Source organism: Indicator indicator, chromosome 4 (assembly GCF_027791375.1).
Source record: "Indicator indicator isolate 239-I01 chromosome 4, UM_Iind_1.1, whole genome shotgun sequence".
In the NCBI taxonomy this organism is placed as follows: domain Eukaryota; kingdom Metazoa; phylum Chordata; class Aves; order Piciformes; family Indicatoridae; genus Indicator; species Indicator indicator.
In genome coordinates this window covers 7,581,805-7,645,449 of record NC_072013.1, presented here as the reverse complement: position 1 = coordinate 7,645,449, position 63,645 = coordinate 7,581,805, and the positions used below count along the sequence as shown (strand labels likewise).

At 42.4% G+C, this 63,645-nt stretch overlaps 2 protein-coding genes across 3 annotated transcripts; one reads left to right on the top strand and one right to left on the bottom strand.

Moving 5' to 3' along the window:
• Positions 1-4,441: 4,441 nt before the first annotated feature.
• On the top strand, positions 4,442-30,634 carry ZFYVE1 (zinc finger FYVE-type containing 1). 2 transcript variants are annotated; one of them, XM_054400134.1, is made up of 11 exons: positions 4,442-5,652; positions 17,700-18,204; positions 21,128-21,342; positions 23,373-23,479; positions 24,443-24,551; positions 25,097-25,194; positions 25,342-25,417; positions 25,796-25,966; positions 26,727-26,907; positions 27,344-27,457; positions 28,517-30,634. In XM_054400134.1, the coding sequence occupies exons 1-11, from the start codon at positions 5,155-5,157 to the stop codon at positions 28,747-28,749; spliced, it is 2,307 nt and encodes a 768-aa protein (XP_054256109.1). In that variant the 5' UTR covers positions 4,442-5,154; the 3' UTR covers positions 28,750-30,634. The 2 variants fall into 2 exon arrangements, with proteins under 2 accessions (XP_054256109.1, XP_054256108.1); XM_054400133.1 differs by having other exon boundaries at positions 25,300-25,417.
• Positions 30,635-36,879: 6,245 nt separating this feature from the next.
• DCAF4 (DDB1 and CUL4 associated factor 4) lies at positions 36,880-52,350 on the bottom strand. Its single transcript, XM_054380687.1, has 14 exons — positions 52,315-52,350; positions 51,482-51,597; positions 49,806-49,903; positions 47,985-48,142; positions 46,453-46,535; positions 45,693-45,795; positions 44,559-44,702; positions 43,347-43,396; positions 42,031-42,110; positions 39,616-39,711; positions 39,414-39,511; positions 38,564-38,740; positions 38,234-38,348; positions 36,880-37,249 (listed from the first exon to the last, which is right to left on the bottom strand). The coding sequence occupies exons 2-14, from the start codon at positions 51,589-51,591 to the stop codon at positions 37,056-37,058; spliced, it is 1,506 nt and encodes a 501-aa protein (XP_054236662.1). The 5' UTR covers positions 51,592-51,597; positions 52,315-52,350; the 3' UTR covers positions 36,880-37,055.
• Positions 52,351-63,645: the final 11,295 nt, after the last annotated feature.

Genomic DNA, 63,645 nt, shown 5'->3' with positions numbered 1-63,645 from the left:
GGCTTCCTCTGTATCTGCTCCAACAAGTCTATCTCTTTCCTCTGCTGAGGATTCCAGAGCCCAGGTGGGGTCTCACTAGAGCAGACTTGCTGGCTGTGCAGCACAGGACCTGGGTGGCATTCATGGAAGGCTGTGTCTTTGCTGAAAATACAAGGATTTACAGGGCAAAAAGAGCAAACACCGATACCTTAGATAGCCATATGCTCAGCAAAAAGCTATAGTTATATAGCAACTGATAAAAAGCAGTTGAGCCTAGCAGACACTGTTAATTTCTTCAGTACAAAGCAGATTAATCTGACTGATGTCATACATGTGGCTGAACAGTGAAAACTGAGTGGGAACTAAGGTCCTGTTCCATCACCTTATTTTACAAGATGATGTGCACAGATAAATCACAGAATTGCCCAGATTGTAAAAGACCTTTAAAATCATCAATTCCAAGCATTAGCCTAACATTGGCAAATCCTTGATTTAACCATATCTCTAAACACTACATCTACCAGACTCTTAAGTACCTCCAGGGATGGAGGTAATACTCAACCTCAGTTTGCCTTGAGGCCATTTCCTCTTGTTCTATCACTTATTAATTGGTTGAACAGACTGACCCCCAGCTCTCTGCACCGTCCTTTCAGGTAGTTGTAGAGAGCAATAAGGTTTCTGAGATGCCTTTTCTCTGTATCAGCAGGAGCAGATTTAGGAGATACTCAAAGATTAAATGAAATCCCTTCTTCCATCAGAAAGAGCATTTCTACTTTCTATTAATTACAACTCATTTCATGCAGCCTGCCTATCTCCCTTCAACTAAAACAAATTTAGTTACTGCAATACTGACTTCTGTCAATATTTCAAATAGTTTCTAAGCATACCTAGTCAGATAAAAATATTACTCATTTTGCAGCTTGCCCAACAATGAAGAGAAAGAGAAAGGGCTTAAGAATCATCTGTGTTTCCTGTTTCTTTGCTGTTGTCTCAGATTGAGGCTGTTACCTGCTTGAAAAAGAAATGTGAAATACAAACTCACTTGTACTCCTGTAATAAACCTTTATTTACAGGAAATGTTACAAAGTCTGGCCTAATTCAGATGTTCATCTGTTTTGTTTAGCTAGAGGAACAGACCATTTTGTAATTACTCTCTTTGTACAAGTAATGAATTTTAGCTTCCAGTATAGGGCCTAATCAAGGATGAATAGCAGCAGGAGCATCCAGTGAAAATAGCTGCTTTCACCTCACTGCTTTTTCTGCCATTGCATTTTAGTATTACTTACCTCTAAACTTACCCATGTCACCATTTTACCCCTCAGCTCTGACACTGAGACCCAGATTTCCAGATAGAACTCACTTAATTCAGTTCCTCACTGCAGACTCCAGAGTTTCACTGTCAAGCCAATCAAGAAGAGCGCAAGAGGTGGCTTTTAATATTAAGGACAAAATTAAAAGAGGTGCTTTTAATGGCTGCAGATTGTTTTGCATTTCAGTATATCACTCTAAACCTGCTAGGCAACATCTCAGGATACAGGGGGCAGATTGTTTGTAGACTTTGCAACATTTAAAATGTTGTATGCATGGGACAGAGTTCTAGACCACAGCTTCAGAATCACTGGGAAAAAGGACCTACTGTATGTGTGAAGTTGTACAACCTTTATAAAAACTGTGACTAGCCACTGGGATCCTGGATCTTTACTTCCTACTTCACTCTGTCCAGTGCAGATTTCTTCTCTTTTCAGTATATGCTATGTTACTCCCATGGAAATTGGTAAAATTTATTTTCAAGGGGCAGCTGGAATTGATTATTGACATAAAACAAGATCAAATTTATGGTTATGAGAACATTTAAAAGAGAAGTCTATAGTCCCTTTTTCAAGAGGAGCAGTGCTGCACTTTTTCTAAGAGAAGTAAGAAACTGAGGTGAAAGTTTGGGCTTTGTACAGAAAGTAGCAACTAGTAGAACTTTATACATTTTGTAGTATTTTAAATAAAAGTAGCCTTCAAGGGTATTTTTTTGACATCACAAAATGAATAATTAAATTTTGCCTTCTCATCCTCATACCCTTTAATCACTCCTTTTATCACATTACCGTTCAAAATAGCACTGTCAGATTTCTGCCTTGTATGTATTAAGTAAATACACTAACCTTTTTTTTTTTTTTTTTTTTTTTTTTACTCAAGCCATTTGATTCATCAGGAGTTTGTTTGTATGGATGTTGGTCTATTTAGTTAAACTTTTTGATTAATCCTTGCTGCAAAATACTGAGTGAAAATGTATTATTCTGATGGTATGAAAGAGAAACAGGGAAGGCAGTTACTGTGCCAATCTTCAGTCATTCATTACTGTATTGCATAGAAGAGAAACTGATAAACCATGTATATGCCTAGTTACACAAATACATATAGTAGAATACAGTAGAACAAATGTGTATAGAGTTGGGAACTTCACTGGTGCCTCATGTCAGTAGTTTGACCTGCTGACTAGTTTTTGTGAAATTATGAGACAATCACCTTACAAAAGGTAAAGTCATTGCTGTCTACATGGATATCCAGTTATATAATTTGGCTTTCTCTTGAAATTATTTGTATATGCCCAAACCAGGGAACCAAATAACAGGGCACTTTATAGCTACCCGTCCATGGTTATAAACATGCAAAGTCCACTGAAGTGAAGCATCACTTCTTCCTCTACTGAGGTAACCATTAGCATCCAGCCAAAAACTCTTGGTTACTTGAGGAAATTATGTGGTGGCAATGCAAAGTGCTTTGCATAGTATCTAAATCACATACTTCTGCATACATGTGCAGCCAATGTAAAATAAGGTGTACTGTTTCTGTAGCACCCTGTCCTTTCCAGCCAGCATCATGAGCCACAGCTCACTGCAGCCATTGCTGTCTGAGCTTGCTTCCTCATTGTGGGGCTTCTTTGACCATCTCTGCCTGCATCCACCACCCATGCCAGCAGCTCCAATTTCTGACCATGAATCTGACAGTTTTTCAGCAAGCACGTGCCTCTATTTCGGATCTGTAGTCTACATAAATGGCAGCAGTTCACCTACTGACGGTAGCTATTGTCAGGAAGAAGAAAGGTGAGAATTACGGTGACTGCTGGCACTCCTTGTTGAGACTTTATGTTTAATAGCACCCATGGCACAAGTGAGCTGGGCAGATGCCATGACCCACTTACTTGACAGGCCTAGCAGCCTGGGAGTGGCTGCTTGGTAGCTCTCCAGGCGGTGGAAGGATGTGCATTTCACCCCTCAGGCACCTGCTATTTACACAGCTCCGGGGCTATGTGGCCGCAGCTCCGCCCATTCTCAGGGGGCCCGTCCGCGGCACTGCGAACCGGTCAGCCGCGGGGCGGGGGACAAACATAGAAGCGAAAACTTCAGCGACCAGCACTACAGAGCCTCCCTACGGCCGCGCTCGTAACGCACCTCCGCCGTCAACCTCAGTCACCTCTGCCCTGCTAACTTTCGTCCTCAGATCCGGGAACTGCATGCCGGGCCTTACTACCCCTTCCAGCACGAGAACTACACCTACCAGCAAGGCCCGCGGCACTGACGACTCCCAGGGGGACGGCCGCGAGCCCTTGAACTACAGCTCCCGGCGTGCTGGCGTCGCCCCGCCTCCCGCTCGCCGCCTTCCTGTCTCTGCGGTGAGAAAATAACCCCGAAGTTCCCCACGATCAGCTGATCCTAGCTAACAACGAGAGGAGAGGGCGGAGGGGGCGCGGGTCTTGCCCTGCCCAGCCCTCCCGGGCTCCTCGCCTGCATGGTCGGGTCGCTGCCCCGGCCCCTGTGGGAGGAGAAGCGGGACACCCTCCTCCCCGGGCGCGGAGCGGGCCGGGGGGAGGAGGAGGAAGCGGCGGCCGGCACCCGACTCCTTAGTCACTGGGTACCGGCGGGAGGAAAGGGAAGAAAGGTGGCTGCCGGCTTGTAAACAATAGCCCGTCTGGTTGCGCCCTGTGCCGCGTTGCCTTTGTTCCCCGCCTCGCCGCAGCTCTCCGCCCGCTGTCGTCGCTCGGCAGGAGGAAGCTGGAGGGATCCCCGTTCCTCCCCGACCACTCTTCAGAGCCAGACGGCGCCGCGCTGGACGCAGCCCCCAGGTAAGGTGCGGGCTGCGGGAGCGAGGCGGCGGCTGGCATCGGCGTTACGTAATGAAGGCCGGCCTGCGGGGGGCCGCCCGCCGCCCCCGCCCAGCGCAGCGGCGGTCGAGCTACAAGTGCCGGCAGCCGTGAGGCAGAGGTCCTGCCCTGCGTTTGCTGCTTCCTCTCCTCTCTCATCGTCAGGTCTGCGAAAGCAGCCGCAGAATGCGGGGCGCCGAGGGTCAGTCCGAAGCCAAGAACGGCTCTGTGCGGGCCGGAAGGCGGCCGAGGGCTGGGGGGGGGGGCTGGGCCGGAGCCCCGCGCAGCCGGGAGGCAGCAGCAGGTCGAGACAAAGGCGGCTCGGTGTGTAGCCTGCCCTTAGCGGGCGCTGGCAGCGGGGGCCTGCTCTGGCAACTTGGGTCGGAGAGGCAGAAAACCCGTCGTCTGTCAGCCTGGTCGCGGCGTTACTGGAAGGAGCTCACAAAGAGCGGATTTTTGTTTATCTGGCGAAGCACATCAGGAAATTCCCAGCAAATAAATACTGTGAACTTTGAAGGAGGAGCTTAGCCGGGGAGCGAAAGCAGAGAATTTTCTAGTATTGACAGAGTCCTCTGTGTGTGTGTGTGTGTGTACATATGTATGCACTTGTGCATGTCTAATGCCTTTTTTTTTTGGTCTCTGTGCCACTAGCTACCTCCCTCCGATCCCAGCTTCAGGGAAAGACTTGCCCGGTGTGCTGAAATACACTAAACTGGAGGTTTTCTCACCACTGGAAACACATTACACAGTTAAGCAGAGGCAGAATGCATACCAGCATTTCGGTATAACCTTACATGAAACCAGACACATTGCTTAAGTTTATTTTGGGGAAAGAAAACTTTACTTGCACTTAACAAGTCTTTTCCTGGGGGGGAGGTCAGTGTATGAATCTTGCAGAAATATTAATTTTTTTTTATAAGTGTAGCGAGCATTCCTGTTGTGTTTCTTTCCCCTGTGAAGATATTAAATTTGCAGCTGACTTTAACACATATTCTTCAAAATAGAAACAGGAGGGAAGACCATTGCTTTAAGAAAATCTGAAGATGAGTGCCCACACACAAACTGCAGAGAAAGGACAGAACACAACACTCCTGTGCCAGGAAAGCTATGTTTGCAGTGGGACAGATGAAGCAGTCTTTGAGTGCGATGAGTGCAGGAGCCTACAGTGCCAGCGTTGTGAAGAGGAGTTGCACCAGCCAGAAAGGTTACGGAACCACGAACGGACCCGTATACGACCCGGCCATGTCCCGTACTGTGACTCCTGCAAAGGTGCCAATGGGAACATAATGCATGCCAGCATGACGGGCTCCAGGCAAATAGCAGCAGTGAGGTGCCAGGTGTGCAAAATCAACCTCTGTGTGGAGTGTCAGAAGAGAACACACTCTGGGGGGAACAGAAGGAAGCACCCTGTCACCATGTACCATGCTGGCAAAGCCCAAGAGCAGGAAGAGGAGGAGGGGATGGATGAGGAGACCAGAAGGAGGAAAATGACAGAGAAAGTTGTGAGTTTCCTCTTAGTGGATGAAACTGAGGAGATTCAGGTAAGAACTGCTGTGATTTGTTTGAATGGATGAGATCTTTTAGTTTTTCTGTTTAACAGCCTGCTGTGATTTGTAGTTAGTACTTAAAAGTGTAATAGGCAGCAATGGTAACAAAATGTGAGGACAGCCAGTCAAGTGGCACTAAGTATCTTGGACCAAAAATGACATGGTGCCTTGGAGTGGCCTTGCTCAGGAGTTTCTTAAAAGGTCAAGTTCATTAAAATCTTGTGTGTGGCAAGAGCCTCATCTGAGAGGATTGGTGAGTGAAGCTGGTGAAATAACTGACTCTACTGAGACACATACAAGTAAGATAAGACCTCTCTGTGCAGGATGCTGATCATTCTGGAACAAAATTGAACAGAGACCGTTACAGTAGATACCTTGCAAATGGGAGTGCTGGCAACCAATGTCTTAGCATATGACTAGGAGTAGGCACTGTACCAAGCAGTGCTAATGCAATACTACAGCCCTCTGCAAGCCTCCTTTGGCATCAGTAAACTCATCTGATTTTTAGGAATAGGATAAAGTAGAAAAAAGGGGCCAAAGTCCTACAGTTGTCATGGTTAAGCTGTATCACTTGTCACAAATAGTGTTCCATGTCAGCCTTTTGCAGAAAGAGGGGAATCTGGCTGTCAGTTTGAGGTAGGCCTGCTAATAAGTAGGCCTGCTAATAATAATGATAAAAGTGCTAGCTGACTAGGAATAGCCTCTTCAGGAATTATTATTTTAGAAAGCCTAGCATTCAGTATAGGCAGTTAATGAACTCTTCTATTGACCCTTACATTTGGTGAGTGTTAGCATTTTAAAATGTAAAAATACTTTACAAATGTGGAACTGTGATGTATGGAAGTAACAGAATAGTTACAAAACTAAAAATTCAGCTTCATTTAATGGTTCCCAGTACCAGCAATAGCATGATGATATTCTGATTGTTGGTAGATTAGCTGTTTGTATCCATCATAGTAACAGTCAATGTGTCTGCTAGGCCCGGCAAAGAAATGGGGCTGAAGTATCTTCCATCTATTCTGTACCATAGAAAAGTTTATATATATATATATATATATATATATATATATATATATATGAAGTTTTTATATATATATATATTTTTTTTTATATATATATACATGCTAGTTACACTGTAGTATAGAATAGATGCCAGATATTTGGGTCACATAATGGTCATTTCAGGTGTACTGACTGACAAATTCTCATGGCTTTTGATGTGGAAAGGCAGGAAGGAAGACAAGTCCTTATGATACACCAGCACAGAAAACCCACTGTGTAAGACACTGGTGATGGAGTTTCAGGTGTAGTAGCAGTCCTTAGTTTGTATACTTTCCCTGAGCACATACATGTTTCCTTGTAATGCGTGGCAGATGCAGCTATTGCTTTAAGATGCAGACTTTTCAATTATCTTCATCTGGCAAACTCTGAAATGCCTTAGAAAAGGGCTGTCCTGGAAAGCTGCTCACAAGCTGAGACTTTATCGGTGTAAGTTATCTTCATACTTCTGAATCTGTAAGCGTTACTGAGGTAGACGTGGCTGCCTTTTGCAAGCAAGTACGATGCTATTTAAATGTCACAGGCAGTAAAGCCAAGTTCCTGATTGGGACAGCAATGGCCTTTTATCAGATCATTGCAATTTTGAGCAGAACAGGGTGGAAAAAGCTCTTAAAAATGATCTTGCTTCCCTATCAAGATGATGAATTAGAGCTCTTCCATCTGGAGTGATCTTCTGTTCCTCATAGCTGAACACTTAAGAGACATCTCCCAGCCAGTGTCAAAGCAGTTGGAGTTTTCATTTAAAATATTTGCTGGCAGCTGGCACATACAGTGCTGACTATTATAGAGATGTTTCTGTTAGTGAGCCTGAGGACCTTTATTTAGAGAGGGCCATCAGATGACTAGCTACCTCTGAAGACGTCTTCTGGAGTGTCTTTTGCTCTTGATAATACTAAACAGCCAATTTTGCTATAGGAGTGATCCCCTTTCTTTTATTTTGTGTTTGTTATTAGCAATATTACTGCTGATTATCTGGGAAGAGATCCTTAGAATATTCTTTATTTAAACCAACTTTTTGTCCATAAATGACAAAATTTTAACAACTTGAAATGTGGAGATTCAGGGTTTGAGGATGTGTGGCTGTTTAAGTATGAGCAGACAGGAGAAAGATTTATCAGAATGATGGAGTCGAGCTATCTTTGACTGTTTTCTGACCTTTGGAACTTGAAGATTGTTGCATTAGTCAGGAAATAAGAGAGAAAACTGCTGATTTGCTACCAGTGGTAGATTCTGCCGTAGCACCGTTAAATGCTAGTCCTATAGAACTGGGTAGAACTAGTTATGCTGCTGAGCAAACACGATGGAATGAGGTACTTGTTGATGTACATAAAGTTCCTCCTTGAAAGTGGTTCAGTGAGGTGGGAGCACAAGGCAGTGAGATAGCTTTTTTAGTTTCCTCTGGTACTTGGAGTTGTTAAGCTCAGCTGGTTATATTTCATGGTTCCTGTTGGCTTCTTGGAGGTAGCTCTGAAACTGAAGGACATTTTTAGTGTGTAAGCAATGACTGAACTAGATTGATATCCAGAAGCAATGTAGATTAATCTGTAAGATGCTGTACCTGAGAAAATCAGTTTAGCTGAGAGGTTTAGGCAGGAATGGTTCCATTTGAAACCACTGCTTGTGAAGCAGTCATTTGTAGTGAACTCATGGTAGCTCAAGTTCCTATCTGTGCAGGGTAAGCTTTTCCACGATGTTCAGTTTAACAGTGCTATATCTGAGCACCTTAAGAAGAGGTTGGTTCTCTCCTGTTATGAAAGTGCTGTTAAAGCTTAAATCCAAGTTTACACTGCAAGTCTGTGGAAGAACCAGAGAGAGGTTGTCCCTGGTGAAGTCCAACCCCAGCTGTCTCACACAGCAAATAGTGTGATGCTTTGTGACTCTTGTCAGTTAGTCCCCAGCCATCTTGACCTGCACCACAAATTTTCCTTTCCTTCTTGAAGGATCTATCAACCCTCATAAGGCCTTATTGACTGCTTCTTTCAGGAAACAAATCTTCTCCATGTTTCACAGATTGGCATCATCTGCAGTTTACATCCCATTCTGTGTCCTTTTTCTTAGGCTGTATTATGCAGATTCGCTTTACACAGTATTAAAATTTTGGCTGTATCTATTGTGTACCTAAAGCTGAGACTTCAATCAAGTTGTTCTGGGTAACTGCAGCATCTGTTTGTTATTTGGCACTGATGTAGTCTGTCTTCCTTGCTCATCTCTACTCTGATATTGTGGGGATTGCTTCCTCAATTGATTGCTTCACTCTTGTCAGTGCTCTTGTTACATCTTTCACATCTCTTTGCCATGTTAGTCAAACTGTGTGCTTGCTTTCTTTGTGTGTAAGTCCCCCAGCTGAATCCCCGATCTGCTCTGTCAAGATGTCAGCTTTCCTTTTTTATCTCTAACTTGCCGAGTTTTGAAGCAGGCATCATTGTGCTGTCACTAGTGCTGCCCTTTGCACACAAGAGGCGCTTCCCTTAAGAACTTACGGAATCAATTCACTGATCTTTTAAAATTCCCTTGTACTCGTGGATTAAGAAAAACAGCAAAATACAAGTTGTTTCAGGTTCTGATACTGTCATATTGTTCCTAACTTTTTCCACTCCTCTGTATGTCTTTGTCCCTTGTTTATGCAGTTTCTAGAACAATATCCATTTTTTTGCTTTGTCTTTGTACAGCACCTTTGCAGTAGAGCCCTCTAGCATAAAGCAGAGTTATGTCTCAGTTGTACAGGGAACTCTGTTTAGTACTGGCCCTGAGGTAAGGGGAAAGAAATGCTTAACAATGCATAACAACCATTTCCTAGTTTTATCTTGGGGAGCAGGCACTGGGAGTTCTCACCATAGGTACTTACCATAAGAACTTGGTTGTACTGCCACTATGGGCTTCTATAATAACACTTTGTCCAAAGCCGTAACTAAGGACTTGACACATGCACTTCATGGAAGTAGGGAAAAATCTTTCATTCACTCAGAAGATAGAGGACATGCTTGATTGTTAGTAGTCAGCCTTAGAGGTCACTGATCTTTGACCAGAAACTAGCTCTGTCACAACAAATTACCCAGTCTCCGGGTTGCACAGAGAAAAAAGGTGCCAACTTTGTAGCCTGTCTTACTGAGGAGACAGGAACTAGCTAGCTAGTCACAAAAATAATATTACTATCAGCATAATTTTATGTGGGAGAAAGGATCATATATTTATTACTGGGTTCCCCAGAAATGCCCACTGTGATTTCCCTTCCTTCAATTATTAGTCTATTAGTTTTGCCAATAGATACCACAATTTCTTAAATCCTTCCCCATTCCCTGAGTTCTTTTTATTCCTGCTAGAAGGGTTAGACACCTAAAGGATTAAGCTCTTATCATCAGCACATACTGAGCAGGATCTATATAATGCTTTGCAGTCAGTTTAGGTGAGGCACAGTGACTTGTGGCCCTTGTTTAAATGCAGACCACTTTACACAGTCATTAAGTAACCACCTCTAACAGCGTAACTGTCCGAGTGCCCTCCTTTGTTCTCTCCTGTTAAAAAGTTAGCCAGTGATAGCTCTTTAGGCATGCTAGCTCCTTTGCTTTTCTCACCCCCACTGTAAACCTGATGGAAGCAGTGTGATTTTTCCTTACTACCTACTGATTTGAGCCTGACTGAAGTCTAGGGATGAGGGAAGGGAGAGCCACTAGCAATGTTTTCCCTGATAAAGTGTTCTTGTTCTTTTGGTAACGTCTTCCCTTCTATGAGATCACAGTCTCTTTTAAGTCTTATTGTTTGCCTCTGTAGTAGAAAAGCATTTATCTAGCAAATAGTACTAGTTACTGTGACATTCGTGCTTGATTTGCTGTTGAGTGATTTTTTTTTTGTTGTTTGGTTTGGGTTTTTGTGGTTTTGGGTTTGTTTTGGTGTGTGGTGGTGTTTGTTTGTTTTTTTTTTTCTTATGCTGTGCTTAAGGGTAGCACAGTCAGATGTAAGTTTCTGGGAATTTAGTTCATATCCTGTAAGCTGAAGAGTCACAGCTCATATATTTGCTATGGATGTAAAGGAGGGAAAAGAAATGTAGAAGATCCAAATTTTTTAGGTCAGTGTGATCTGTTGGGTCAGGATATGTAATTTCTGTCCCTCATCACTGTTGCTGTATTGTTGATGTATTTTCCTCCTTGTGCTTCAGAGAAATTTGCTTGCCAGAGTATTTTGGGGAGTTTGCTGTCCTACAGTCTAGGATTTTATCTCTTTACTACTTTATTGTTTTTCAGTATTCCTCCCATCCTGGTCTTTTATGAGTTTTGCAGTTCCCTCTGCTACACTGAAGTGTACTGTTTTTCTGACTGGAACTGCTGGTTAGGAGTGCTCTTTCCTCCACTGGACATATATCAGTGTTTTGAAGAGTATTTTTAGAAGATGGGAGAGGTGCATCCAATAAGTACACAGCTCCTTTAACAGTCTCAGGCTGACTCCTAGCTAATTTGCACACAGCCACTTAAAAATACAGCTTTTCCCTGGAGCTGCTTTTGGACCTTCTTCATGATGCAGTTCTCTTGGGCCATAATTAAAGTCAAATCCCTTTCTTGCTTCCTGTCTTTCATGTCCATGTGCTGAAATGAGTGCAGGTGTGGAAGAAAAGGAGAACACCAGTGAGAGAAGCTGGTAGCAAGCCACTGTGGAATTCCCAAACGTTTCATTCAAGGAGTTCCTGAACTAAACAGGGTTGGTGGGGAAAAGGGGTGTTCTCATGTTTCCTCTGCTGTACCCCTCTTTGCACTTATCCAGGGAATCCCTTTCAGCTCCTGGGTGCTGTTTGCAGGAGCAGGATGTGAGCCCTTTGGGGCGCATTTGAGAAAGAAAAGGGGACTGGCAGCTTGTTGTCTTCTAGCCCTTCTGTTGTTTCCATCTCTTCCATTTTCTTACTTCTGCAGGAGTCACCAGGAGTTAGGTATTGCTGCCACGTAACCTTTTGGTTTTTAACTTGGATCAGCGTACAATTGCATAAAGGTAGAAGTTTCAGTCTTTTGGCCTGCTTATCTAAACACCCTGCAATTGGGGAAGTAACTAGGCCATTTTCTAGGAAGGGTGAAACTGTAACACAAGTTAGTAAATGCCAGTCTTAACAAGGGCAGTGGTAGAAAGTAGCATCCACACAGGTAATCTAGTTACCTGTGGTGTTGAGGAAGACTAACAGAACATGAACTCACTGACTGACTTGCTGTCTTCTGGGCAAATCTCTGCATCTGGATGTGGGTGTCTGCTGCTAGAGCTGTGACATTGGAGTGGTAATTGGTAGCTGTGTGGCCAAATTAACATCCGTGGGGAAGTTGAAAGGCACCTAGGATACAGAATAATAAATTCTGCTTCATTGTTTACTGTTCTCTTTTTAAGAGTTAGATGACATTCTTAAGTAAGTGTTATTTTTACAGCAGTTACATTCACCCTGGAGTCTGGATTTGAACATTTTCAGGTTCTTCAGATGATCACAAACCTGATCTTCACTCATAATGGGGCGTTCCTTCTTGCAGCTCCTGTCATTATCTTCCATTATTCTGGGAGTGCAGCTGGAGCCCTTGCCAGTTAAGACTGAGGTAAAGAAGTCATTGAGAACCACAGCCTTCTCCATGTCACTTGTCACCAGTTCACCTGTTTCCTTTCTGAGGGGGCCCACACCTTCCATAGTCTTCTTTTTACCAGTAATATACCTAAAGGAATTTTTACTGTTCCTCTTGAGCTCCCTGGCTAGATTTAATTCTAACTGAGCTTTAGCTTTTCTAACCAGATCTCTTGCTGCTCAGGCAGCTTCCTTATATGCCCCCCATTCTATCTGTCCTTTCTTCCACTTCTTGTAGAGTTTCTTTTTGTGTGACATCGTGTCCAGGAGCTCCTTGTTCATCCAGGCAGGTCTCCTAGCATTCTTTCTTGCCTTCCTCTTTGTCCATGCACTTTGCTCCTGGACACAGAGAAGGTGATCCCTGAGCAGTGACCAGCTGTCCTGGGCCTTTCTTCTCTTTTGGGCTTTGTCCCATGACACTTTGGCCAGCAGATCCCTGAAGCAATCACAGCCTGCAAGCCTGAAGTCCAGGGGTGTAAGCTTGGGATACATCCTCCTAGTTGCCCTGAGGCATAAATGACAAAAAGCTATAGCAGACAGACAAAGGTAAGGAACGAGAGCTGCTTGGGTTTAGAAATCGGCCTTTATTCTTCTTGAGCACCTGCTTATGATCAAAATCTTTTTTATTTAGAGGCCTCTAAAAGCTGGGAGGGACTAAGGATGTCCTGAGATCTCTTTCAGGCTGACTTAGTCTGTGATCTTAGTAGAAACAGGGTTTGAATTACGATAGTCTAGGGCCCCTCTCATGGCTCTACTTATGTCATGGGTTTCATAGCAAAGAGTTTCTCACAGGGAGCTACACAGTCTATTTTTTTTCACTTGTTAGCAAGGCATATTTGGGAATATCAATTAAAGTTTCTCTTTGAGCAAAAGCAGAAAATTTCCAGCTGCTTTTTAAACAGCCTTTTACACTTAAGTTGCTGGGGTAGGCCACCTGCAGTTCTTTGCATTCTTGCACCACCTTTCTGGGAGTGATTGTGAGGAACTCTGTGGAGATGTGAGTTTTGGGAGCAGCATGCAGGTCATTCCTCTCAGGCTTTTCTTGTAGGTTGTAGTTGAAGGAAGAAATTTGCTTTATGGGTTTCTGTTTTCAGGGTGCACTAAAATTCTGATGTAATGATGTCACAGTAGGACCTGGAACTTCAGGTAGGCACCCGTAAGACTTTTGTGCAGATCTACTTCTGGATAGGAGCTCAGGTTTTTAGAGTTCAAAAACAGCTGCCAGAATTGAGAAGTTGTGTTGTAAAGAACTGGTGTGTGATGAGCTGGGCAGATCTTACAGATCTGTTCTGTTTCCAGGTTTAATGACTGATATAATACTCTCTCCTTACAATCAGCTGCCAAGAATGGTCTCAGTTTTGTGGTGTAGATGTTCAGGGCTGCTTAAAAGGTTGCAAATCTTGTTTTACCTTGCTTTGCCATTTTTCCTTCTGATTTCAGGTGTTAGGTTGAATTCATGTAAGCAATACCTCTTTAAAATGTTTTCTGAACTGTCAACAGAATTGCTTCTATTGCCAGTATTAAGAAATGCTTTAAGGGGACTAAAATAATTTTTTTTTCCACTTGATTGTTTTGACCACTTGTGCTTGAAGACTAATTTGTTTCAGATGTTTGCAATCTTGTGCTGTTATATATTTGTACATGCTGTTACAAATCTTGTAGTTCATTTTTCCATTCACTGAAAAGTGTGTTAAATTTATATCCTGTTTATTGTTTTAGTGGCTGTGTATTAGAAGATATTGTTCTGCGTGGGTTATCAGACTAGTCTAAGGACTCAAATTTAATTACTTATATGATATCTTTCTTGATTGCAGAAAAGGTATTTTAGTTTTAAAAATAGTCTTAAAATCAAGTCAAGCTAAGAGTGAGATTTCAAAACTCAGCAAAAGTGCCAATGTGAGTTGAAATGACAGCATTAAGTCTGGCAAATGAAGGCACTTCTATAAATACAGTGCCAAGCACTCTTGTTTTTTGTTTTGGGCTGTTGTGGTGGTGTGGCACAGCTCTGGCTTTGTGAACCATTTCCATGAATATTAGCAAGGTTTAAAGGGTTCATAAAGAGTTTTAGGAGAAAACTGGCAAAAATGTCTAATTCTCTTACTCTTTGTTTTGCCTGGAGGCTGATTTAAAGCTGTCTGAGTACAAGTCATTGGAAACTCCCTTCTATTTTATGGATTTTGTTCCTAAGCTTTTAACATGTTGTTGTTTTAATAACATTGTTTCCAGGAAATTCATCGGCAGGAATGCCATTTTAGATTTTGTTTCTTGTCTCTTCCTAAACAGTTCTACTTCTGTTACGGGTTGGATCTAGGAAAGTTGTGTGGTGTAATATTTCCAAGTATGGATGACAAAGAGGCTTCAAATCTAAATATTCCATGCAACAGGGTATGCATTTTTTACTTCCTTGGAGAGGACATCAGCTGTAAATTTCTGCTTTTCCTGCTGGAGAGATTCACCTTCAGTTCAGCTTGGCTTGGGTGGAGTGACTACAAGGGAGGCTGGATGACAGTTGCTAACAGAAATGTAGTTAAAACTATGAAAGAAGGCTAACCAGGGTTCTAACCTATGGTGAAGTAAAAACTATTCTTTCTAGAAGAGAATATTCTAAGAGCCACAACAGAAGTGTAAATGAGCCACTGGTGCTAGAAATGGTATCGTTTTGCACTTGCAGTGGAAGGTGGTACGATGCAAATTTCTTGAAAGATGAGAAGCAAAATGGAGAAATGGGACTTGAGCTCCATAGGGATTTGACACTTAATATATGTACTCTGACTTGAAGGTGTTAAAGGAACTTGCTCAGGAGAAATAAATTTCATTACTGAACTGGGGATTGTTGTGGGTGGTTCTTTGAGAGTGTGCTCAGAGGTGATTGAAGAAGACAAGTGCACAAGAGCAAGGAACACCCTATGAAATGTAAGCACATTCAGCAAAAGGAAGGATTTTTGGAGTTGTATAGGTTTGTTTTTTGTGTTGTTTTATTTCCTCCCTTTCCCTGTATGGAATTTATTGTGACAGGATATGTTGCAGGATCTAGAACTATTACTGGGTTCACAAAGGGGTTGGACAAGCTCCTAGAAGATAAGTCTACTGGCTCTCTACCAAACATGAGTGTCCAGAGGCAGCCACTGCTCAGGAAGTATTTTGACACCTGACTACTGAAAGCTGCTAAAGCATGCTAGGAAACATGTACTCTTCATATCTAAGCTCTTTCACCTGGTACAGGTTCCTGCAAGACACTGTGTGGGACTAGCTGGACTTTGCTGTGTTCGTTTTGCACTCAGATGATTTGCTTGTCCAAATCACTCCTGAGCTCTGTCATGCAAGGAAGTTTGAAAGAGCCTAGAGCCTTAGAAGTGGGTAACAGCTTTGGGTGTCTGATTTATACTCAACGTAACTTCTCTGATGGAGTGATCTGGATATTGAGCTGGAACCAACTTTTCTTCTATCTAGCTCAGCAATCCAGTTCTTCCTCCAAGTTGCCCTAGTATGGGTAGTTGTTCAAGTACATTGAGTGCAAAAGAAGCTGGTGATGTGGACATACACCTTAGCTCAGGTTGGGACAATTTCAGCTACAGTGGAGCTTTTGTGAGAACAGACTCCTACTGGTGGGAATGCATTCCTATGATCTACATTGTCCTTTGTCTTCTGACATTACTGACTCAGCCCCTTCCACAGACTCTCCCAAACTGATACCAGAATTGCAATCAGTGCTGCCTAGTATACCTTAGTTATTAGTTGCCCTGCAAATACTTAAGCAGCTGTTTGAAGTCTGGCCTTTCTTTGTGCTGTCCAGGGAGTGAGTAATCACTGACTGGCAAATAGAGGATCTACCACCCTTACAGTAAGCAGTTTGGGAGGCAAGAGTCAAGAAAAACAAAACAAAGACAAGGGAAGAAATTTTCATTTTCCTTTTTGCTTACATAAACAGAACATTATTATATTATCAAATCTCTGAATGTTTTCAGGAGCTATCCCATGGACCAAGAAATTACTTTCACCCACAGAGACATCTCCAGAGCCACTAAGGGAAACTGCATCTGTGATGTAAACTGCCTTCCTGATGACAAACTAATAATCACAGTTACAAAAAAAAAAGCAGGCCTTTTCTTGTGCACCTGTAACTTGAATGTATCTTGGTCTCCTGAAAAACCAGAAAAGATTCTGTTGAGAGCATTTTGATTTCTCCATTTCCTGTTTTTTTTTCCACACTGAGGCTGCCTTGAATGCTCTGAGTCCATGAGAAGCTACTTCAGCACAGTCCACAGTTGTTTTTTCCAAATGCTGTTCCCAGCCACAATCTGGCACACTGGTTATTTTTTAATTTTTGGCACACTGGCTGTTTTTTATTTTCCTTCAAAGTCTAGATGCTGCTGATAGATTTGACCAGAGCAAATGGGGCTGGCTGGGCCTTAAACTAATTTGCTGATCTAAGAATAAACTTGTTCAAAGAAACCATTTATTACCTCCTGGCCTCTGTGGATTGTGTATCGTGAGATTTTCCAACTGTACTTGAGGAGAGAGAAGTAGCCAAGGAGCTTCCAGAAGTTGAGAGGCAGGCGAGGGGGGGATGGAAGCCCTGCTCTTTCCAGCTGACAGAAATTCCTTGAAGGGGGGAATTATGATGGAAGAGGTGAATTTAATCCTTCTCAAAAAGTGATTCTGTCATATTCTTCCCTGTTACATAACTCGTTGATAAAACCTGTTAGGAGAAGAAAAAGCAAGTGATAAACAATCATGGCCAGAGGCATGAAACCTTTCAAAGCCAAGGCCGTATTCTGCAACAAAAATTAGGCAGGCTCTTGTAGAGCATTAACTTGTTTCATTGCTTGCTTACCTGTTCCCTGTTGCCCTAGTATCTGAACAGAAAATGCCCTGTTCTTCAACCTAAATAGCACGATGTTTGTCACTTCATCTTTGTGAAGCCAAAAAGAAGTCAGCTCCTTAAGCAGTTGTCCAGCCTCTGTGGATGAGGCAAGTTAAGGGGACAAAAGCACTTCCCGATTTTGCATCTGTGTTTGGATGCTTTCCAGGAGACCAGTGCTCCTGAGGGTGTCTGCCATGCTCCAAGTAGCTGTTCCGACAGATTTGGAAGTAGGGTTGTGCTCTGTTCTCTGAAGTATCTGCCTCAGGGAATGGACTGAGGTACCAGAGGTGTCACTAGACAGGTAATTGCAGTGAAACATCACTTCCAAAACAGCTACCTGATGAAACAGCCTCAATCCCATTGATGTGTGTGTTTTACAAAACTGTTTTCTAATATTTTGCTTTGGACTTTTTGATGTTTCAGAATCTTGTGACAAAATTGGAACAGGAAATAAGAACTCAATCTTGTGAATCCTAAAACCAGCTTGTTTGCAGTGTTGTCTACTCCAATTGCATAGTGTTTTGTTTTGTTTTTTAGGTGAGGAATGAAGAAGAATTTATTAAGAAACTGGACTGCAGTCCTGAACAGCATCTAAAGGTAGTGTCCATCTTTGGGAACACTGGGGATGGCAAATCTCACACCCTTAATCACACTTTCTTCTATGGCCGGGAAGTCTTCAAGACGTCTCCAGCCCAAGAGTCTTGCACAGTTGGAGTCTGGGCAGCCTATGATCCGGTCCGCAAAGTGGTGGTGATTGATACAGAGGGCCTGCTGGGGGCCACTGTGAACCTGAGCCAGAGAACACGGCTGCTGCTGAAGGTCCTGGCCATCTCTGACCTTGTCATCTACCGTACCCGTGCTGACAGGCTCCACAATGATCTCTTCAAATTCCTTGGTGATGCCTCGGAGGCTTATTTAAAACATTTCACCAAGGAGCTAAAAGCCACCACAGCGCGCTGTGGCCTAGATGTTCCTCTGTCAACGTTGGGTCCAGGTGTCATCATCTTTCATGAGACTGTGTACACCAAGCTACTGGGCTCTGGTGAGTAGACAGTAAAAAAAAAAAAAAACAAATTTCAATGTGCCAATTGCTGTCTAGAAATTACCGGATTGCATCGAATGTTAAGTGTTCTCTACTACCATGTGAAAGATGTGGTTTGGGTTTTGCTCTCACTTGTTCCTGCTTGGAAGCCAGGCTATGGAAATAGCAGAGCATTCCCTGATGGTGATCTGACTACCCCAGATCAGCTAGAATAATCCTCTTAGCCGGCTGGACATTGGCACTCTCTAGTCTGATGAGAGTTCTGCCAGTCATAGGAGGGGTCATCATGCAAGATCATGGCTGATCCAGCAGAGGAAGGTGAAAACTGAGACACTCTGGGATTCTGGCAGGGATATAAAGTATCTTGTTGCAAGAAACCTAAAATAAAATTCTGTGTAGGAACTAGGATGAGCAAGAATAGTGAAATTGGTGAACTGTAATACTTACAGTACTCTCACTCTGCTTCTTTTAATTCCATGCCGCAACATCATTCTGAGGTTGGTGTGAGGTTGAGACTGAGGTGGTGTGGTGGTACAGAGCTGATGGTTTGTCTCAACTTTTCTTTGTGCAAGTATCTGATACAGCCAACGCAGCAGGCCTGGCACACTTTTATTCCTATAACATTCAGTGGTTTTTGTCAGGTCTTTTTGACTTGGATCGTGTCATACTGGATTTTGCATATTTAAATTTATGTATTTTTTGGTATGTCTGAGTGAAGTGCACTGTCCTATGGAAGTCACTGCACATTTTAGTTTTTGACTATATAGGGATGAAAATTTTTTCTCTTGGCCTCATTTTTTTCCATACTTAAAAGGCATGATGAAACCTGTCTTCATTCTGACCATTTCTAAAGCTTTGGCCTGCAAGGGCCCTGGTGAATTGGTTTGCAGTAGCTGAAGCTCAATCCTGCTGTCTTGAACATTTAGGAGTTTCCTGCTGTGTAATATCACAGCTGCTCCTTGCTGGCCCATGTTCTCATTTTGACTTGTGACCAGTGAGGTATTCACAGAATCAGAGAATTGCCCAGGTTGGAAAAAGACCTTTAAGATCATCAAGTCCAAACAGTAGCCTGACATTGGCAAGACCTTGACTAAACCATATCCCTAAGCACTAAATCTACATGACTCTTAAATACCTCCAGGGATGGGGACTCCACCACTTTCTTGGGCAAGCCATTCCAAAGCCTGATAAGCCTTGTAGTAAAGAAATTAATATCCAATCTAAACTTGCCTTGGTGCAACTTGAGGCCATTTTCTCTTGTTACTTGATTGAACAGACCAACCCCCACCTCTCTACAACCTCCTTTCAGCTAGTTGCAGAGAGTAAGAAGGTCTCTCCTGAGCCTCCTCCCCAGTTCTCTCAGGTGTTCCTCATAAGACTTGTTCTTTAGACTCTTCACCAGCTTCACTACCCTTCTTTGGAGTGCTCCAGCACATGATTGCCCTTCTTGTAGTAAGGGGCCCAAAACTGAACACAGTAGTCAAGATGAGGTCGCACCAGAGCTGAGTACAGGGGCATAATCACTTCCCTGGTCCTACTGGCCACACTATTTCTGACAGAGGGCAGGATGCCATTGGCCCTCTTGGCCAGCTGAGCACACTGCTGGCTCATGTTCAGCTGGCTGCCAGTCAACACCCACAGGTCCCTCTCTGCTGAGCAGCTTTCCAGCCATTCCTCCCCAAGCCTGTAGTGCTGACGGGGGTTGTTGTGGCCAAAGTGCAGAACCCAGGATTTGGCTTTATTGAAACTCACACAATTTGTCTTGGCCTATCAACCTAGCCTATCTAGATAACTCTGGAGGGCCTCTATGCCCTCAAGCAGATGGATACTTCCACACAGCTTGGTGTCATCTGTCAATTTCCTATGGACAAACCTAAAATCCTAATCCAGATTATTGATAAAGATGTTAACCAGGACTGGCCCAGTACTGAGCTATGGGGAAAACCACTTGTGATCGTCTGGCAGCTGGATTTAATTCCATTCACCACCACTCTTTGGGCCTGGCTATCCGGTTGTAGAAGAACTCGACATTGTTTCTGGTTATTGTTAAAGTGACTTCCTAATTATTTTTGGCTTACCTGCTACAACACTTCCTTTTCTTACCTGCCAGCTTGCTGATTAGCAATGTAGAGTTTCATGTAGGTGTTGGAGTGTGCTGTTTCAACAGGTTGGATTTAGTGACCCATGAGGATAGCTACACTTGTTTACAAAGTCAGGGTGGTAAAAAAATAAAGTTTTTATGATCACTTCTGACGATGGGAGGAGGAGGAGGAGTGAAACCACTTAACATTTGTTTGCAGTAAATTGTAACCATCTACTGATGGATAATCAAGATAAATGTGGTATGAGTTTCAGGGCAGGGAAGAAGGGGCCTGCCTTATTCTGAAATGAACAGCAGGTACTTGGAAGCAGGCAGAAGAATGTGGATAGCTCTATGAAGTCTGACCTGATACGGCCCATTCTGAAGTGCTTCACTATGTACAAAGGGTTGGTAGAGGCTCAGTCTTGTGTACTACAGGGTTGGCTTAGAGAATTAGCATCTCATGTGAAGTTTGTGGCCTTCACTAGGCCTAGCTATATCAAATTATGGTCTGGTGAGAAGAGCCAACAAGTGTGCTGACATGGAGTTTCTTTACGTCATAAACTGCTGCTTGTTCTGGATATCTGTGCTTCCAAACTTCAGTGTTTCTGTTTTTGCTTGTGCACTTGGTCTTAGAATCTAAAGCTGTGTTTCAAAAGCCAGAGACTGCCTTTGAAAATGGTTCATTTCTTTTCCTTTTTGTAAAATGTAACAACTGCAGAAGATTAATAGAAGGTTTAATTATGAAAACTAGCACTGTGTTGCATATGACAGCACTGTTCAATTTGAATATTAATTTAAACCATCAGTTGTTTATATACTTGCTGATGCTCTTACCTATAGATCATCCTTCTGAGGTTCCTGAGAAGCTCATTCAGGATCGGTTTCGGAAGCTAAGCTGTTTTCCTGAGGCTTTCAGCTCAATCCACTACAAGGGAACAAGGACATACAATCCTCCAACAGATTTCTCTGGACTTAGACGAGCTGTGGAACAGCAGCTGGAAAACAATACCACTCGGTCACCTAGACAGCCTGGGGTTATCTACAAAGCACTAAAAGTAAGTGAAGAGGAGGTTGCCACAATTGTTACTTGTATCACTGCTGCTAGTAACTGTCAGTAACTGTGAACTCGTGATGCAGGCTTGCTGATGTCTGTAGATAAACTAAGTCTTCCATGGGGAGGATGATTTTTGTGTAACAACCAAGTAGGCTGGTTTTTTGGTTTGTTTGTGATTTTAATGTTGAAATAAACAAGCACCTTAGCAAAGACCCTGAAAGGCCAAGGGAAGTTGAACAAAACAGAGCAGAATCAAAAAGATGAACTGAGGAGAAAAAAAAGAAGTTTGAAACTTACAACACCAGTTAATGCCAGTGACTTGCAAAGAGGAGGCTCAGAAGGAATTGTTGGTGAAATTCCTAAGGGTGGCCTCAGCACAAGGGGAGGGAATGCAAGAGACTTGAAAGGAGTTAATGGCTGGCAAAACCTAGCACTGGGTGTAGTGTAACACAAGGGCTGGGATGCAAAAAGCAAGAAGATGTGTTAGTGGCTAGGGAACAAGAATGGGATCAAGTGAAAGGTTATGTCATTTCAGAGGTGCAGAATCAGGTCAGATGAAAAAGAACTAGAGAGAGCAGCTGGTGATTTCCTCAGAAGTTTCACCATGCTAGGATAGCTAGGATGTCAGAGGGGTTTTTGATTCTTCAAATTTACAGTCTATCCTACAAGTTTCTACACATTGCTACCATTACCTGATTAGCATCATATTTTCTTTGGCCCAAAGAGCACAGCTGTCACTGGGGAGGGGCAGGCAGAGCTGGGGCATATCTGCAGAAGAAGGTAGTGTTAGCAGTCTTGTCTGGTGTTAGTCACAGCTGTTGGAAGAGATAATTCCAGCCGCTCCGCATTTGGGGTGGCTGAAGCACAGAGGAAAGTATCAGGGTGACATGTACGCAGTTGCTTGCATTAGGGAACAGACAGACAGCAAAGGGAAAGCAGCTGATGTGGTTAATTCCAGTTTAATTTCTAGGACTTCATTACAATAATCAAGTAATCTAGTTTTGGATATAAGTGCTATTATACTTAAGTTGATGTCCAATAAAGTGGTTGTTGCCTTCAGATCACTACTGACTACAAATTAATTTCTTTTTGCTTCGCTTCCTGAGGACGCAGGGCTTGCTAGAGGTCTGTGTCCACCTCCTCTAACTTTTGAATCCATTGGTTGTTACCAGTTAAGCTTGAAAGAGATCAAAACGCTAATTTCCTTGAAATTCTTTGAGATCAGATGTCTATGCAGAGATCTTGTCTGAGAGAAACTGTGGTGAGAGATACATGCATGTCTGTGTGTATGTGCAGTCAGCCCTTGTTAGATAGCAGTGATGTTCCCCACCTCAACCCTGGGATGGGAGAGAGAGGAAGAGAAAAGAAGGCAGCCACTGTAGTAACCTCAGATGTGGAAAGAGTTTCAGTTAGACTTTAAGCCTTCAGAGATCTCTATCGAGAAAAGCCCTAACCATCTGCTTTGTTCCACTGCTTGCTTTTCTAATGTAACACCCAGAAGAGCTGAAAAAGTTAAGTGTGCCAAGGCTAAGGACTGACTTAATCTGAGAACAGATGCTCCCAGGAAAGGGAACAAATCTCTTGGTGTCAGTCTTGTAGTTTCAACAGAAAAGAGCAATTGTTCAAGGGGCTGGAGGGAGGCTCAGCGCAGTACTTTCTGAGCTGAGGGACAAAGAAAATGTCCTCATGTACTGTAGAAATGATTCTCTGTGCTTCCTTCTGGAAGTCTCCAGCATTCAAAGTTCCTTTGGCAAGCACCCTGCTGGACATGGGTTGTACACACAGAGGTGGACACAATTTTTTGCTGTCCATTTGTACTATGAAATTCAAAGCAGGGCCAAGAGGAGAGAAGAGAATATCTTACAAGCATGCAGCTCACTTCCATACAAGTGTGAGATTGTCTTTTCACACTTGGTTTAGCTGTGTGCTCTCCTTCTAGGAGAGGAACCCATGCTTTTGCTTACAAAAGCTCTCATAAAATGTCTGCACTGCTGTCAGTCCCTTACCAGCTCGTTCTTTTCTGTTTGACAGGCTCTAAGTGACCGATTCAGTGGGGAGATCCCTGATGACCAGATGGCTCACAGCTCTTTCTTTCCAGATGAATATTTCACATGCTCCTCCGTGTGCCTCAGCTGTGGGTAAGCAGATGAGAAGTGCACCCTTATCCTTCAAGAAGACAGTACTGCTCTGGTTTGCAGCCAGAGAACGTAAAGTTTCTGTGACAGCTCAACACTTGACATCCCCTATTAACAGCTAGTGCTTCCAGGCAGAATTTGCTTGAAATTCAGCTCTTCTGTGAATGGGATGGCTGTTGTTGCTGCATTCCAGCTGGATGCATGGTCTTTGCCTACCCTGTTTAAATGTATGGCTACAAAGCTGCTCTGCCTATATCTTTTCCACAGTACACGCAGGGCAGGCAGAAAGGAATATCTAAAGAAAAGAAATCCTCTTAAATTTCCTATAATGATTTTTTCTGCCATTTTTTATTATCTTAACAGTATAAACAATCCTAAAGCACATACCATGGGCCTGGGCTTTGTTCAGTGACTACATGTAAGTGGAGCTCCAGGTTTGACCAGCACTTGGCTTGTAGCTCTCTGGAAAAAGCCCAGAGATTGAGCCTGGAGGGGCAGTAGATGGCAATCAGTGCTCTGAGTCTGTGAGGGGCTATAGCAGTGTGAGCTTATGGGTAATTATGCTCCTGGAAATGTTTTCTCTCTAACATGATAGAGCTACATTCCTGCTCTTTTATGCCCATTAGAGCATTTCTAGCAGTTCCTTGCTAATGCTGCAGTGTTAACTCAGTCTTGGTTAATTTCCAAACTTGGTTAGTCCTTCGTAAAATTGTCTGTGAAACTTAAATTTGCTACAGTGATAATTTCCTGCACTGAACTGTTGCGTGGTGTGGCTCTGTACTATGAAATGGTTGCTGTCCTTCCTTCCAAAGAGCCTCCAATTCAGTGATCAATTGTCGTTGCTGTATGTAAAGTTGTGAAAATGTTTGGAGTTGCAATGTCTATACAAATGCAAGATAGTGACATAACTGAGCTCCTGTCCTGTATCTAACAGCATTAGCTCATGGTTTGCTTTTGGATGCTCAGGTGTGGCTGTAAGAAGAGCATGAACCATGCAAAGGAAGGAGTCCCTCATGAATCCAAAAGTCGATGCAGATATTCTCACCAGTATGATAATAGAGTCTACACTTGCAAGGTGAGTAGAGAGACAAGAACAAGGTCTGAAGAAGGAAAAATGAGGAGTATCACAGGCAGGTGCCCATTTTCTTGCACTCTTTCAAATGGGAGAGGCCTTGTTACAGCACTGACAAGAAAAATTAATCCCTGTTGAATCAGTATATTTGCGTGGAGAGGTCATCACCTCTGCATGTCATTTGCTAGCTAAATTGTGAATCCAGCTGCTCTCAGTCTGGGCAATGTTGACCTTCTACATACTTGATGTGGTGGTTGCTTTTCTTTGCTTATGCCCATTACTTGGTATTAGTAATATTTTTTCTGAAGGACCTGTGCAGGAGGCAGGAAAATTTTGAGCTACCATTGTAAGTTTTATTGTCATAGAAATATTTACCCTGCTGTTGTTGTTGATAGTGAGTTTGGGGTTGGTTTTCAGTTAGTTATGAGTGTTCTCCTTTGCTGTGGAGATTACTGTATGCCTATTATATGCTTTATGTGGTCAAACAGCTGCAAGGCCTGTTGGAGACTCCCAAGAATCTGCATTCTAACTGAGCCTTTGTGTTGTAGGCCTGTTATGAACGAGGGATGGAGGTCAGTGTGGTGCCAAAAACCTCTGCTTCCACTGACTCCCCTTGGCTGGGCCTTGCCAAGTATGCCTGGTCAGGGTGAGTACTGCAGCTATGACCTTGCTGCTCTCAGTTGCCTCTCCCCTGCCTGGTGCAGTGGACTTGCAGTACCTCCCTGAGGTAACCTGTCCTCCTCTTTTGCAGGTATGTGATTGAGTGCCCCAATTGTGGGGTGGTGTACCGCAGCCGGCAGTACTGGTTTGGCAACCAAGATCCTGTGAACACTGTAGTGAGGACAGAAATTGAGCATGTCTGGCCAGGGGTAAGTCTGGTTGCTAGATAGCCTTTGTGTGTATGTGCAGCCACACACGTTAATGCAGGTTCTTCTGGATGTTGGTGGAGAAAATGGATTGGCTTTCATTACAGCTGGTCCCTATTTCTACTGTTTGAAAGAACCTTTGCAAGGGCCTTCAGTCATTATTTGGCCCCCTTGAACTGGTTAAGTTGCCAGTTTAGGTACACTTCATAGGAATGATACATCATTAAAACCTACCCCTGTGTTGCAAAGCAGGGCCTAGAAATTTTGCATGCTGCTTGCCCTCCGGTGTAACAGGAGAGGCGGGTTGCAGAGCCATCTGCACCTAAAGAAAAGAGCTTTCCCTGTTTTTTTTTTCTCAGATTAGTATCTATTTCATTCCAGACTGATGGATTTCTGAAGGACAACAACAATGCAGCCCAGCGCTTGTTGGATGGGATGAATTTCATGGCGCAATCAGTATCTGAACTTAGCCTGGGACCTACAAAAGCTGTGACCTCCTGGTTGACAGACCAGATTGCCCCAGCTTATTGGAGACCCAACTCTCAGATTCTGGTAACTAGCAGCTGCTGTGGAGGAAAGCTTTGTGTTACTAGAACTCCTTTTCCTCACCCTTTAAGTAATACAATATTTTGCAGATTCCAATTGCTTCTTGGTTTGTTGCAGCAAGCCCTTCTCCTAGAGTTTAGAGAACTGAGAAGCTTTCAGGTCTTCCCATGCTCGCCTTAGCCAAAGAAAGTACAAACTGAGACTCTGCCAGCCCTGCTAAAGAGACTATTTCCCCCTACTTTTTGTGAGCTCTTCTCCCAGCAGTATCACAGAAGATCCTGGTTTGCATGAACTTGCTTTTCAGAGTGGATCAACGTCTTATATCTGACTACTGTAGTTGATAGGTGCACAGATTTAACTCTGGTTCCATACCAGAGCAAAAAGCAGGCCCAAACACTTGAACTAGGAAACGATTCTGTGTATCTTGGTGCAAACAGATGCTACTTCAACAAAATCTGCCTTCTGAATTCTTGCCCCGCACACAAAGATCAGATACCCACTGTTCAGCCCTGTGTGATGTGGCTGTAATTATTGGTGATTGGAATGTAGGGGTCACAACAATCTATTGGTTTCACTGCTGTACCACTGTCAGAATTGCTTCCCTAGGGTGAAGTTAAGGGGCTGGTAGCACCCAAGTTTTGAGTGTAACTAGATTTTTCACAATTTCAGTCTGAGTCTTCAGTCTGAGATATCCAGGGATTCTGCTCTATCTTTCTATCAAGGAAGATGAAACTAACAGTTTTTCTTTCTGTGTTGTCCTGATTAGAGTTGTAATAAGTGCAACACACCTTTTAAAGATAATGACACTAAACATCACTGCCGGGCCTGTGGAGAGGGCTTCTGTGATGGCTGTTCTTCCAAGACCCGTCCAGTGCCTGAGAGAGGCTGGGGACCAGCACCAGTGCGCGTGTGTGACAACTGCTATGAAAACAGGGGCATCCAGTTAGGTAATTTTGAGTTAATTGTGACAAAATTATCCCTGGGAAATAGTTAGTCTCAAGTTTTGTCTCTGGCTTCTGGTTCACAAACATTTCCCATTGGATGTAGACAGTGTTGTTCAAACTGGGCTTTGGCACAGAGTGACGAAGTAGGAAAGCTAAAGAAGTCAATGTCTTTTTGTCAGGAAGATGACCCCAGCAATGAGCTTCCAGGTATCTGACCCTCTGACAAAATTATTTTCTAATTGGATCTTTACTTTGTCTTTTCCAGCACCTGCTAATGGTGTGGGATAGCATCAAAGCAGAGATGGGGCTATTTCTCCATCTGTATTTTGTCCATTATTGCTGAAGTAAAAGTGAAAACGCTGCAATCCAAGACTGGGGATCTGGGAGATAAAGGTGCAGGATTTCGGTGTTAAGCCCTTTTTACTCTTGTGTTGTGCAGATGTGGCTGAGCTGCCTTCAGATGAAGAAGGAGGTACGCTAATTGCTAGGAAGGTGGGGGAAGCTGTGCAGAACACTCTTGGAGCAGTGGTGACAGCCATGGACATTCCCTTAGGTGAGCTCTGTTCCGACAGATCGTTTTTTCTTTTAGCCTAGAGGCATTTTTGGTTTTGCAGAGCAGAACTTCTGATTAAACATTAAGAGCTTGTGTGACAGGCTGATATCTCCACTACGATACCACTGTTGGTCAAGAGTTTACACTCCCTTGCATCTGTCTCCTTTGATGTTTCCTCTTGGTTTTCAGCACATTGTTTCTGCAGTTCATACACCTTCTCTTTTCTCCCTGTTGTGCAAATGTATGTGCACCAAGCTGTGAGTAATTCATGCTCCCTTGATGCAGCTGCCAGCTGAAGGTCCCCAAAGACTGGTCCATTAGGAAGCATTTTATCAGGTTTGGTTTTCTTCCAGAGATGCTGAGTGCCTTTTAAGTGTGTTCATGGATACTGCTGGCACTTGGTACTTCTGCAAGGGAGGGCTGAGGATCTGAAAACGTCCAGGTTGGTAATGCTGGCAAAGTGATCTGTGATGTGGCCTTTAATGGTGAGCTTAGGACAGTGAACATTTGCTGCTCTTTGATGTGTTCTGTAGGAGTTCAGGTATGTCAGCAAACACTTTGCATTTGAGTCTTCTGTTGTTGGATCTGACTTCCTACTGCACTGCTTTGCCTGCAGCATGTCCTGCCATCACTGGTGTGGGTGTTTGTTGTCCAGCTCAGTGAAAGGCAGAATAAATCCCTTTCTCAGTTCAGACAGTACATGCGTTTCTGAATGCTTGATTTGGTGACACTGAGGTTTTGGTCACAGATGAAACTTAAGGTAGGAAAAAGCAAGTGTCTCAACCTCTGGAAGAGTCTCAATAAAGGAAGATGCCACTGTTTAAGGAGAAACAACCTGTGCCTTTGAAGAGAGGCAGAATGTGGGAGAATGGCAAAATGGCCTATGTGGCTACCTGCTGCACTGAAGTAGTGTGTCAGTAGGTCTTCTTCCCCTCAAAGGCAGTGGTATGACTTGGCGTGTGTGAGTACTTCCACTGGAGTGCATTCTTGACATGTTAGTCTTCACAGATTATTTTTTCCTCCCTCTCTCTCATGCCCCCCACCTCCCTTCCTCCACAGGTCTGGTAAAAGATGCTGCCCGACCTGCATACTGGGTACCAGACCATGAAATCCTGCACTGCCACAACTGCCGGAAGGAATTCAGTATCAAACTCTCCAAGCACCACTGTCGGGCCTGTGGCCAGGGATTCTGTGACGAGTGCTCACACGACCGCAGAGCAGTTCCCTCTCGTGGATGGGATCACCCAGTCCGAGTTTGCTTTAATTGCAATAAAAAGCCTGGTGACCTTTAACCCCAGGCCTTTCTCCAGATCTTTGCAATTCCTTATGTTCTCAGGGTTAAAAATGAAAATATCTGGTCTCCCTTTCACCTCCTCACCTGTTACAGCCAGAGTGCATGTTTCCAGTTTCTGGCCTCCTCTTGTGTAACATCCATCTTGGAACGCTGGGAATGAGCTTGTGTTCAGCCTCTAGGTTTTAATTTGAAATTAACTGGGGAATAGAGGGAGCTCCCTTGTAAATGAGCAACCCAAAACCCATTGTATTTTATTCCAGTTGAAAAAAATTATGTATATCTCTCTATATCTATCTCTATGTATAATTTAGTATATTAAGAATACGGTTGGCTAATGAAGCTTTGAGTATTCCTAGTTCAAACGATGGATGGTGTTGTTCCTTACTATACTGATCAGATTCACAGCCTTCTGAGCCTTTTTTTGGAATGTCTTGCTGATCACAATGTCCTGTGAGGAAGGTTTGGACTCTGCGCTGCCAGGGAATCTCCAGTGTTGATGTGTGAATTACACCTGGTAATTTGACCAACCCTGCATCTGGAGGTGCTGTACTTCTGGCCATGGAAGATTAAACCCAGGTTCATTATCAAGTTTGCTTGAACTGTAATATGATCAGTGATCTTGCAGTGCAAGAATTATCAAGTTGAAATAGATCAAGTTGAGAGAGACCAGTAGAGCTCTGAAAGGTAAAGCAAATCATATATTGGAAGGCAAAGCATTCTGATTTTGCCATTTCAACTTCAATACCAGATCAAAAGGTAGCAGGGTCTTGCTCTCCCTGACAATGTTCTCATGTACTCAGGTTTTATTCAAGTTTCTCTGCCAGCTTGTTGGAGTTAAAAGCTTTGTCCAGAGCAGAACAAGAAAACAAGTTATGTAGGCAATTCTGAAGTATGAAGTTTGAGTTGTTTGGGTTGTGATGACTTTTCTTTCCTCCCATTTTTTAAGTGATCACAGAGTCTCTGGAGCCTCTGTGTTCTCAGATGTGGTTGCATAGAAACTACACAGGTTTGACTTTGCTTTTTTCTAATAATACGAATTTACGAATCCACCTGGAAAATGGGAACCTTTCTTCTTTGCTCCTAGTAACTGGCACTCACTGGACTTCATCCTTTAATAAGAGGACTACAATGAATTCACTGATTTTATTATCAAAAGCACCACTTAACCTAACTAATACTGTCTTGTACTGTGGATTTGTGGTTCCAGTTATAAGAAGTAAGCAACCATTGTGGATTAAACTGCCTAAAATTCTCCCTTCTTGGCTTACATAGACAAGAATTCTTCTACCACAAGAGTCCTCTCCCATTGGAGTGGTTGGAGTTTGATGCCATGTCCTGGAACTGTGGTGTTTTTCCCCCAGCTTATTAAATGTGCTCTTGTGTAGATGAGTGCCCAACACCCTGTTTTAGGACTGTATTATTAAATTAACTGCTATAAAAGACTTTATCTGCTGAACAAGGCTACTGACTTTTTCCTTGTAACAAGTGGTTCTCACTTTGTCCCTGAAGGAACATTCTCTCAAAGTGATTGCCCCCTTGCAACTACATCCAGCCTACACATGGAAGTAGACTTGGAAGAAGTTCCAGGACACCTTTGGTACTGGCTGAGTTCACTGGGGACTGTCTAATGTCTTTGTAAGCCAAGTCTGCCATAAACTCACAGTTTTCCAAAGGAGGGCCACGAGCAGGTAGGAATCCTCTCCTAAAAAGGCATTCTGCACATCCAGCATAATTCTGTTCTTCAAAGTATTTTTATTTTTCTAATGAGTGAGCAACGTGCTCTTGGTTTGTAGGCTGTGCCCTGTGTGCTGTTTATGCATGTAGCTTTACTACCATGTTAATGCACAAAGAGAAAGCAGCCATGACATTCCTCGTATAAAATCTTTGGCATCTGTTTCAACAACTTGTCTGATTTTATTTTATTTTTTCCCTTGTCACAGCCAGAATTACTGTTCAATCAAAGAGAAAATCCTGTCTAAACATTTTCAGTATATATGTGATCTTGGTAACTCAGCAACCTGTCAATATGCAGAATCTGCTCTTGATTGATCATCCTGGAGCTGAACCTTTCATGCTGTTACCCAACAAAGCAAAATCTTATGTGGCGTTTAAACTGCAGCCGGCTTGGTGTTGCTCTTTCTGGACAGGGGTGAGGGGATTAGTTGGGTGGTTCTTTTCCAAAATGAAAGAAATATCTGTAAAGTTTCAGTTCACTGATAGCCCAGTGCTATTAACATGTTAGGCTGCAGTACACAGAAGGGCTCTAAACAATGTCTGTGGACAGAAAGTTCTACATGAAGGAAAGAGAAATCCTGAAAAAACATCACTGAAGCAAGTAACATGGAAGCTCTTGTACTTAAGGTGGGACTGTCAGCCTGGAGCCAAGGGTTGATCCTAGCAGTAGAAACCTATGAGTTTTATTCCTAAACTCTAGAAGAGAAGCTTCATCTACAGGTGTTGGTAGCACCTAGCCAGAGTGAGTCTTCGCAAGAGACCTGTCAGCAGCTAACAGCAACCTCACCAGAGCTCTGCAAAAACCCAGGTCATGAGTGTTTCACAGTGGCAGGATCAGACAGTTCTGACAGTAATGCAACTCCAGTGTAAAAAAAAAAAAAAAAAAAAAAAAAAAAAAAAGTCTTGTTTATGACTGTTTTCTAGGAAACTTCCAGAAGACCACTTTGTCTGTTTCCCCAAAGACAAATCAATTACTTACTGTGACATTGCAGCTGGTCAAGATGAAAGTGTGTCCTTTGGGTCAGCTGAAGTTCTGAAGTTCTCTGCAAGGTTAATATTTCATCAGTTAAAATCAGCACGTTGTCTTGCGTGATGAGGTCACACAGACTGCTGCTCTTCATCTTTTTTGCTTCCAGTATGCCCATTCTACTGAGTTTAAGCACAGCTCTCACACTGTTTTGCAGCCTTTCTTTTTCACGTTTCATTGTCAACTGATGCTGTCAGTCACTGTAACTTCACATAGTGTGGCATTGTCCTTGCATTTGATTTATTGCTGATGGCTGTAATATAATTTGGCACCAACAGCCCTGGTTTTGCCTGCCAGTAATTTGAGAACAGAGTGTGATTTGGACAAGTGATAGGACTGTCTGGGTTTTGTTGTTTTCCACGTCCTGTCCCCACCCCCTGCTCCGGCTGAGCCCTTTCTTGGTTGCCCAAGCAGCATTGACATGTATGTTCTGTCAGTCACAGCACAGCATAAAATGTTATTGTCATACTGCAGGCACATCAACAGTGGAATCATGACAATGCCAAGATACATATAAATGTACTATGGGAGCTTTCAAAATCAACACTATAATGTGACAAAGCTCAACTAGAATGGCAGCTAGTCAGTTATCTTAAGCCAAAATTAAAGTGCATTCAGCTTTTACATTTCATTTTTATGGATATAACTCAAGTAAAAAATAACACAATACAGACACCAGTTTTATATAAAAATCCTTATCTAGGAAATGTCTCAATTGCAGCATTGCAGAAATTCTAATGTCAGGAATGTCTGGAGCTTTTGAAACACTCCCATTTCTGACATTTTGAAAAGCTGGCTAAAACTCTCCACTTAAAAGGAGTTTTACAGCAGCTGTAATGTATGGATAACAGTGTACAGGTGATGACTTGTCAGGAAGGCATCATGGGGCTTCACAGCTACAATGATATTAATAGAACTGCAGATAGGAAAGAAGTTGTCTGCACAAGAAAAGACAGGTGATCTTGATTTGTGTTTTCAGATGCTACCAAAAACGGTTTATCAACTTTTTGCACCTTGGCTTCTATTTTGAAACATCAAAGTGATTCATGCAGTGCTTTAAACATTTGGGTCAAGCATCTTTTTACCCCTAGGCCCTCTCCCCAGAACCCTTGTCTAGAAAGGACTTTTGGTTGGTGCTGACTCTTGACTCAGCTCACAGTGTCTGTGTGATGTGTAGCATATGCAAGCAGTTCCCAGCAACTGAAGGTTTGGGCACCAAAGCTGAATTGTCCATTGCTAGATTACAACTTTTCTGGAAACTGCTATAGTAAGAGAACATCTTGAGACTATTATATGCATTTGGGTTTGAATTCTCACTTGCAACGAATGCTTAGTTTTCCAATACTATTAGAACAGGTTCCTACTAAGGTCAAAAATGTAAAAATGTCAGAGCAAAATTGTGGCTAGTAAACTGTTTTTTTTTTAACCTCATAGTTTCAGTATTCATTAGGGTAGAGGAGGAATGGCTATGGGGGCATGGAGTACAATAAACAGGGACCACCAGAAACATATACCACCACCACCACAGAAGATCCAAAAGCAAATCCCCTCCCTGCTGTAGACACTGCAAGTTAAAACTCCAGAGTTTTAATTTTCTACCTGTTATGTCTAAGACATTTGTGATGTAAAGGGTTTTTTTTTATCAGTGGTGAGAGATGACTGATGACTGATGGAAGCAGGCTGTATAGAGCAGAACAAGGGTGGGACTGCAGCTCTGGGACAGTCATGTTGGTGGGAGGGACTAGCAGTTCGGTCAGTGAGGAGAATCTAGTGGCCTGCTCGGAGTCTTGCTCTAGGGAGAAAAAGGGACCAAACAAATTGTGTCAGCTGGATGATGGATGCTGCACAATATCATGGAGTGCAGGTATGGACTTTCTGAAGTTTCCTACTAGTTCAGTACCGTCTGAGAAGCTGAGGCAAAGAAATGTGGTATTTTGATACTGCTTGCTGTTTATCACCCTAGCCAAACTGCCTTTCTTCTTGCCCAGCTTCTCCTTTCTTTTTGTACTGCTCTTGCAGGCTTAATTAGAAGTGTTGGCTGCAAAAGCACTAGATGGTGTGTGCATGGGGCTCCTGCAAACAACAAAAAGTGAATGGGTAGCTTTTATGAGCTTTGCCTAAAGAGGGGAGCAAAGAAAAGAAAGTATCTTCAGTTATGTAAGATGCCTTCCTGCCACAATTCCTAGTTTGTGCTTTCCATGGTAACTGGGTCCAACTGTTGCACAGTCTTGTTCTTACAGAACAGGCATTGCTTGAGGTGAGAGTGCTGCACAGAGTTTAAATGCTAATTTAACTTTTGCAAGTGATTTAAGAGAGTTTATGGTCTTCTTGGTTTGCTACTTCTAGGTGTTTGAGCCACACGTTTACTAGAAATAATATCAATATAAAGTATCTTCCAACTCTGAGTTGATGATCAGATGCAATATGAGGAGTTTGCAGGGGTATGGGGTCAGCTACATTTGTTTCCTGAACAGATGCATAGTTGCAGCATGCATTACCAAGTCAATGCAAATGCTTTTGAAAATTGAGCTGCATGCATTAATCACTGTGTACAACAGAAGATGTCCCAGATTAACAAATAATCAAGACAGTATTTTCTCAAACTGAAAAGGTAAGCAAGCCAAAAATCAGGTCTCTTGCTTATGCAAGGATAGATGAGAATGGGAAGAGCCTGCAAGATTTACAGAGAAGAAGGGATGTCTGGTCTTATAACCAGTATCTGTAGAAAGAAGGGGCAGCATAGTATATTGGGAGCAGCATCTGCTCTGCTTTGTGGCAAGAAGAGAGGCTCTGCACAGAATGTTAAAGCCAATGGTATCTGACGATCCACAGTTGTAAGGAATTAACAGCTCAATTTGCCTATTGGGAAATGAGAGTAGGCTGTTAATGGGACACAGATTTGAAGGGTTTGGATGTATACTCAGGCAGCAAAGAAACTGGTTTGGATATTTGCTGAGATTCATCTTTTATCCTGATTACCCTTGCAACAGCTATTTCATATAGAACGTAGTCACATTGCAAAGTTATTACACTGCTCCCAGGAGAGGAGTTTTCCTGGACTACTGTCTTCTATATAGATTAATGGGTAAAAGAAATACAAAGAGAAGATCACCACTCTTAACACTAAAAAGCGGTGAGCAGCACCAGCTGCTGAGAACAGAGTTTCTTAGAATAGGATATTGCTTAGGCTTGAAGATAGTGAGAGGGCAGGAGGAATGAGAGTGGAGCCCTGCAGGACAGGATTTTTAGTAGCACCTGTCTGTCCTTGTATTTGAATAATTCCCTGATCCAAAGCCACTTGAAAAAGGGAAGGGAAGAGGAGTGCATTGGAAGGATGCAAAGGAACACAGGATATGCTTAGGTTTGCACTGGGCTTGTGAAAGGAACTTGCCTCTCTTGGGCTTGCAATGCAGGGTACTTGTTCGGAGACATATGCATGAAGTGTGCTTGATGATACCAGGTCGTAGTAGGGATGCCAAGGGATGAATTGGCTGCACCCCTAAGTTCTCAGCTCCTGGAGCGCTCACACCATGGCTTCATCCCTGATAACAGTACTGTACTCATGCCATAGCTCATGCTTCCCTTCTATAGGAAAAGTATTTTGTGACTGATGGACCAGTTGCACCAACCCTCTGGTTTAACTGCGATTATTCCTGTTCACTTACAGCCGAAGAGCTTTCCTTGCACATACATCTCCTTTGGGCTGTAGCAGTACTACTACTCACTCTTACCCCTCCCTCTACAAAGAGAGCAGATACTCTGCTGGGAAATGTTTCTGTACTCAGTGCCGTCTCTGCCCCTTTGAGCAGGCCAGGGGGCCCTAAACCCCAGAAGGGTTTCAAGCACTACATGCACAGGACACCACACAAAAAAAGGCAGGAAGGGCCTTGGAAAACAAATTAATTATGCCTGCTCCAAAGAGCTGGTGGAGTGAATGGGGTGGGCAGCCAAGAGGCAGCTCTTAGCTCTGTTTCCTTTTATTCCTAGAATGCAATTTAGTAGAGAAGCTTTGATGAGGACATGCAAGCCCCTCCCTTCCTAGGGTGCTCAGCACTCTGCACCCCTCTGCAGTGAAGGCACAGACGGTAGCCCAGGTGTCAGTGCTAGGCTGGATAGAGTCACCAGCAACACTTCTCTTTGTGTGCATGTGCAGCCTATTCCTGATTTCAGGAGGCACTTGGAATGCACACACCCAGCTCAGCTCCATCCCACTGAGCCAGCTGCACACAGCTTGCATCCTGGCATGCCGTGCAGCAAGGGTGTGATTATAACCTGTTTGTATGCTCAGCTGTGACAGGACCCCACGGGAAGCAGCATGTCTGGTGACAGTTATCCAACAGAAAGCTTCAAGTCGGTCCCAGGATGAAAAAGCAGTTCCTGTGTTCCTTTTCTAAGATTTTTGGGAAACTGGAGCGCAGCCCATCAGTAGCCCCATCTCATTCATGAGCACCTTTACCCCCTGGCAGACTTCTAATCTTGTCAGTGCTTCCTGACCATACTAGCTGCAGGATGGTCTTGCCCAGTCCTGCTGGTTATGAGGAAGGAGCTGGAGGTAACAGGGCTCCATGCAACGACACTTATTCTCAAACACAAGACAGTGTCAGCCAATTGCTGAGCCCTGCTTCTACAAGTCCACAACTGAGACCTCTGTATGCAAAAGCCCTGACTCTGCACCTCCCAGAGGATCTGGTCTGTCCACACTGGGCTTGTCTCTTGCTCCAGCTGCATGAGCAAGCCTGCCATTCCAAACTGCTGACCAGGGGTGTGGACTTGGTTAGGAAACACTATGGTAAATTAACAGGAACATTCAGCCTGGCTACTGGACCAGGAAAGGAGCTTTGTTCTACACAAAGTGTAGAACTTTAAAGTGAATGGTGGTGGGGATGGCTACCAGCATGTGAAAAGGGCAATGTTCAGCATGGCCCAGCATAAAGGGCTGACAGTCAGTGGGGAAACAGCTGTTCTTGGACTGCTTCCAACCACAGACATAGTAGAGACAGCTAAAGCAGGCTATAAACTATGAACAGAATCTTTTTGTCAAGTCCCAATTCAGGGGTTTCAGACTGCTGCAGAGCACAGACCAGACCAAAGCTACACCAAAGCTCCGCAATATTTTAACCTCTACTGTCCACTTCTTACTGCCTACCTCACTCTGCTAATCCAGTCTGTTGCACCAGTCTGCTTGCTTACATATACAGGTGTAACCACAGCTAAATGGTTGTATGACCAGGGTAGGATCAAGTTAAAGCAAACTTTGGACAAATTCAGCTCAACTGAGACAGACTCGAACTTACCAGCTTTCCAAAGATTACAGGTAGAGTTCAAAGAGGCTGAATACTGCCTAACAAGTTAATCAGCATTCAGCTTTTATTTACAAGATGTCTGTGTGCAGCAAGATTTGCTGAATCAAGTTCAGAATTTCATAGGTCAAGCAGATGCAACAGCAGCACACAGTGACTCAACAGCAGGCTGACTGGTGCAAAAAAGCTGGAGTCACGTACAGGCTGGCAGCTTTGTAGACCAGGTCTGAAGAGAATATTAGGTCAGTTATAGGAGAAGTGGTAGAGATCCTGTTTGACAGCCATGAGTAAGCCAGGAACTCCTTGGCTACCTCCAAGTCTTGAAGAAAACACCACACTGGGAATGGCATCTTTGGAGGTTGGGTGGGGAGAAGGGATGGTTCTAAGCAGCTGGGCATCTTGGAGACTCCAAATTCTGGTGTAGCAATCCTGACCAACTGGAAAGGAAAGGACACACCAATTCAGCATCATACACTTTACAAGGCTTTGCAAGATTATCATCACAGAGGCAGGTCTGTGGGGGAAAAGTCTGCCTCTAGTGCCTGTAAAACTGATCAGAGTGCTTATCAATACTTTCTGAAATGAATTCCGTGCTGAATACCACAGAAGTGGGAAAAATGTGCATTTCCTATTAGGCCATAAAAGGTATGATTGATCAGTATTCACAGTGCTTTCCTCTTTATCAAGCTCCTAAGCCGAAAATGGGGAGAAAAACTCACTGCTAAGTAAACGAGAACTCTTCTTACTGTTCTGTCAATGACCAATCCAAAGAGAGGAGGTCACTATGTTTACAGTGACACTGTGAAACTGGGCTATACTATGAGGATTGAGGGGGCTTGCTTCATTTATTGTTACCTTTCCTCCCCCAACCCTAAAAAAAAAAACAAACCAAAAAACCCCATACCCCACAACATCTCAGACTGTAGCCAAGTGTATTCAAAATGAACCTCAGTGGTCCAGGCAGCTTACAAGGAATTAGGCTTACCAGCCAATGCTTCAGTCCATCACCACAGCACCCACTTAAGCACCTAACACATGTGTACAGTTCTTAGTCTCTATATAAAGTTACCATCAAGTCTCTCACCTTCAAATTGTTTCTCCGGATTTCTAAATCAAGAGTTTTCTGCTCTACACTTGAGACAGACTGTGGTAGGAACAATGGGACTTTTGCAGTACACAGCAGATAAGGCCAGTAAGTGCTGGGTGGGAATGATTACAGTAGGTGTGTAGCCAAAACACTATTTCTTCATCTTCACAGTATATTACAATATGTCTAATGCTAAATTTCTGAATTTTAAAGAATTAACAGCTTTACAGTTTCTAACAACTCTAAGAAATGCTCCTCAGGCATAAGAAAACTACTGTGGATTTTCTTACACACTCTGCAAGTAGAGGGGAAAAAAAAAAAATCAACCACCAACCTGCTGTAAGAAGTCCTTCCTCCTCATTTACATGCACTGGGAGAACAGTGTTCTCGTTGTGATGACCGTTGTACTGTTTCACACACTTTGCTGTTCTCAGGTCCCACAGTTTTATCTGCAAGTTTAAGCAGAGTAAGAGTTAAGTAAGCAGAGAGCAATGGTCGATGAATAATATGTGGTTTTGGAAGAGGACCCACGTATGGAACTACCATTCAATTCCAAACCACCCCTCAAAGTACAGCCATTTGCTGTCCCTCAGGACAGCGATAAGCACCTGTAAGTGCCCAGATAGTAAAAGGAACCAATATCCCAACCACAGCAAACCCATACCTGTCCAGCCATATCTGCTGCCATCAGGTAACGTTCAGCCTCCAGAAGGCGAATAGATGTAACTGCTGAGTCATGGAACAGACGAATTGCTTTCCAGCTCTGGCCCTTGTGGTTGCGTTGGCGCACGTCAATGCCAAAAATCTCACCTGAACGGCAGCCATTGTATAGCATTGGGGTCTAGAAGGATCCAAGAGGAAGAAGCATGCTATGTAACATCTGGAAGGACCTTACAAGTTATAGACAGAATCTATGTCAACCTCTGGAGCTCTCTTTGGCAGCTGTCAAATTATTTAACACAGGTAATAAGAACTAGAGTTTTTATTACCGACTGCAACATTTCTCAGACAACTCATTAGTTCCACTCAAACCTCAACTCTTTACTTGAACTGTCCAAGTTCAGGCACACAGGAATGAGTCTGATGTGACAGCAAAATGGAAACTAAAATTCTCATATTCTGATTTCACCCTTCTCACTAAATCTCTGTGAATAAGCCCATTAGTATTTTAGAGGGGGTTTCTCTTTCTCGATGGAGACAATACACTGAGTGTTAACAAAATGAGGTCATATGCCATAATCAAAACAGGCATTATTACTGTGCTCTTTGTCCTTCCTTCATTTCTTTTCTCTCTCTGTACAAGTAACAAAAATTACCCCTTGCCACAGAGTTTGAAATCAATTAATCTTTTTTGTTGCTCTTCAGTTGTGTGCAAGCCTCAGACCACATTAGCTCCAGCAGGAACTGTAATCACAGCCTTACGTGCAGCACAACGTGTCCCATCACAAACAGAACAAAAAGCCCACCCATGAGGCTGGGCTCTGGACAAGGGAAAGGTGTTGGGTTATTCTTACCTGTGTGGCAAACTGTTGTGCCAATACATCGCTGACAATGCTAAACGTCTGTCGATGGCCTGTCACCACATTGGTCACAAGAACTCGTCGTGTCAGGCCTAAAGACAACAGATTGTGTTTGTTTATTTGGGTAGCAGCTGGGAGATTAATGTGAGAAGTCTTTTCCACTGAGAAAGAAGGGGTTGCTAGCCTTGCAGGTCACCTGTGCTGAAGCAGTTGTCTGCCTGGGGATTCAGGCACCAAGCACAGGACCAGGCAGTGGATATCTTGAAGCTGCACAGCATTCCAGGTCGATCTCCTAGGACAGGAGCAACACATAAGTGTCCATAAAATGTTAGGACAGGATAACAACCTAAAAAGCTTCTCTGTATTTTCATGCTTCTTTCAAAATGTCAATCTGAAGCAGAGAAAATGTTGCCCAGTTAGTGTACCTGTGCTATTCAAGAGACATGAAACAAACGTGGGACTTCATGACTGTAAGATGAAGACTTCTAGTCTATACAGACAAGATGATTGTGAGAGATTGTGACATTTATTTAGTCAGAGGACTCAGTATGGTAGGGAAGAGACAAATTTTGCTTGCAGCACTAAGCTATTTTTTAAAGACAAGTGGGCTAGAAGCACAAAACATCTACTTTATAGATTTACCAAAGCCTAACCTGTACCTTCTTGGCCTATTTGAAAAAAACCCACCAAACTGAACAACCCAAAGGTTTGAGTAAGTAGAAATACCCTAGGTTTGACCCTTATGTAACTCCTGTGCAAAGCCTACTAGTGGGCATAAATGTTAAGTTCTCAGTTTTCCCTTCCTTCATGGCACATTGACCATGATCATACATTAGTCAGGCAGCATGGGTGACAAGTCTAAAACATGGGGTTAAACAGGTTAAATTCTACTTTGCTCCCAGCATCTATTTAGCAAGGTTCTCTCAAACAACCAATTTAGGTGAGTGAAGTAAGTAAAGAAACTTGGAAATACCTAAGACAGTCAATAAGAAATACCAGACAAGAGGTCTCTAGTGGAACTCTGGCTACCTAATTATGGTGAAAAGCTTAAAATGTTTTATAGGCTAGTAGCCATCCATCTTCAGTGACTCTTCACACTAACTCCATGCATCTTGTTGTTTGGGTTTGGGGTTTTTTATGTGGCTGCATGAGTAGTATGATATACAAAATTGTAAGCAGGTCTGTAACTGTTATCTATTACAGCCTTCCTCTGTATATTCCAAACGACCATGTCTGAATGAAAACCAGGTTAGAGGACTGTGTTATTTGAAGAAGCATGTTCTGACATCAAGAAAGTCCAATTAATAAAGCCCTGCCCCCAAGAACACTGAACAAACTAGAATATAAAGATACAGCTACAGACTAAGACACAGGATTCTCCCAGTCATAGAATCACAGAATCAGTCAGGGTTGGAAGGATCATCTCGTTCCAACCCCCCTGCCATGGGCAGGGACACCTCACACTAGATCAGGCTGGCCAGAGCCTCATCCAGCCTGGCCTTAAACACCTCCAGGGATGGGGTCCCAACCACCTCCCTGGGCAACCCATTCCAGGCTCTCACCACTCTTATGGTGAAGAACTTCTTTCTCACGTCCAGTCTGAATCTCCCCACTTCCAGCTTTATTCCATCCCCCTTAGTCCTGTCACTACCTGATAGCCTAAAAAGTCCCTCCCCAGCTTTCTTGTAGGCCCCCTTCAGATCCTGGAAGGCCACAATAAGGTCACCTCAGAGCCTTCTTTTCTCCAGACTGAACAGCCCCAACTGTTTCAGTCTGTCCTCACAGGAGAGGTGCTCCAGCCCTCTGATCATCCTGGTGGCCCTTCTCTGGACACGTTCCAGCATGTCCATATCCCTCTTGTAATAGGGGCTCCAGAACTGGATGCAGTAGTCCAGGTGGGGTCTCACCAGAGCAGAGCAGCGGGGGAGAATCACCTCCCTTGACCTGCTGGCCACACTTCTCTTGATGCAGCCCAGGCTCTGGCTGGCTTTCTGGGCTGCAAGTGCACATTGACAGCTCATGTTGAGCTTCTCGTCCACCAGCACCCCCAAGTCCCTCTCCTCAGGGCTGCTCTCCAGCCACTCACTGCCCAGCCTGGATTTGTGCTTGGGATTGCCTCATGCTTACACACAGCTGAGCATGAGCTCGTACAAAGAGCTATGGCCCAAGATATTTACCAGCTTTTCGTCTTTGATTAATCCACTGAGCATACTTGAGTAGCTATGAGAAAAGGGACTCAGCAATGATTCTAGGTAGCCTACATGGAAAATTGAGTACTTGCATGTAACATTAGCTACACGCCAGGCTACTCATGAACAATCTCAAATGTTAACAAGTGAGGCAATTCTCCTGACAAAATACTAAACCATCAGCAGCTACAAGAAAACTACTGCTTCGGATACTTCTTGTTAATTAATTCTTAAGGCAAGTTTTCATCTGTTCACTTCAACCGTTTCAGATTTTCTGAATTTTACAAGAATACGACAGTCTCACCAGCAGCTGTTTCCCAGAAGAAAAGTGTGGATATAATCTTCCTTTTGTGCTGTTATCACATCGTAACTGCTGGCGAAAAATGGAGGAAAAAAAAAACCCAACAACAAAACCACCCTACCTGGGTTAGTACTGCTGAACAATGATGCTGGAAGCAGACTGGCACAGCCTGGTGTTTCTGCAATTCCCATGAGACACAGCTTGCTGAAGGGAGTTAAGGAAAACACAATTTCTTCCTAGAATGGAAGAGGCTGTCTAACATTTATGGCTGGGAAAAGCAAGATGCTCTGACACAGCCACAAGGCCCTTTGATGTGCCTTACAGTTTACAATCGTTTTGACTTTCCTTATCTTTCATAGGAAAGAGCCAGAAAGAACTCAAATTCTTGCTTCTGTATTTTCACCATCAGAAATACGAGATAAGAGGAATGCTAAGACATCTTTCTAGTGCTAGAAAAAAAAATTGTACATGGCTTACATGGATCATCCTTCTCCCCTTTACATGCTGATGACACTCCATTAATATAGATCTGTCTTTCATGGAAGCAAGTTGGGAAAAGGGGAGCATGCATTGGGGAAGCAAGAAAGACTCACTTTAGATCAAAATACTTTATAAAGATTATACCAGGTATAAACAGCATTTGAAAGATGCATTTCAATTTCAGTGGGGTATCTTGTGACACCCCTAGAGGAAAACAGGAAACAGTGAAACCGAAACAATCTCCAATGCCTAACCAGCTGTAAGCAAGCCTGATGAGCTCCTGCCACCTTCTGGATTGGTCCTGAATTGCTTGGCTTTGCCCAGGAGACATGTCACACATTTCTGTGTAATTTAGATCACATCTGCTGCCTGCCATCTCCAACATTACAACCCCCTTTTCTTTCTCTCTTCAGGGGTCTGTACTGTCCATTACTGCTTCTTCTACTACACCATCAACCTTCCTCCTCTTCTGAGACGGATCTGCAGAACGTGCTTTTAAAGTTGCAGAGCGTGATGCCAATGAATTGCTCCCATTCTCCTCTCACCTCAACTAGTATGGAGATGGTTTACAACAGAAGCCAGCGGATCCACTTTCAAAGAGAAAATTAGTTGCCTTAACCTTCTCCCTTGTCCTTTTGCCTCAGCCAATTTCTAAACATCAGATAATTTTGGAAATGGCATCTACACTGCTAAGAAGTGGGAAGTCTCCAGGGCAGGAAACATGGTCTTTCACTTACTGTTATACTGGAACAATTCTGCTTAGATCTAATCAGAGCCGTATGTCTGTTTCACTAGCTCAAACATCTTTCAGTTGTTAATCACTTTCTCCGTTTTCCAGAAAACTTATTTTCTAGAGCAACTACATGAGAGAGCTTCCTGGAAGTTAGTTGTTCTGTGCAGTGTGATGCAGACTTGCGGAAGCCAAACTGAAATGTTGCCTTTTAAAAAAAAGGATATAAAACATGAGAATCTGGATGAGTCAGTGATGCCCAGCACACAGAATTCACCTTCAGACACAAGAAGACATACTGGTTTTGTTATCACTTACTTGATTTGTGAAAGGATACTTCATAGAATCATAGAATTGTTAGGGCTGGAAGGGACAGCAAGGATCATCTAGTTCTAACCCCCCTGCCACGGGCAGGGACACCTCACACTAGATCAGGTTGCCCAGAGCCACATCCAGCCTGGCCTTAAAACCTCTAGGGATGGGGCTTTCACCACCTCCCTGGACAACCTGTTCCAGTGTCTCACCACCCTCACAGTGAACAACTTCTTCCTAAGATCCAATCTGAATCTACCCACTTTAGTTTTGCTCCATTCCCCCTAGTCCTATCACTACCTGACACCCTAGAAAGTCCCTCCCCAGCTTTCTTGTAGGCCCCCTTCAGATACTGGAAGGCCACAATAAGGTCTCCTCAGAGCCTTCCCTTCTCCAGACTGAAGAGCCCCAACTCTTTCAGTCTGTCCTCACAGGAGAGGTGCTCCAGCCCTCTGGTCATCCTCATAGCCCTTCTCTGGACACGTTCCAGCACATCTATATCTTTCTTGTAATAGGGGCTCCAGACCTGGACGCATTTGTATGCAAAAATTACATAAAACTCTCTGGGCACGCTTCCTTAGCCCGCTAAATAGCCCACTAATAGGATATGAGCCTTTTAGCCTCGTATTTCTCTTAAATGCATGAGACAGACACACTGAGAGGTCTGTCCAAACAGGGACTGAGGCACCAAGCACATATTATTTAAGAGATTCTTAACAGAGCCTGAGCTTGAAGAGATTATGAAAGCCTGTTTTAAATATGCTTCACACTCTAGGATAACCACGTTTTCCCACAGTCCCTTTTAAGAAAGAAGCATTTAAATCTTAGTTTCTGGCCCTCAGCATCAGTTTTGTCAGCTATGGCCAAGTACAACTCTGAAGTAAGCACTGTCCTTGGAAACTGGAACATAATCTTTTGTTCCCACTGTAGCATAACATTCCTGACAACTAACAGTTGTACTGAGGACTTTCAGAGACAAGTTTACTGTGATTTTGTATTTATCCAAGCTTCACATTCCTAGGTTCTTCCTACCCCCTTCTGCCAACCCTCATGCATTTCCACTTGCGCCTCCCAAGCGCAGCATTCTGAGCGCAGCAACTGAAGGGAGCAGGAACAGAAGACAGTACTTTGCGGTTTGTGAAGTAGAGGTTGTCATACATCTCCACAGTGAGAGACTCCTTCCCCAAACCACTGAGGTTGATGATCCCGTATTTGCATCCTCCATGCTCTACATCACTCACAGTGAATATCCGTTCACAAGCAACATCTGCCTGTAAAAGAAAAGCTTACTGGTCACACTTACTGGAAGCTTACAGAAAAAAGCAGCTGGAGGGTGCTGCGTTACATCTAAAATGAAACAGCACATTAATTCTGATCCCTTTAACATCATTCACTTTCCATTTATCTCTAAAAACACTGGCCAATAAGACTGGATGAGGCACTTAGTGCCATGGTTTAGTTGATTAGATGGTGTTGGGTGATAGGTTGGACTTGATGATCTCAAAGGTCTTTTCCAAGCTAATTCTTTGATTCTGAGATAGGAAAACACATGAGTAAGAAAAGGATTTGCACAGACTTACCAGTTGGTAGAGGACTCAAACCAAAATTTTAAACGTTATCAAAAGCGAACATGGAATTCTCCTGCTGTTGGATCACAGCAAGGAAAGAAAAAAAAAAGGCTGTTGCCACATTTCAACTTTTATGACACTAAGTTTCTGACTTCCTTCTGGCTTCACCTGCCTCTGCAATGCTCTGGTTGCAAGGCCAGGACCTGATCCTAACCACGTAGACTATAAAAGATACTCACTCCAGAGACCTCTCCTGCATGTGCAGTACCATTGAAACCAGTAGAAACTGGTTCATGAGTTGTAAAATGTTTACAGTTTTTTACAGAGATTCTATGGAGCACAGACTTTGCTACTCTTAAAAACCTCTTGCATTTTGTTCTTCTTTCTCTTAAATCTCTTCACTCTCCCTCATAGTCCCATGCTAATTATCCACTCCACTCGTTTGTTTCCAAGAGAACACATTTATCAGTTTAAAAAACAAACAAACAAACAAACAACAATGAATCACTTTCATATCCAACCTTTTTACCATTTTCCTTTCCAGGAAAGGAACAGCCTCTTACTATCTGTTTAAAATTTACCAAGCAGAGATTTTCAGAACTGACACAACAGAGCTCTATGGGATCTGATTACAATATCACTGAAGATGGGAGCTCTCTTTATTGTAAAGGTTGAACAATTCTCATAACATACCACAATTGTTTTAAAATTGTTGGTTCCAGCAACTGAGGAATCTGGACTGTGAATTTCTATCTTCTTCCTCTGCATGCAGTTCACTTTTAGTTCATGGACCATCCTGTGAAAGCAGGTCAGGGGAGAAGGGTTGGAGGGGAAGAAAGAAGAGTTCAGGTAAGCCTAGGTTTAATGCTAAGGAAAAGAATTCTGGATAGGATATCCAGATCTGCTTCTTGATCACAGAAAATAAAAATGCCTGAACAACTAGAGTGCTGCAATTTCCTTTATGTTACCCATGAGCATGTGCATCTTCCACATTCCTGGAATTTCATCTGGTTATTTTGAACCCCAGCACACCTTTGGTAGCAGAAACAACACAGCAAGTCACTAACTTGCTGCCTGCACTGTTACTGAATCTGAGCTCTCCTGCCTCCTGTAATGGGGGTCAGGAGGAATGGTTATGTCAACTGAAGAACAGTCATCCAAAGAAAAGCTGCACTGGATGCATAAAGCACAATGTAGCAAAACAGCATCTACAGGAAAAAAAAGTGAAGTTTTAAACTCCATTTATCTGAAGTGGGGAAATCTATTCTTCATTTGAATCCTCATCTTTTTAGTAACCTGATTATGAAAGAATATAACTAATTTTTGTATTATAAGTAATATAGCCCTCTTTGTCCTAAGTGGAACAAGGAAAAATACAAAAAAACTTGACAGGAACAGTTGCACTAACAGCAGAACTTGGTACTGCAAGCAAAAGAAAATCAAATCATTGTACCTGCAATAACTTCTGGAGCTGAGCAAACCCAGCTGCCTTTTCTGTAGCAGCACAGATGAGTTCAGTCCAGCCCTTGCTGTTTTCTGGAGGAGAACAACATTAAAGCGTACTCAGTTATTTGCTTGTCCACAACTCAAACATGGCTGTGGGCCTTTGATGTCTGGGATATTTAGGCAACTTTTTCCTCCAGCCTACGTACATTAAAATTTCCAGAACACCTGTAAAACACCATCTCCTCAGACATACTACAGGAAGCAGACAGGAATATATTCCTCTGACAAGCAAAGTACTTCTAGGAATACAAAAAGTAGAGAAAAAAAAAGCCCCCCAAGATAACAGCTATTGTTTTCGTTTGACATAATCAGCAGTACCACCTTGAGGTGTAAAGTCACCTTCTGGTTTCACTGTAACACCTTACAATCTTAATATACACCAACTCTTTCTATCACAACAAGACTGCTATTAACTATGCAGTCCTACTGCTGCGCCAAACTATTTTTCCATTCTTTTAAAAAAATTTCACCTTCTGGGAAGATCAAAGGACAGAGAATCTTGCAGAGCTTCAGTACAAGAAATCTTTTTGATGATGCTCTGACAAAGCAAGTATTTGAGAGTCAAAATGTTCATATCTGGGAGCCTAACTCAGATGTCCAGTTCAATAGTCAGATGGAACAAGAGAAGAGATGCATATCTAGTTCTCATTAACAGCAACGTGGCCAGCAGCATTTCGGTATCTAATGAAACCTTCAGTGCTCATGGAAACAGCTAAAACACCACCACAAAAAAAAAAAAAAAAAAAAAAGGCAAACCAGAGCCAACAGCAGAACTTTAACAGTGAAGACTGAAATGCTAAATAGCTGTAATTGACAATTTCGTTACCTGAGGAGAAAAATACTGCTCACTTCTTCCAAATGACAGCATATTTAATCTGAGCTCTGAGGTGTAAAGTCATGACAGCTTTCAGGTAATTAAAATACATCTTTGTTGGGTATTTTGCCCAGGTCACAGATATGCAGCACCAGCATTAACCCTGCTGTAACAGGCTGTAAAAAGGCTTTCCAGCCGCAAAGATAAGATTCACCTTGATTTTACCTGTCCAAGAATCTCTTCATGAGAAAGCCATTTCCACAAAATATCATTAGTATTTTTTCTTCAGCGTCCAGGAATATGATCAATACATTTATTAAACACGTGGAAACCTAAAAATAAGACTCTACTTTGCCAATTCAAGGCAGGGATTTGAAACCTGGAGTCAAGAGTCCTAACTCAACTGTAACTGTTGGACAATCTGCAATTCTGAGCACAGGTCCTCTCTCTTTACAGTTTTTTTTTTCATTTGTTTGTAATGACTTGCTTTCATTCCTGTGTGGAACAGCCAAATAAAAGGCTTCAAGGACTATAAATTCTCAGCAAAACCAAATTTTCGTTTCCTCAAACAGCTTAGGGAACTGTACACAGTTAGAATTGAAAGGCTTTAGTTTATAATTTGTCCTGGACTAGAGCAAAATAAAGCCTAATTTTTCAGAATGTACCTTCTTTTGTTTTTCTTCCTCTTCTAAGAGTCTCAGTCTTTTGCATTCCATTGCCTTGTACTGAATGCTCTCCTTGGTGAGTGGGTTGTAGTTATTATGCCCAGGCAGCAGGCGAAAATAGCGGTTCTTTTCTGAATCATAGTAAAATCCTGGCAGTTCTTAGGGGAGAAGAAAAAAAGGAAAAGAAAAAAAAGGTGGGAAGGTGGGGAAACCCAGACAAAATCAGATGCATAACCAAGTTTGCTTATTGCTTTGACACCTTGCATCTTCATGGGAATGTCAGAAAACAGTCAAAGCTCTCGCTCCCAGGTCCCAAGCATGGTACAGAGAGTAGGAACTGATGGCAGGCACTTAAAGAAACAAAGGATTATTTTTAGCTTTCAACTGTAGTGCCCTTACACAGGTACAGAAGGGATGTCAGCACTGACCAAGATGAAATTCAGGCCGATCAGAGAAGCAGGGAGGAAAGGTTTTGCTGCAGAAAAAAATGACCTTTCTTCATAAATCAATCACAAGGGAACACTCTTGGTAAAAGACTAGGTAGGGCAGTTCCAAACAACAGAAAAATAACTGACAATGAGGCATTGCCCAAACTAGAATTAAGTGATTCACTTCCAAGAACAAGCAACTTTCCTTCAGTACATGGGAGAGATTGAGACACAATCAAGAGTACATTTGGACAATACACAGAGGCTCCTTCCATAGGTAAACTGGGATGACAGAAACATTCCCTTTTAGTGCTTCACTGCCCAGGTAAATTGATGGGAGGCAGACAGGTAAAATACTTTGACAGGTTCATAATGGTACATTGTCTCAAGACAAAGGATTGTTTTCAGAAGAAGCTAGTGTTAACATTTCATTTCAATAGGTTTTGTTTAAACCTTTATCTACTACCAGAGATTGAACTTCAAATAATCTCTTTCTGCTGCTGTTTACAATTCAGCTCCTTGTCAGCATCTTCTAGATTTCATCTTAGCAACAAGTGACCGAAATGTATTCAAGTCATCAGAAAAATAAAATTAGTGAATGAATCAATAAGGTCCATAAAAAGCACACTGCATTTAGTATACAGAACCTAATTAGACATCAACAACTGTTCTGCAGGATACATCTCCTAACATACTCAAAACCTCTTAAGCACAAAAGGGTGATGTATAAAAAAAAGGTCTCTTTAAACTCTGGCTTTGTCTCTTGCTAAGAGCCTTGAGTCCACAATGTTTCAGGACTCTTCTGTGGTGGATACGTACACGTTCCCACAGCCTCAGCTTTTGCTAGGGTTGTTTAAAAAGTCAGGAAGCCAGAATGCAGATGCGAGATTCTCCCTAAGATCACCAGTTAACTCCCTGATAATGAACAAACATTTAGCCAGAGTGTATTTCTTGCAGACCACAAAAAGCACTGAAGGCGGATCATGGTATATTTTAAGAGACTGTTACAACTTTTTACATGCTCTCTTATTTTCTTTGCTTATGTAACGTTTCTCTTGAAAGATGTATTTTAATACATCTTCAGCTCATATGAGAAAATTAAAAAAGGTAATTTTCTTCCCTAAGCAACATCTCTGGAGGGAGATACTGAATTCTACTTTTTTTCAGTTTCCATCAGCCTGGCTAAGCACATGAAGTTTTAAAACATGAGGCATGCTTGTGGGCCTCAAAGTGCATTTGGCCCCACTTTCTAGATCCTCACTTTCTACATCTTGTTATGTTACTTTCCTCTACTCCTCCTGTCACAGCATACTATTTAACACAGCTACTACTACTTTTTTCATGCTATCAGCATACAGACACCGATTTCTGACCCATAAACATGGTTTCTTACCTGGCACTACAGAGTTCTGTGTTAAACTAGATGAAGAAGGATCTTCACTGCTGCTGGGACCTGCATTCACTGGGGTCTGTGGTTCCTCCTGTTCCAGCCTAACAAAATAGGATTGTTTCAACACAGGCTCACAAATGTTCTACACATCCTTCTACAAAGGTTCTAGAAAGCAGCTTGTTACTGACATTATGAAGCACAATTTTGTGGAGCTGTGATAAGCACACTGTGCATACCATCATGCACTAACTTATAAAACAGTTAAAAGATTCAGCTTAAAAACATTTCCAAAACAGCAGAGATACCAATGCCTTAATTACTTGCTAAAATATTAGAGGTGGCCATATCTGCAAGTGCCTTCAACTCTTTTCAGCAAAAGATTAATTCTGGGCATTTTACCATATGCCCTGACTAAAAGAAAACCCCACCCTTGAAAACATTCAAGTCTTCACAGCATAGAGACAGTATGAGTTAAACATCAACGTGAGGTCAAAAATATTTTGCTATTCTCTTCATAATAAGCATTTCATTGATGAGGTTCAGAAACATGCAAAATAAATAATAAAAAAAAGTTTAATGAAAATTCCAGGAGAGAAAAGTCTCTGCTTTTGTAATAAACGTCGCAGCTTTCTCCTTCTTGAAGTAATTTAAATGGGCACATTCAGTTCTGATGAGCAAAATTCCACTAGGATGTTTTCTGAATCACCCTTGTAATTCTCACTTTTAAGACAAGCCTTATTGCACATTATCATCTTAAAAGCATTAGGCTAAGATGTTTTGGAAGAGTCATGATTTAGTGAAAACAATACCAGCTCTGCTGCCGTTTGATTATATAACCTTGAAAATAAAGGACATAACTGATCTACACAGGAAAAATACCCCACACCAAAGCCAAGCACTCAAAGGTAAAGCTTTTTAATAAAATCCTTTAAATTCTGTATTCACTAAATTAGGGCCCATTAGCATTTCTAGGTTTTCTAACATAAACACAACTAATGGGGCAATTCATATGCGTGTGTGTGCGTGTGCGTGTCTTCCTCTAAAAATACATTTTAAAAAACCCAACTGCTTAAAGCATTAAAGCAAAGGACTGGCCTCTTCTAATGCCACAAGACATACTAAAGAATATGGGAAAGGAAAAAAGCCATAGAAGCAGCTCAAACACAGACAAGTTTAAGTTCTAAACCTTAAAATACACTTTTATGAAAGAATCAGTCTTCAAGGCAGTGGATTATTCCTGAGATTTGTTTCAGTTTCCTGATCAGCTAGATGTAGTATTATTACTACATCACTTACCATGCCTTCAAACTTTCAGGAAGATCCCATAATGACAGCTTTTATATGAAGCAGGCAGGTGAAATGAAGTAATTAGAAACATTTTCCTTCCCTGACCTATCTTTGCATACTGATGAAGATTTTATGGACCAGGCATAAAAGAAAAGAACGATCTCACGGAACCACACCTCAGTTTAAAATCAACATGCAGTTGCGAACATAAACATTTCCAGAAATCAATGCAATTTCACTCCCACTAGGAACGAGAGACCTATCAGAAATACTGTCCACTAGATTTTTAGATGGCAACCTTTCCACTTTATGATAGCCACTGATCTGCAAATGTAGGTAGGCACAACATCTAAAGGCTTAACCCATGCAAAACACAGGCTACATACACTTGCCTTTCAGTACAGTTACTGCGATTTGGTCTTCTGTACCGACGGGGATGGTAGCTGTGCTTGTGATTATTCCATCCATGCTTTTCCTTGCCTCTCCAGTAATTTCTCTTCATTTCTACCTGTTAAACAAATATATACACACATACTTCAATATAACTTGCTTAACATACAAGATAATCTCTTAATACAGCCTGTTTTCAACCACTTTCAAATAGCTTCGCAGGTAGCCTAGAAGGCACACCGAAGGAAATAATTTACTTTTAGAGAAACACTTTGGGGTCCAAAAGACATCAAATCGTAGAGAAAAGAAAGGCAGAACAACCGTTTGAGAGGAGACCGACAAGAGCACGGCACGGTGCGTACCCCTCCTGCCTGCGACACCAGAACTCTGGCCAAGTTCACCCGTCCTGTGGGCGGAGAATTCCTACAGCCAAGCCGAACTCGGGTGTCAACAACAGCCACCTCCCTTCCAAGCTGAAGGGTTCTCTCATTACGGAAACCAGCTAAAGCCAGCCAGCGGCGGCCTGCCCACTTCCACTGCGGGCCCACCGGCCTGCCCACCTTCGCCACGGGCCCAGGCCCTGCGCTGCTCCCGTGGGAACACGGTAGAACGAGCGGACGGCCTGCCAGAGGGTCCCTTCCTCAGCACGGCAGCCAGGCCGGGCCGGAACGGCCTTGTGAGCGACCAGGCCCACAGACCGGCGACACTAAATGCCTGCTGACCTCCGCGCCAGGCCAGGACCAGCTCCATGGCTCGCCGCGCCGAAAGTAAAAGTCTCAGACGCGGACGCACAACTTCAGTCACACATTCCCACCACCTCCCGTACACCACTCACCCCTCACCGACACCGTCCCCGACGCCGGACCTCACCACTTCCACCCTGCCGCCGAGGCCACGGCCCCGCCCCGTTGAGCTCACCTAACTGGCCCTCCGCCGCGCCTGCCGCCTGACGGACAGCTCGCTCAGCAAACCGCAGGAGGACAAGCTGGCGCGTGCGTCCCGGGCGGGTCTTACAAGTAGAAGCTGAGTTGGGAGCTGGGGGGCTGGTGGATGTGTGCCGTGAGGGAAAGCAGTTGTTTCCTCCTTCGGGTGGGGTTGTGGGCAGGGAAGGAGACAGAGGGACGGGGGGTACTGAAAGGGTATCACTGCTCCCTTCTCTGAGTCTTGTTGATTAAAAGCCATCCTCTAACTTTGAGGAGCTAGAAGTTGCTGTAACCATTGTAATTTTATCAAGAATTTAGAAAATAAAATGACGCCTCTAAAGTGAACCTCTTCTCAGATGGTTCTTAATGCTTAAAGAGTTTTTGAGCCTTCTGGCCAACAAACAGGTAGGTGCTCTTGGTACAAGGGCAACTTTGGGATGCACACAGTAAGCAAACAAGGTAGGAGAAAAAAAATTGGGGCTACAGCACTCAGTAGTAACTCCTCAGTTGGTTAATAAATGATGCCTCTAAAGTGAACCTCTTCTCAGATGGTTCTTAATGCTTAAAGAGTTTTTGAGCCTTCTGGCCAACAAACAGGTAGGTGCTCTTGGTACAAGGGCAAATTTGGGATGCACACAGTAAGCAAACAAGGTAGGAGAAAAAAAAATTGGGGCTACAGCACTCAGTAGTACCTCCTCAGTTGGTTAATAAAAGCTAAAAGTACAATGAAAGGGTGTGATGGTAACTACCATCTTGTTGCAGATGTTGTAAGTCCATTCTCCATCCTTTACTAAAGGTGTCTTTAAGCTGGTTTAGTACAGTGGCCTTGCCTTTCCTCCTTATGAAGCATCTTGGGAGTTAAAAAATTTAAACCAATATGGTAAAAATGCTTTTTTTCATCTAATAAAGGTTGAAGATTACAGCAAAACATGAGCTATATAGTCCACTGAAAAACTGTGGAAAACCCAAGTTTTAGTCTTTTTCAGGGGAGTGTTATTTTAATAATTTTAGATAAGAAAACACTGGTGCTGGGAAAGCTGGTAATGGATTGATACTTGCTCTTCTGATTGTTTAGACCTTGGAAAAGTTTGCTATGGTTACTTGACTAGAGGATGTTTTGGGGAGGAGGGGTCGATAGTATTATCTTCTGTCTTTCACTCAGACTGTGGTTTAAGTTCAAAATGCAGAGCTAAAAATAGGCTGGGAAAATATGCTTGAAGGATACAAACAGCTGGAGAATTCACCTGCAGCTTGTCTGGTACATGAACTCTATCTTTGCCTTTACAAGGCAAACCATCAAAATGGTCTTAACTCTTAGGCTTTTTTTTGTTCATTAGGCCTGTTTCTCATAGTGCTTTAGTGATACTGATCTTTAGCTTCCACTAGATAATTTTGATTTTTAATACTGTCACAGAAGAGCAAAAATTCCTATAGAAAGCTGCATCAGCAGCCCTTTGTGTTAATTTTTTTGTTTGTGAAGTTGGTAGCCATCACTAGTGCAGACTAGATTCAAAGTGATGGCTTCTTATGATCTGTGTGTGGATTTGATGCTAATACATGTATGGACAAGGTTCTGGGGAATGTTTCTTTCCTGTTTGCTGGCTTGTGGTGAGTAATTCAGAATGTCTGATGCTTTAAGACAATGTTTTATACTCTGTTTCTTTCATTGGGTTTGTTTTATTTTTTTTAATTTCTGATGCCAGTGAGCAGTGTTTCTGGTTCTGTGACTTACGATGCTGCTTATAAGCTGTGGGTCTGACTGTACTGAAATAGAATTATCACCATGAAAGTAGTATGTTAAATGATTTTTCTGACTTGCATTGCATATACTTATTATGGAAGCTCATAGTGAAGAGCAGAGTGGAAGATACTTTGGAGATAACTGGTTTTCTGTGTATATATTTAAATAAAATATATATGCTGCCCCTGTATTGTTCCTCAGCAGTTGTTTGTCTAACCTTTTAAATCCTTTTGGTTTGCTTTATTCTAATTATTTTATTGTATCTCACTGGAATGTTTCTGATGTGTTACCCAAATGCTTACAGCTGCAGTTTAAACCCATTACTGCTATTCCTTCTGCCTTCTGTGGATATTCAAGCCAATTTATTATCTTGCTCTCTGCAGCCATATTCCGTATTTGAAAATTGGTAATGCTGTCCCACTTGAGTCTTTTTTTCTGTAGATTAAAGACTGGCTAAAGAATACCAATTCACTTGGATATTACATCTTTTAGCTTCGATTGTTCTTGTTTCCTTTTTGGACCCTTTCCATGAGGAGGATATATCCTTGAAGTGTTTTCCTAAAACCTGGATATACCATTACCTGTCTGAGGCCTTCTTCATGCTGGGTGTTTTGCAGGCTCTACTCACCTTGAGAGCTGTGTGGTGTTTTGCAGCTGCACCAAGAGTATTAGCTTCAAAATTGTGGTCAAAAGGGATGTGAGAGTTTCAGTGGGAGAACTGCTATGTGATCAGCTCTTTCAGTCTTGGTTTGTTGAGCTGGTTGTGCTTTGGCTGGTTGTGACTGACCACTGGTCTTCTCAGGGTGATTCTTGGACTGGTGAAGTCCACTCTGGCCTGCAGAATGCACTCTGCTCTCAAGGTATGTCTGATATTTACTCTTGTCAGTTTTCCTACTTATTTGACTTGAGGGACTGGTTTTATATCTGTATGGTCCATTATGTAGATGTGTCCAGGGTATATTTATTTAGTTAATCAGTTAAATTTAAAATTTATTTGGGAGTCATGTGAAAGTATTCTGTAAAGACCAAATGTTGTGAATGTTAGAATTTTGTTTGAACATAGGGTTAGTAATATTGCAATTTACTGAGCTGACTTTCAGGTGAACTGCAGTACCTGAACCTGTGTTCATTAGCATAGAATCATGGAATTGTTTTGGTTGGAGAAGATCTTTAAGATTATCAACTCCCACAGTTAATCCAGTGCTGCCAGGACACCACTAAACCATGTCCCTCAGTACCACATCTACATGTCTTTAAAATATCCTCAGGAATGCTGATTACAGCACTTTGCTGGACAGCCTGTTCCAATGCCCAACAAGCCTCTTGGTGAATACATTTTTCCTAATATCCAATCTAAATGTCCCCTGGCACAGCTTGAGGCTGTCACATTTGAAAACTAAAATTAGTTTGCTTAAACTCTGTGTGCTGAGGCTTAACCTATACATTTTATCTTATGTTTGTTGGGGTCTAAAACTGTGCATCCTGCCAGTCAAAGCTTGGCTTAAGGAAGGTGACTCATTAAGCTTTGGTAAATGGGAGGTGTTCCTGGTCCCATGAATTATCTTGGGTTTGTGCGGGTCAGTCAAAAGCAGGACTTCTGTCTAACAGTGAAACTTACCCTTGCTTTGATTTCAGTGGCATTAGAACAACTGCATGAAGAGCCTACCTAACTTTGTATGCTTGCTCTTTGCATTATGATTTGCAGCAGTCATCTGGTAATGTCAAAGCTCTTAGGTGGCTCTGAATGTGAAAGTTCCTGTTAGACTTTTAATCTTGACTCTCAGAATATCCTGCCGTCCCACAGGCTAGCTCTGCTGTTGATGCTGAATATAATTTTTGGATTCTCCTGTACCAGGTCGTGGAGGAAGGAGCATACTTCTGTAACGTTTAGAAGACATAAGGTGATGAATTATCCCAGTTAATATAATTATCAATAATGTATGCATTTATTATGTATATGTGTGTGGTTTGCTTTTTTGTTTTTAAATCTCGAGCTCCCAAAGCAGTCCTGGTGGTCCTGGAGGTGCAGCTCCCATCGCGGTCTGCGAGGTGGTGTAAATAAAGGAGAAGATCTGGTCCACCCCAGGAGAGGGCAGTGGTGCACTTGTACAAAACCACTGTCTCTTGGCTCTGTAGGGTATTTCTTCTGGATCTCTTTTGCACCAAGTATCGAATTCCTATAAAAATCAATTTAAAAAGCAGAACTACACCAACGAGTCCCTTTGCAACACTACTTAAAGTGGTATTTATTTGTGTTTATAGCTCCAAGGTCCAGGGTCACTGATGCTACATATTTTAACCAGACTTCTCTCCAAGTAAGAAGGTGAAGATTTTCTCCTGCTGTATCAGCTTTGTCTCTCCTGCAGGTCACAGGTCAGGAAAAAACCCTGAAAAGTTGGCAAATAAAACTGAACTTTCACAGTTTATATTATTGCATCAGCTAAGAGCTTAGGTTTTATATTAAATCCAGTGCTTCTGGCTGTTAATACAGCAAGGAGTACTTGTATGCTACCAAAGGACTCCTGGAAATCTTAAGTTCTATGTGTGATATTTTTGATATATATTTATGTTTTGGGGTATTTTTTAACTTAAATCAATTGATATAAATTCAAATTGTGTTGTGAGAATGCAGTCTTTTCCTTTCAAATATCCTTAGCAGTGAGAAAATCTTGGTCAAACCTTGCCTTCTCTCCAGTGCTGTTGTTCTTAATGGAAGTGTTCAAATGTAATTTACTGAGTATTCTGCTTTCTCCTGTGGGATCAAAAGAAATTTTAAGTCCCAACAATTCGTATATAAACCCAAACAATTTGGATATAAAACTTCACAGAATTAGGTCTCATCTTAGCATTAAGTAGATGCTTAGGTTTTGCTAAAAGACAGTAATAGAGACACTTAGGTTATAATTTTATTGGTGCTCGTGAAGGGACTTTATGGCTTCTGATGATAATCAGAAGACTGACTGCAGAATATATAGGCATAGGTGGGTGCCCAATATTTGTGTGGATTGTATACTGGTAGAAATAAAGCTGTGGTGGTGTAACCTTCATTAGACAGGCTGGTGTGTTCCAGAAGATAAGCCCTGGTGAAAACTCATTTCTGAGACCTTCTACTTGTCATCGTACACTCTCTGCTATGGAAGACACACATGACTAGGCTGTGTTTGCTACCTCAGGGATTGTATGTCACTTTCTGTGACTGCAGAGCTGTGCGACTGCTGCTGCCACTTGGAGATGACTGGAGGAAGCAAACAAAATCCCCAAAACAACAATAAAACAAATCCCAAACCAGAATTCCCTTGGACATTAAGGGAACAGTTGCAGGGAGACTCCTAATCTGTGTTGCAGCACCCTGGTCAGTGGAGAGTGGCAGGTGTGGTTAGAGAAATGCAAGTATTTATCATGCAGGTAGCTTCTGTGGCTATTAGAAACCAAGAATCCATTGTATATTACTACTGGGCTGCTATACCTGTGTGTAAAACCTGTTATTACAGGACAGGCATGGTCTTAGATATATGGAGAAGATCTACTTGCTAGTATCAGCACATTTGTTCTTTTGTGTATAGTCAAAGTCAAATGACCGAAGTTGTAGCTCTACTGAGTGACATTCTAGACTGAAAAACCAGTCTAAGACTGGGAATTCAGAAGACAAGTCTCTCTACTGTGACAGTAACTCACTTCCATTGCACACGTGTGAATTTGTGGCTGAAATCTCTCTCCCTAGAAAGACAAGCTGAAATCCAGAGTGGTGGTAAGTGTGATGTAGGTTACTTGGTATATCTTCAAATGGTCCCTGTGGACTGATTCTGAAGGGACATTAAAAATCCTTCAGTTTTTGCTGTCAAAGGAAGGGTTTACTTTGCCATTTTGGTTCAGACTTGCTACTGCTGTGATGTAGCACTGGCTTCTGTGCGCCAGCTAGTTTTTATAAGTTTCTGTTCCAGAAATGGCTGCACTTAAATACTACATTTGTCTTTCAAAATAGCATGCTGGCATCCATGTGGCAAAGTGCTACATAACTGTGAAGTAGTGAACATTTTTTGTATGTTAGCTAAACATCTTAAGTATGATTGATTGGGTAACTGTTCATAATGCACAAGACTTAAAAATGTGTTTTGTTGTGTCTGGCTTTTTTTTTTTTTTTTTTACTTCTGTGATTATTACTTTATTACTTTTGGGCCCAATCTGAGAATTAAATGTAGCTATATTCACCTCTCCAGCTGGTGATATAGGTCTATGTAATTTGTGTCTGTGTATACACACATGTGAACATATCTCAGCCTGCAAACCCAGGATACCATTACTACGTTTTTCTGTGTATGGGTGGAGAGAATGCTCATTTGAAGGCTTGAGATTTGCAAATGATTTTACCACACAGATGTCTGTGCTCTGCCATATTTCCTGTGGTGCTGTAGGTATGACATCTGTCAGTTCAGGGGGAAATAAAAAAAACCTAAAACCCCCCAACCAAAACAAACAAGCAAACCCCAAACAACCTTCTCAAAACAACACAACTGAAAACGTGCTCCCTTTGGTAATAATTTTACTGCTTTTGTGAAATCTTTTTTTAGTAAAAAATCATGTCTGTGGGAGGTAAAATGATCTATCAAGCAGGTCAGGCTTGATACTGCCAGAACACAGAACTGGAACTGGACCAAGTATTTCTTGCAGAGCCATAGTGGAGTAGAATATCCTGATGGTGTGGTCTTTTGAAAAAAACTTGTGTTGAATAATGCTGCCCTGCTTCTTCCTAAGGGGCCAATGTGATATCTGCATTGAAAGGTTAAGTTGATGGTATAAATAATGCTGTCTTTAGAGAAGTGGCAGCTGGCAGCTTTTTCATTTTTCCTCCAGACTCATTTGTTCATCTTATGGGTCTCTAATACAGTGCTTGCAGTCACAAGATTGATTTCTAGCCTTGTGTTTAATTGCCACAGTGAAAAGAAATGGTCAGCTTCTTCAAGGAAGTATTTTCTTTTGGGGTCGAAGTCTTGTGTGCTGCTTCATATTCTCCCTTGTCTACTTTGGATGTAAGGTTGGACTGTTATATAGAGAGAGCTGAACTGTTTTGCTTTTACCCATCAATAGCAGATTTCAGGGCTCTGACAGTTTCCCACTGGAAGAAAAATAGTTGACATAAATGATAGAAATCACCTTTTTAGTAGACTTTAATATTAAATACACAAAGCTTTGAGCAGGTGTAAAGGACAATGATAATGCAGGAGAAAGCTCTTCAGAAATGCCAGTCTGGAAATCAGTGTTTCGCTTTCACAAAGCAACACTTTTATCTTAGAAGTTTATAGCAACTTAACTAGAGACGTGGTGTCACAGGGCTACCAACACCTCATTTCTCAAAGTCTACATCCTGCTCACCTCCAAAGGAAAGTAATTGGTGAGACTTGTGTGCAGGAAACATTCTAATCCTGTGAGCAGTGTTCTCAGAAATGCACAGTAAATGAACACAGTGCTGTCTTGGAGCATGAGCTTCCTCAGTCATCTTCTATGTGTTGTGTGCTGTGAAGGGACTGTTTGATACAGGAGTGACTTCCTTACTCTCCCTCCCCTGCCCCTGTTGTCTTTGAAGATGAGGTGGAATTTCTTGTTTCAAGTGGGTTTTGTTTTGGGCTGATGTGTTGGTTTTTTTTTTTTTTTAAAGAAAATGAAAGTTTTATGAGAGAATTCTTGCTTCTGAATCCTCTCTCAGGGAGAACACGGCAGAGGAGGGGGAGGAAGCTCAGCCCAGTGTATACAGTTTAGCGTGGGAGGTTTCCTGCTATTGAGGTGTAAAGTATGGAGAATAAGTTGTTGTTTTGAGGTCTTGCAGGAGCACATCCTGAAGGACTGAGGGTAGGAGGAGGGAAGGTTTCCATGGGAAAGCAGTCTCTGTATATCAGTACATTCTGTAGAGGGTATGTGTGGGTTCAGTGATTAGGTGGTGGGGGAAGAGTTTGAAGGGAAGATGAAGATGCTAATCTACAGATACACAGTATCATTATGACCTAGGTATCAGCTTGGTTACTATTTTTATGCTGTTACATACTCTGGATACTTCCAGATGTATCCTTGTGGCTTCAGCCTAAAATTTTATCCTTGGACTACTGTCTTTGGTTGTTCAAATTTTGTGTAAGACTGATATTTATGATTAACTTGGGTATTGCATTCAGTCTATTTGAATGCCTGTTTCACATCTCATGAATGGCTCCATAGAAGCTCTGCTTCATGGAGCCCTTCTAGGACCTGGTCTTCAGACTGTTTCTCTTCTGGACACCAAATAGAAGCCAGGAATGGTGAACTGTGGTCAGTTATTACCAGTATAGATATCAGCTGTTCAATACAGGTACCCAGTGCAGAAGTCTGCCCGTGGGAATGGCCCTGCAGGATCTGTCCTGTATCCCCAAACCATACAGTTTATGATCTGTTATTTTTGTGTAGCTGAGACAAAAGAAAAAAAGAGTATTTTAGACAAAGACACACAATACTTATATGGAAGCAATGAACTATTTGTGGAGAGAAACATTAGAAAAAATCACTGAAATTACCAATAGGGTAGTCTTCTTTTTAGCTGTATATTTTTAAGGTCTTCAGAAGTCTGTAGACAAGTGAAGCTGTTTGTGTCCTTTGTGGAACTGAGCAGTAATTGTTTCACATACAAGATTTAATGTATCAGTTTGCACTTAAAAAAAAAAAAACACAAACCAAAACAACCCAGCCAAAAACTGAAGCCCAACTAACAAACCTGTAGCTCTCAACTTAATTGGATGGAAACTGAAAGAGGAGATAGGATATAGACTATGGTTTATGGGCTTGGTTGAGCTATCATTTTGCTGAGCAAAACACTTTCTAGCTGGAAAGCTCTATAGGTCCCAAGGAAAGAAGTACAACTGAAGTAACTGGCTGTAGGATAATACAAATTGTTGGAAATTTGGAAAGATTGACAGAGCTCTGTATGAAATGGTTAAGAGCTTTCAGAAGCTCTAGGAGGCTACCAGACCACAGGGTTTGAGCTGTATTAATTAGCCAGCAAGATGTAATTCTGTGTGGTGTGTAGAATTTGTTTGTTTGTTTTCCTTACCTGGGCAACAATTGAGTGTAAGTTGGCTAATAGCATTTACTTTTTTTCTTTATAAAACATGCCTGCTTTCCTAAAGCCAACAGACAGTGCAATTACATCTGCTGGTAGAGCATCCTCACTCTGAATACTGAACATATTTTGTCACCTCTGTTCAGAATGCCAAGTGGGGAAGGAAATACAGATGATCACAGAGTGTGCATAAGGTCACGGTCTAGGAAAACCTCAATGAGAAGTGAGAACCCCCACAATGGGTGAGCTTTGTGTGGTGCTAGGTCAGTGAAGTAAAACTGCTTCCACAGGTTCTGGATAAAATTAAAATAGCAGATGGATGTCTTTATACAATGTAGCTCTGCATGTATACTGTTTCCAACAGAGAAGTACTTCTGACTTGGGGAGGTTGTACTCTAAAAATGTCTAAGTGAAATATAAGTCTTTAACCTTTCTGACAGGCAGTTGCATCCTTTCTTGCAAGTCATCAGTCTCAGCCCTGTGAAACAAGGAAGGATTCTTTCTGGTAGAAATTCTAAGACCTGTTTTGGTTTGGTTGTGTGTTTTTTTTGGGTGTTTTGTTTGGTGTTTTTTTTAATAGTTAAATGGAGATGAAAGACCAGGGAAACATGTTGAGGGTCATCTTTTTCTGACCTATGTAAAATTCAATCCAGTGAGATTATGCTGTGGAGCAGACTCACCAAGGTACTGAAAAATCTGTTCATTGACAATTGCATATGGGAAATGCTTACTGTGCAGGAGTATACTGTGACAGGAGGCTAAAACTTATGTTGAGTAAATGACTGAAAGCAGGAGATTAGAGATAAACATTGCACGTGGGTGTAGACCTGTTAGTAGTTGGTGTGGTAGTGTGTGTGGTGTGGTTTTTTGTGGGGGGATTACAGTCTATAGAATGTATGTACTTGGAAATTCATAGGTATCAACTAAGTCATGTAAACAGTGTACTGAATGCCAATGTCATTGAAGAAAGTCAAAGGACCTTAAAAACTTTTCTAAGTAATCAAACCCATGATGACCTAGACAGGGAAAAATCCTAACTACCAACAGCAACAAAAAAACACCCCAAGACCAACACCCACCCACCCCAAAACCTCCACAAACAAATAGCCATAACTCTTCAAATCTGTATCACAATCTTTCAATTTGAAATGCCAGAGATTGATTTAATCAGTGGGTGGGTTGCAAAGCAGACATTTGTCTCCAAAAAACACTTAGGGTTCAGATAATGAAATTTAGTTTCTAAGCTTATTAAAGTTATGTTTTGTGCCTTTACAGTCTAAAATATAATGGTACTTGAATTTACAGTTGCATCTAGACCAGTGTGTTGTTTTTACCTGCTACAAGTAACAGAGAAGACAGTGATGTTCTGAATTTATACTGGTATCTTCTGTCTTAAGCATCTAATGGTTCAGGGTCTCACCTGGAATCATTTAAAGTTTTTTCATCCAGGAGGACTTAAAAAGTCATTGGTGTATGTTTTTACTGTCTGAGACAAGTTTTTAGTGCATGCACACATGGCACCTGACAAGGAGTTCCATAACTTAACTTCTGTGAAGGAACATCTCCAGTATTAATTTCTAACTCACCTTTTAGAAACTTTGACAGAGAGAATCCTTGGTTTGGGACAGGTTGCAAATGCTGTGTCACTTCTGGCAGTCATGTCATCATTGACTTCTAATTTAAAGTACCTCAGCCACTTTTTCCAGCCTAAAGAGTAATTTTTTATAAACCAAACAAACAAAAGGCAGAAACACAGCCTTTTATATGTATAAATTTGCTGTACATAGATTTTTCTATGCCTTTGACCATCCTTGTCACTCTTCTGTATGCCTATTGTAGCTCTAACAAACTGAACAGAGTACTGAGGAACTAGGCATGCTATAGATTCTTAGGTCATGTCAAAATGCTCAGTGTGTGCTGTCTTGGACTTGTGGCTCAGTAGTAAGCTATTGTCAATTCTTGGTTATATCTCAAGGTCTTGTTCATGACCAATATGGAGCTCAGAGACCAAAATTGTACATGCCAAGTTAGGATTTTAACATGTGACTTTGTCACACATTTTACTTGCTATGTAATGTCTTGTGTGTGAATTTCTCTCCCCAACCCCTGCCCTCATCCTTGGAAAACTTCCAGAACAAAAAATGGGAAAGATGGCTCCTACTGAGTTCAGGTATGTGGGAAGAATAATGTTCAGTTCCCAAGATTGTTTTCTCTATAAGTCATTTGAAAATTGTCACTGAGAGCTTCTACCACTTTGTGATGCACACAGTAGGTGGACTGAGATGAGCTTGTTTTCAGGGGAGAGCTTGGGGAAAGAAAAAAATCTGTTACTTCCAGGTTCCCAATTCTAGTGCTGATGAAATAACTGAGAATGCTCTAGAGATGTAACATGGCTCATACTAAATGGTTACAGACTTTCTGAAT

Coding starts and splice junctions, on each gene's coding strand:
- DCAF4 (XM_054380687.1), bottom strand. CDS start 51,591: ATGAAGAGAAATTACTGGAGAGGCAAGGAAAAGCATGGATGGAATAAT. Junction 39,712..42,030: donor GTTCAGCAGTACTAACCCAG/GTAGGGTGGTTT, acceptor CTCCTGTCCTAG/GAGATCGACCTGGAATGCTG. Junction 37,250..38,233: donor GGAAGGACTTCTTACAGCAG/GTTGGTGGTTGA, acceptor TTTCCTTTCCAG/TTGGTCAGGATTGCTACACC.
- ZFYVE1 (XM_054400133.1), top strand. CDS start 5,155: ATGAGTGCCCACACACAAACTGCAGAGAAAGGACAGAACACAACACTC. Junction 18,205..21,127: donor CACCAAGCTACTGGGCTCTG/GTGAGTAGACAG, acceptor TCTTACCTATAG/ATCATCCTTCTGAGGTTCCT. Junction 25,418..25,795: donor TTGAGCATGTCTGGCCAGGG/GTAAGTCTGGTT, acceptor ATTTCATTCCAG/ACTGATGGATTTCTGAAGGA.